The sequence below is a fragment of the Pipistrellus hanaki genome (genome assembly GCF_964339955.1).
Source record: "Pipistrellus hanaki genome assembly, chromosome: 18".
Taxonomy (NCBI): Eukaryota; Metazoa; Chordata; class Mammalia; order Chiroptera; family Vespertilionidae; genus Pipistrellus; species Pipistrellus hanaki.
This window is the reverse complement of record NC_140520.1, coordinates 34,389,642-34,450,589: the sequence shown is the minus strand read 5'-3', so window position 1 is coordinate 34,450,589 and position 60,948 is coordinate 34,389,642. Positions and strand designations below refer to the sequence as shown.

The 60,948-nt window shown below is 53.3% G+C and overlaps 3 protein-coding genes across 6 annotated transcripts in view; all 3 read right to left on the bottom strand.

Annotated features, from left to right (window-relative positions):
- Positions 1-4,263: 4,263 nt before the first annotated feature.
- CFAP45 (cilia and flagella associated protein 45) lies at positions 4,264-33,613 on the bottom strand. Its single transcript, XM_084865883.1, has 12 exons — positions 33,584-33,613; positions 27,465-27,590; positions 25,000-25,136; positions 22,680-22,824; positions 22,182-22,352; positions 20,541-20,719; positions 18,203-18,332; positions 13,874-14,020; positions 10,919-11,032; positions 9,859-10,052; positions 5,319-5,543; positions 4,264-4,951 (listed from the first exon to the last, which is right to left on the bottom strand). Exons 1-12 carry the CDS (start codon positions 33,584-33,586, stop codon positions 4,873-4,875), a joined length of 1,650 nt encoding a protein of 549 aa, XP_084722009.1. The 5' UTR covers positions 33,587-33,613; the 3' UTR covers positions 4,264-4,872.
- Positions 33,614-49,606: 15,993 nt separating this feature from the next.
- Positions 49,607-57,471, bottom strand: TAGLN2 (transgelin 2). The gene is made up of 5 exons (XM_084865936.1): positions 57,373-57,471; positions 51,672-51,879; positions 50,956-51,130; positions 50,530-50,632; positions 49,607-50,061 (listed from the first exon to the last, which is right to left on the bottom strand). Exons 2-5 carry the CDS (start codon positions 51,849-51,851, stop codon positions 49,920-49,922), a joined length of 600 nt encoding a protein of 199 aa, XP_084722062.1. The 5' UTR covers positions 51,852-51,879; positions 57,373-57,471; the 3' UTR covers positions 49,607-49,919.
- A 1,755-nt stretch (positions 57,472-59,226) lies between these two features.
- Positions 59,227-60,948, bottom strand: part of IGSF9 (immunoglobulin superfamily member 9) — a 22,449-nt gene continuing 20,727 nt past the window's right edge. For all 4 annotated transcript variants that reach the window (XM_084865841.1, XM_084865840.1, XM_084865838.1 and 1 more), the window contains exons 19-21: positions 60,868-60,948; positions 60,349-60,476; positions 59,227-60,162 (exon numbers count right to left, since the gene is read on the bottom strand). The exon at positions 60,868-60,948 is cut by the window's right edge and continues 780 nt beyond it. In XM_084865841.1, coding sequence (XP_084721967.1) covers positions 59,981-60,162; positions 60,349-60,476; positions 60,868-60,948 — 391 coding nt within the window. In that variant the 3' untranslated portion in view covers positions 59,227-59,980. The remainder of the gene's footprint in view (positions 60,163-60,348; positions 60,477-60,867) is intronic.

Below are 60,948 nucleotides of genomic sequence, written 5' to 3'. Positions count from 1 at the left end.
TTATTAATTCTAGTTGATCCCTTTTCATATCCTCATAGGTCTTATCCATCTTTTCTAGGAAATTCTTGAAAAACCTTATAAGCGTAGATTTGAACTCTATATCCAGTCGCTTTTTGTCCTCCATTTCTTTCATTTGTGATCTATTTCGTCTCAGCATTTTTGCAGCTTCCTTGAGTTGGTAGCCTTAAAAGTCTCTGTGTTCTGCTTGGATGGGGCGGGGTTTCAGGGTGGAGCCTACAGCTTTGGCTTCCGTCAGCCCCGCTCTATGCGGCTCCTGGTTCTCAGGGTCCTTCAGTACTCGTTGCAAGCACCTCTGAGAGAAAGGTGCCCTCGATTTTCGCCTGCTGCCAAACAGTCTAGGCTCTCCCCCAATGAGCCCGGTATTGGAGTTCAGTTCAGTTGGAAGTGGAGTTGGAGGTGGCGTTCAGAGCAGTCTGGAGCCCCTGTCTCCTTCCCGCCAGGGCAATCCCGCGGCACAGCCAACTGTCCCTTCTCTGCACGCAATGTGCACGCCTCCAGGACCTCCTTTCGCCGCTCCCCCAGAGTTCTGCCTTACAGCCCAGCTCCCTCTGTTTGAGCCTGGGTCCCCAGGGTCTGGCCTAGAACTGGGGTTCATAGCAGTCGGAACTGGGGTTCTACAGTCGGAGCTTTTGTCTCCTTCCCACTAAGGGACGCCAGCCAGGCACTCAGCCTCCCTCCTCTCCGGCTCCCTCCTCTCCGGCTCCATCCTCTCCGCGCGCCGCGTGTCTCCGTACCTTAGGCTTTTACAGCTCCTCCGCTCTTCCTTCTGGTTTTCTCCTTGCTTCTCGTTGTAGAATTTCCAGTCAGTCGACTTTCCTGTACTTCTGGGTAATGTCCATTTTATATTTTATTTGTATTTTATTGAAATTGTTGTGTGCGGCTGCGGCTAGGTGTTTACCTGTGCAGCCATTTTGGAACGACCCACTCTCAGACTTCTCGTCTGAGACTCCAGCGTCTTCCCTCCACTGTCACCTCAACAGCTGCCACGCTTCTTCACCCCAAAAGCCCTGTCTGGCTTTGAACTCTCTGAGCCCCTTTCATCCCAGCCCAATCAAAATGCTTTTACTGAGACCAATGAATGCCTGGACCCAAGGCACAGATGTGGATACGAAGGCTTTCAGAGGTGCTGGACGACACCCCGCCCCCTCCTGAGTCAGGGGCAGCCTGGCTTGGCCACCAGAGCAGACTGCTGAGTCCTGACCAACTGGAGCTGCTACTTCGGCTGGTGCAAAGGTTCTCAGACAGCCTCCGAGTCACAGCACAGCCTGACTCAGGCCACAGGCACATGCGGGCAGGTGGGACATACAGCCAGCCAGGCGCTGGAGGACATGTGACCAGGCAGTCATTGCATGAAGACCTGATTCAGTGCTCCATGGTGGAGCCCTCCACTGGCTTTTCCAGGCCACCCCATCCCAGCCTGACACTGCAAAGACAGGAAGGCTCAGGAGGCAGAAGAAAGGGAGCTGAGAAGCAATCGGGGATCCATACAATCAAGTCAATAGTTTTATTTTTATTTTTTTTAATATATTTTATTGATTTTTTTACAGAGAGGAAGAGAGAGGGATAGAGAGTCCAAAACATCGACAAGAGAGAATCATTGATCAGCTGCCTCTTGCACACACACACACACACACACACACACACACCCACTGGGGATGTGCCCGCAACCAAGATACATGTCCTTGACCGGAATCGAACCTGGGACCTTTCAGTCCACAGGTTGATGCTCTATCCACTGAGCCAAACCAGTTTCGGCCAAGTCAGTAGTTTTAGACACTTTATTTTCCCTGCAAGCTTCTCACATCTTTCTATCAACCAAGAGAATGAACCCAACAGCACGTCCTGCCCATCCTTAGATTTCCCCAGCACCACTCTTCCCTTTTCAATTTCCCAGAAACCCCTGAGCCCATTCAGTGGCCTGGAGGGGCACGCAGAGCTCATTTCGTCCTCTGAGAATTAGGACGACAGCTCCCACCTCCAGCAGCAAGATGGCGGCTCATTATTCCTGAGCTGGCAGGTCAACAAATTCCAATTTTCTCTCTTCTTTGTCTCAAGGCCCCACCCCTTCCCTTTGCAAGGTGGGCTCACACAGCCCCCTGTTTGCTCTGCCCGGAGTACCACGCCTGACCCCAGCAGCCCCCAGTTAACTGCAGGGAGCTTCACCTGTAATTATTCCCACTGCCATTCGTGAGTGAGAGCGGTGGAGAGTTTATAAAAATGCCCAGAGGTGGCCGGCTTGCCTCAGATGCCAGCTGCTGGCCCAGCTGGCAGGAGTGTCCTACTTTTAGGAACAAGGTTCTGATAAGGCGGGCCAGTCTTGCAGTCCAAGGAAGCCTGCACAGAGCTCCTCGGGAATCCAGAGAGAAGAGACTGAACTCTGCCAGCCTGGGAGTCAATTCCAAGAATTCCTTAACGGAGAGAACCCCTGAGGGCTGGACTCTGAGCTTCCCTCCCAAACCAGTTCACCTGCTCAGAGCTGACTGCAGGCCTCCATCAGAAGCCAGACCTTCATTTATGACACCTATCACTGCCCCTGCCATGTCTAGTCAGCCTCACTATCAGCCCTTGGGATCTGCCAGGCCCCGCGGCCCTGCATTTTCACCAGCAGCAGTTCCGGTGAAATGCTAGCCTTGCTTTCAACCTGTGAACTTGTCTCTTTTTTTTTCTTTTTTCTCCATGGGCTCAGAAGTTAGCAGTGCAACCTCTTCCCCCTTGCCCTGCACTCCAAGGGAGCCATCTCTCCAGCCCTGAGATGGATGGCTTATGTGAGGAGCTGAGCAAACTCCAGGCACCAAGGCCATGTCTGGCTTTCCTGGCGAGAGGGTCCCCTGAAATGGTAAAGGCTCACTCCTCGGTTCTGCGGGTACCGACCGTCCCATAGGTGATGCTCACAGAGAACGCAGGCAAGTAAGCCAGGTGCAAGGGGGGGCCACAGTCCTCAGTGGATTGCCACTGAGGCTGGGTACCACACTTTCCAAGACCCCGAGGGGGGAAGATCGCAGCTTCCTGAGGGAGGAGGATGCACTGAGGGGCACTGAGCAGGGAAGGTGAAAAGGCCTCTCTCCCAATCCCAGCTGCTAGGCAGGGCTAGAGTCTTCCCGGAGAGGAAGGTGGGGGAGGCGCCCCGGGACGCTGCAGCCTGGAGCGCCTTCCCGTGGGGAGGAAGAGGAAGCACAGGCAGCCGCTCTCCCTGTGAGAGGAGGACTATTGTCAGAGGGCCTTGTACCCTGGCATTGTACACACGCTGCCTTCTGCCTGCAGCTGTCTCCGCCTCCTCTAGTGCAGGCCCCACGGAGGGAGAAGGACTGGGCTCTGGGTTTGAGAAATGAAAAGCAAGGGCAGAGGGGAGGGGCGCCATTCGGGGTGGGAGCTGGGTGGACGCACTTTCCCCCAAGGCATACCAATGGGGCCGGCTCCGAGCCCAGGAGCAAGCATTTCCGCCCAGTGGGAGTCAGATAATCATCGGGTTTTTCTCCAAAAAGGCCGAGACTACTCTAAAGGTACAAGAAACTTGATGGGAGCAGCTGTGTGTGTGTGGGGGGGGGGGGGGGATTAAAGGAGGAGAAGAGGCGATGGGGGGAGAGACAAAACAGACGGGAACAATAATACCTTAATTAAAAAATGGAAAAAAGCCGAAACCGGTTTGGCTCAGTGGTAGAGCATCGGTCTGCAGACTGAAAGGACCCAGGTTTGATTCTGGGCAAGGGCATGTATACATTGGTTGCGGGCACATCCCCGGTGGGGGGGGTGCAAGAGGCAGCTGGTCGATGTTTCTCTCTCATGGACGTTTCTAGCTCTCTATCTCTCTCCCTTCCTCTCTGTAAAAAAATCAATAAAATATATTTTTTAAAAATGGAAAAAAATTATTTTGGGAAAGTCCCATATGCCCACCAAGCTAAAAAAGAAAAAGGAAGGAAGGAAGGAAGGAAGGAAAAAGGAAAGGAAAGGAAAGGAAAGGAAAGGAAAGGAAAGGAAAGGAAAGGAAAGGAAAGGAAAGGAAAGAAAAAAACAGACGAACAGACGGGACAATGAGAAGTCTCTGTGAGGATGGAGCTAGGTCTGCTGTGCTCACGGAGTGCCGGGCCATCCCTAGCACATCCTTGGACCTGGGAAGTGTTGAAGGAGCGAATGAGCGGACAGAGGATTAACACGGGCAGCGATGGCTGTGGGGAGCGCCCCTCATCGGAGTGAGGTGGACTGAGGGCTGCCCAGCCGCTTGCCTGATGGGCCGCTGTATTTGGGTGAGGGGCCTCGGCCGCAGGATGAGCAGCGGGCCCTGGGTGTGGCCTGCTGAGGGACAGGCAGTGTCTGTGTGGTGGTGCTGCTGCAGTTGAAAGGCTCAGGCGGGGCAGGGCTGAGGCAGGTGGGTAAATCCGGGTTCAGACACCACCCCCTACACAGATGCAGCCTGAGTCATAGGCGTGAGCCAGAAGAGCTCTATTTCCAATGGCCAAGCGCTTCCTTCCCCATCCAGCCAGCCCGCCAGCCCCTCCCTGAGCGCATCTCCAGCTCCTGCCTGCCCAGAACGCCCTGGGCTGGGCCTGCGCTGGAAGCTGGCCTGATGGCAGCATCCCAGAGGCTCACAAACGGCCAAGAGACACCAGAACCAAGGGCCATGGTGGGGAGCATCCCTGAATCCGGTCTGGCCCCGAGGCACCGCACCCCGCACACCTGGGTCCCCTGCCCCCTCATTGCCCTGGAGGAGCCAGTCCCCACACAGGACGCAGGCTGCTGCTTAGAGTAGAATAGATTTAATCTGTAACTACTAAACGTCTATGTTAGCGGCAGTCATGGGCACCCAGGCGCTGGGCGGACCTCCCCCGGAAGGCATCCGGGGAGCTGAGAGGCCCCTCAGCTCACAGGGGTGGCGGGCAGGATGTTGGCTTTGCGCTCAGCTTCGATGCAGTATTTCTCCGGGAGGCCGGTGGCTCTGCAGAGGGGGAGTGAGGGGGGGCGGGTAGAGAGAGACACCGGGTGGGGGTAAGGGTCAGGGCGCCAGAGAGCAGGCAGCAGGGCAGGGGTGGGGTTATAGACCTGGGGTCCTGCACCGCCCCCAAACCCACTCCCAGGATTCATCCCCCAAACATACTCCTGTGGGAGCCCCAGCATCCTGCCAAGTAGCTCCCAGGGAGCCGGGAAGACCCAGGCCCCCGGATATTCTGCGGGAGCCCCATGCAGACGGCAACCCCCCTAAGCGCCTCCATCACGGCCTGCCATCCCGGAATCCCAGCTCTCCAGCCTTTCCGCCTCTGGGGGACCAGGGGGGTGGGGGACCGGAGGAGGAGCAGGGAGAGTACCTCAGCTCCTCGATCTTCTTCTTCTTGACGTCGTTGATGCGCTCGCTGCGCCGCTGCGCCTCCTCCTTGAGGCGCCGGCCCTCCTCGAAGGTGGCGATGCGCTCCTGCACCAGCTTCTGCTGGTTCTCGCGCACCTGGCGCCGCAGCTCCTGCACGTGCTGCAGGCGCTCCGAAGCCCTCTTCTCCTCCGCCAGCCGCTCCCGCTCAATCTGCTCTCGCTGGGCCCTGGGGGGACGCGGGGTGTGGAGTGAGCTGCCACCTCCCCCAAAGGAAAAGTGCTGGGGCGCCTCGTGGGCTGGCTCCTCCCGGGGATGTGCTTCAGGGACCCAGGCTCCAGCCCTCTCTGGGGCTCCCAGACCAGCCTCCAAGGCTGTGCCTGCGCATGCTCCCCACTCGCCTCCAGCCAGGACCTGCCACTGCGCATCAGAGGGCAGCTTAGAAGGGCCCCACGCTTAACTTAATGTCCTGCTGTCGCTGTTTTAAAATTCTTAATAGTTATTTTAACAAGAGGCCCACAATCTCATTTTTTCCACTGGACCCTGCAAATTATGGTCCCACACTCAGGGTTTCACTCACTGGAAGCTATTGTTCCTACTTTTGTCTCTTAGAGCAAAGCATAACCCCTCTCCAGCTAGTTCTATGATCTCCCTCTCCCTCCCCTTCTCCCTTTTCCCTCTCCCTCCCCTTCTTCTTCTTCCCTCTCCCTCTCCTTCTTCCCTCTCCCTCTCCTTCTCCCTCTCCATCCCCTTCTTCCTCTTCCCTCTTCCCTCTCCCTCTCCTTCTCTCTCTCCCTCCCCTTCTCCCTCTTCCCTCTCCCTCTCCTTCTCCCTCTCCCTCCCCTTCTCCCTCTCCATCCCTTTCTCCCTCTTCCCTCTCCCTCCCCTTCTCCCTCTCCTTCTCCTTCTCCCTATTCCCTCTCCCTCTCCTTTTCCCTCTCCATCCCCTTCTCCCTCTCCCCTTCCATCCCCTTCTTCCTCTCCTTCCCCCTCTTTTTCCTCTCCTTCTTCCCCTCTCTTTCCCTCTTATCTCTCTCCTTCTCCCTCTCCCTCTCCCTTTTCTTCCTCTCCTTCCCCTTCCTCTCCCTCTCCCTACTTCTTCCTTCCTTCCTTCCTTCTCATGAACAGTAATGCTGGCATTACAAAACCAACAACGGGAATACTTAGAGGAAGTGGTCAATCTGTTCTGCGAGCTCTCCTTGGTTGCTGGGAGAAGCAAGAAACTCAGCCTGACACCTCTTCCTTCTCTTGTTGCCCCAACTCTCTGAATTCCTCTTGGACCCTCTTCCACAGGAATTCTTTATGGCCCCTGACGTCAGGGGGAATGGCTAATATAGACTAGATGAGCTCAGAAAAACTCACATAAAACCTATTCCTATCTCAGAGGAAATGCCGTCCTAAGCCATCTTGAGCTATCATTTTAGTTCTTCCTCAACGTAATAAAAAGCCAAATGTCAAATCCTCTCAGGCAAAGATCTCTCCCCTGTCCTGCTCCCCCGGGGTCACTCACACCCCAACAAAGGTACCCAAAGCACTGCTGCACTTATTTGCTTCCCTCTAGCCATCACCCAAGATGCACCGTCGTGGGGGATCAGCTCAACTCCCAGCCACTCCTTTACATCATGGAAACGCCTTTCAAAATGCTGCTGCTGCAGAACCTTCTGAGTTCTCCAGGAGAGGACTGCTGGCTTCCTTGGCGCTCTGTGCGTAGGCCCCAAACCCCCCTGGCCAGGCGCATCTAGGCAGCAGGCACTCCCCTTCGCCTTGCCATTGCTTTCTATACAGAGAACAGATTCCTACTATTCACAGCATGAGAAACAGGGTGAAATGGAGGACCTCATGTCACTAGAGAACCCTGGGGCGGCTGGCCGTAAGATCTGCATGGGGAGAGCCTGCATCACATTGTTCGAGCAGTGATCTGGGAACTTGCAAAAAACAACTGATGGCTGGGCCCCACCCAGACCCGCTAAGCCAGAGTTCATGGAGGTGCAGCCTGGGCATCGCCCTTGGGAAATCTCCAGGCATTTCCAGGAACCAGAGGGGAGGACGGCTCTGCTCTCTCTGCTCAGTCGGCAGGCCAGGGTGACAGGCAGCCCTCTGCCCAGAAGGGAGTCCCTGTACGGGCCACGCACGAGGCCGTGCTTAGGAAGTAGGACATAGTGGCCATGGCAGAGATGCTCCTAGCACGTGAAGACAACCACCATGGTGGCCACCGGGCCCTGGAGACACGAGGTCTAGACACCAACCTAGGACAACGGGTAAACTTGAAGTTTCCAGCTTTAAAGACTGACTGTGAAAGCCCAGCCAGTGTGGCTGGCTCAGAGGTTGAGTGTTGACCTATGAACCAGAAGGTCACGGTTCAATTCCCAGTCAGGGTCAGGGCACATGTCCAGGCTCTATCCCCAGCAGGGGGCATGCAGGAGGCAACTGATCAATGATTCTCTCTTATAATTGATGTTTCTTTCTCTGTCTGCCTTTCCCTTTCTCTCTGAAATAAATAAAAAATATATATATTTTAAAAACTGACTACTGCCAAAACCAGTTTGGCTCAGTAGATAGAGCCTGTGGACTGAAAGTTCCCGAGTTCGATTCCGGTCAAGGGCATGTACGCTGGTTGCGGGCACATCTCCAGTAGGGGGTGTGCAAGAAGCAACTGACCGATGTTTCTCTCTCATCGATGTTTCTCTCTATCCCTCTCTCTTCCTCTCGGTTAAAAAAAAAAAAAAATCAATAAAATGTATTTTTTTAAAAACTGACTACTATGTATGCTTCGGAAAAACAAAGCTAAGAACAAACAAATGGGTCAGTGACAGAAGCGAAGCTTTCATCTCTTTCCGTTAACATTTAGTGCCTGCTAAAGGCAGCACAGACGTCCCAGGGCACAGAGGCTGGGGAGGGCACACAGCTGAGAGGATACTGGAGCCCAGGGGCAGAAACTCTGGGGCCATTGAGCACGCTGCCTTCTTTACCAGGTATCCAGAGACCATGGCACAGCTCTGAGGGCAGGGAGGCTGCAGAGCCAAAGGGCATCCCGACCAGTGGGGACAGGCTGGGGGCCCACAGCCCAATAAACGGCCAGGAACCTGGCTCTGCCAAGGACAGAGCTTCCGATGGACCTGCTCTATCTCTGGCCAAGGCTCCAAGCCTGCTCTAGCAGCAGCTAACGGGCTGTATCAAGAATAAGAACTCAGCCCTGGCTGGTTTGGCTCAGTAGACAGAGCGTCAGTCAAAGGCATGTGCCCGGGTTGTTGGCTCCATCCCCAGTAGGGGGCATGCAGGAGGCAGCTGATCAATGATTCCCTCTCATCATTGATATTCTCTCTCTCCCTCTCCCTTCTTCTCTGAAATCAATAAAAATATATTTTTTAAAAAAACACCCAAGAACCTAGAGTGTGTAGACCAAGAAAGTTGGGCTGTGCCACTCTACTCATCTCTACTCATCAGAGCATAATTTCAGTTATTTTGTATTGTAACCACCCAATTAAAATTTCATTTGCTTTGTTTCCTTTGGAAATGTTCTGATCTTATCGTCTCAAGATCTCATAGAGCAAAAATGGAGTCATTCCCAGCTCAACCAGCAGAGGTAGAGCCTGGAGAACACTCAGGGCCACGTCCGTCCGAGGGGCAGATCTGCCTGACGGAACCCGGAGCAGCTAGAACTGCTAAGCGCTTTGAGGCAGGGGGCTGAGAGGTGTGAACACTCAGCCTTCATTTCTGCGTCACCGTTATCACTGACCCATCAGAGAAGACAGAAAAGGATAAAGAGCTGGCAAGGGGGAGACATGGAGAAGTATAGGTGAGGTCAATCTAAAGGAGTCTCTGACATCCTTCCTCCCTCACATTCCCCAGAGCACCCAGCACAGCACCGTGAATTTGTGTGCTTAGTACATATTTGTCAAGTGAGGGGAAAAAGACCTCGCTGAAAGCCCTGCTCCAATGACTCACAACCACTCGTGTTTGAAGTTTCCTTCATCTCTCCTCACCTCCCAGCCGAAATTTCATCCCCAACTGGCAGGAAGACATGTGGTGGGTGGAGGGGGGAGGGGCAGAAAGGGCAAGATTTATAACTTTCCTTACACCTTCAACACTCCAAGAAAAATAATCCCAACCATCCCTAAATCCTTCAACACTTCCAGGTTTCCAACTCTCTAATCATAAAATTCTTGGCTTGCCTGGCTGGCGTGGCTCAGTGGTTGAGCATCGGCCTATGAACCAGGAGGTTACGGTTTGATTCCCAGTCAGGGCACAGGCCCGGGTTGAGGGCTCAACCCCTGGTGGGGGGCTTGCAGGAAGCAGCCAATCAATGATCCTCTCTCATCGCTGATGTTTCTACCTCTCTCTCCCTCTCCTTTCCACTCTGAAATCAATCTTAAAATATTTAAATTAAATTAAATTTAAAAATTCTTGGCTCGAGTGCCTGAAATGTTTCAATCATCCATCTGGTTAGAGTGACCCCGCCCACCGGGGCAAGCTGGACGTATGTCTGTCTATGGACATCCCAGCCACAGCGCAAGGAAAGGGAGCGGGCGTTCCACCCCTCCTACCGAAGGATCCGGTCGAATTCATCCCGGTCCCGTTGCACCTGCACTGCCAGCGTGTGCTGCTTGAACGCCACCTGCTCCAGCCGCGTTTTCCGCAGCCTGGCCTCCGTCTCCATCTTCTTCTGCGCGTTTTCCTTCTCCTTCCTGCGCCACTCTCTGTCTGCAACCTCCTGGTTGCGCTTTGCCCGCAAGGCATCCTGGGAAAGCAGAGGGTGGGGAGGCCAGGGAGTTTGCAAAACAATCTCACAGGGGACCAGACACCCCTTCACCGCAGCCTGAGAAGTCTTTGAAATTGATCAGTGATTCTCAGTGGATGAAAGGGCAGCGGGAAGAGGGAGACTGACACACGGCTGCTTTGAGAAGTTGCATGGATTTCTCTAGTCGCAAGGTTATTCTGGGGAGGAATAAATGCAGTCCTGTCATAGAACTTTCAGGGCAGGGCAGCTGGCCGGTATTGCGCATGGGTAAGCCTCGACCCAGGAACTGGGAGGTCATGGTTTTGATTCCTGGTCAGGGCACATGCCCAGGTTGCAGGCTCCATCCTCAATAGGGGGCATGCATGAGGCAGCTGATCCATGATTCTCATCATTGATGTTTCTCTCTCTCCCTCTCCCTTCCTCTCTCTGAAATCAGTAAAAGTATATTAAAAAGAAAAAGAACTTCCGGGCCAGACGGTACCAAGGGATCACCTTGTCCTTCCGCCTCACTCATCCCAATGCTTTTCCTGTACCTCAAACACTTCCATGTAGTCCTGCGACTGCTTCTCACTTTAAAAACTGCTAATAACGGAGCTGTTACGGTTTCCTCCGGTAGCACATTTCAGTGATTAGTTAAGCTTGAACGTTCTTTACAAAACAGTCAAAAGCTTTCTCTTGGACCTTAAGCCCATAACGCACGCTCCGTCCTTGCTGCCTCACACACTGGAAGCAGGCCCGCCCTTCTCTCTTAGATGGCAGCCGTCTAGATCGTTTCTTCTACATCTCCGCCCTCGAGGCCGCAGGAGCGGCTGCCACAGGAACAGTTACGGGAACGGAAGAGGTGGGGGGAGGTAGAAAACAGGTACCTTTTCTGCCAGGTAATCTTGGACCTTTTCTTGCATGATCCTCATGCGGGCGATCTCCTTCTCTTTCTCCCTCCTGATTCTCTCCTGCTCAGCCTCAAACTCTGCCTCTCGAGCCTGCCAACGAGAAAGGCTTTGTAGGGCATCTCCCACTGTCCCCGCCTTGCAGAGAGAAACCAAGCCCCCACACCCATCTGTCCAGGATCTCCCCGACTGCCTGACTCCTCCCTGTACAGCGAAACGACCAGCAATGCAAGGACATAAGACCAGTTAGCAAATCTGTAACATGCTTTCTCCTGTGTTATCCCAGAGCAGTGGTCGGCAAACCATGGCTCGTGAGCCACATGCGGCTCTTTTGGCCCCGTGGGTGTGGCTCTTCCACAAAATACCACGTGCGGGCGTGCATGTACAGTGCGATTGGAACTCTGTGGCCCATGGGCAGAAGTCGGTTTTCGGCCTGGGCGAGTCTATTTTGAAGAAGTGGCGTTAGAACACTCAAGGGGCCGAAGAGCCACATGTGGCTTGTGAGCAATGGTTTGCCGACCACTGTCGCAGAGGGTCCTCACATCTCCTGAGACAGATATTGTAGATGGAGAAACTGATGGTCACAGAGATTAAGGTTCCTGCCCTAGAGGGCATGGCTGGTCAGCAGCCAAACAGGCTTTGAGCGCCGGTTTCCTGAGCACAGCCTGCATGCTCCTTCCAGCTTCACAACTTCCAGGTTACACGGCCACCTGGCCAAGTTTCTGAGAGTAACCGCTGTGGCTCCCTGCCTGCCTTGTAAAGTTCAGCAGGCGGAGGTTATCTCGTTAGTCCCTGGGCAAATGGCCAGCATGCTTTGGGCAGCCCCACGGTGGTTAGCAGAGACCGAAGGACTGACCCATCCCAATTCGCTCCCTCTGCTTCTCCTCTGAAAGAACAGATATATCCCTAAAAGCTCACCAGGTCCAGCTTCCCAACCGCCATTCCAGGGCGGTCACAGACTGATGGCTCAGGTTGGGTGGAAATGTGATCTTCCCATAAGGAACTTTCCTTTGCTCTCATTTTATCTACCCAGGCTTCTGTGCAGCCCACTGAGTGCCTGCCTGTGAGCTGTGCACACTGACGGTACGCCAAGCTGGTCTCTCTGTCCCCCCTGTGCTCTAGATGGCAGGGCAGAGAACGCTGGAGGCTTTCATAGCCAACCAGCTCTAAAGAGGCAGCGCTGGCTGCAAGGACAGAGACCACTGAGGTCAGGAAAGGGCTTGTGACACACTTGGACACTTACAGTGGGCTGTGCGTATACCCGGTCATCATCCTCTTGCAGCAAATCCCGTCCATGTTCTCTCCATGGATGAAGACAAGGCACACTCCTCTCCTGCCCAGAACTCGATGGTGATTTCCCATCATTCCCTGCTTCTAGCTCTGCTCAAGGTCCCAGGCATCCCCAACAACTGCTCTCAGCTCCCTGTCACCTCATCACCTCATTCCTTATCATGGCCACCACAGACGCTCTGCCACGGCCAGCAGATCGGTTCACCAACTCCGACACCACCTTCACCTGTTCAGGGACGTAGCCGCTGAGTTCTCTTCGTCTAGGTGTGCTCAGCCTCATCTGACACTGGACACACATGGAAGCATTCAGGACATTTTGAATCAATCAATAACTAGATCCATGAGGGGGTGGTAATGATCAAATGAGACAACACTCCTGAAGCACGTGGCACAGCGCCTGTGCACAGACTAAGCTCTCAACAAATAGCAGTTGTGTGATCGCTGTTATGCACGAACCATCGCTGCCCTTCGTCTTGCATTCTCATTCTGTGCCCTGTGCATCCCTGCATCCAATAAGAAAGCCAAAGCTAACAAATAGGTTTATTAAGCTTCCTTTCTGTGCGTTGCATTTGGAGTATGTAGGCATATCCCATATGCCTCTATCCTCCCCTTGTCCATCATTAAAACTCACTACTATGGAGATGTATGATGTGCCCTCCATCAGCATGGAAGCTCAACATCAGAGAAGAGACAGGACCAACACACTTAGAATTGAACACATTTTTCTGCCACCTTGAGTCCTTCCCTTTCTTCTCACATAAATTCGTGTTCACTCCATCTAAATGGTGCTTAAAAGTTTTTTTTTGCCCAGCACTCCTCACAGGGCCAATCATTCCATTACCCCATTTTGCCCTAGAATGAGCCTGCCCATTCCTAACTTTCATCCCCCGGTAACCATTGCAGACGTTGCCTTCTGTTCCATGTGCATTTGTTCTATGGGTTCCACAGTGAGGGATGGGGAAAACTCTATTTTCTGATTCCAGCACCCAACACAGGATGCCCAATATGGGAGTTTTCACAAGAAACTTATGGAAAACTGATTCATGATTAATGATGATATAATTATCCGGGTCATGAGGAATCCACCGGAAACTTTAATTTCACCAATAGTTTTCATTTTCTTTCCTGCCTGCACCTGACCGTCATCCCAACTTCTAATCAAAGGTGTTAACAATGATAATTACACCCTAATTTGGGTGTTTTTTTCCAGGCTATTCTCCTTTAATGAACAAGTGGACTGGCTGAGATGAGGAGAAAAAGAAGCCAAGCCCTGCCGAAACCGGTTTGGCTCAGTGGTAGAGCATCAGTCTGTGGACTGAAAGGTCCCAGGTTCGATTCCGGTCAGGGGCATATACATTGGTTGCAGGCACATCCCCAGTAGCGGGTGTGCAAGAGGCAGCTGGTTGATGTTTCTCTCTCATCGACGTTTCTGGCTATCTCTCTCCCTTCCTCTCTGTAAAAAATCAATAAAATATATATTTTTTTTAAAAAAAGAAGCCAAGCCCTTGAAAGAAGTACTTAACTTTTAGAAGAAGACAGGGCTGCTTTGCATTGGAGTTCCCTCAGTTCTCAGGTCTGTCTCTCCCCATGACAGACATTCCATTCCTGGCCACAAGTCCTAAAGGTCAGAAAGCAGGTCCCTACCATCTTCTTCTTGGTGAACTCCATCACCAACTGGTCTGCCAGCTTCTCCTGAGCCTGCAGTTCTGCTTTCTGTTTCTGGCTCTCCTCTTTGAAGCGCTGAATCTCAGCTTGCATCTTCAGTTTCTCCTGGTGCCTTAGTTCCATGTCCTGCCAGCAAAAGGAAGAGTCTCAGAGTAGAAGGGGACACAACCTAAAGACACTGGCACATAAGGATTAAGATACACACATAGACTCAGAGACACAAATCCTTTGATAGCTATTTTTTGTTAAAGTTGCCATCTATAATAACAAAAGCATAAAATGCTAATTAGACCAGATGTCCTTCTGGATGACCTTCTGGATGAAGCCAGGGCTTAAAGGGCCAATCCCAATGATTTTCATGCATTGGGCCTCTTGTATATATATATATTTCAGAGAGGAAGGGAGAGGAAGATAGAAACATCAATGATTAGAGAGAATTATTGATTGGCTACCTTCTGCAAACTCCCTACTGGGGATCGAGCCCACCACCTGGGCATGTGCCCTTGACCAGAATCGAACCCAGGACCCTTCAGTCCGCAAGCCAATGCTCTATCCACTGAGCAAAACTGGCTAGGGAAATGCTGTTCTTTTAAGGGTTGTCAATGACCTCTTCCAGGCAAATGGCCTTTTTATAGTCTTCATCCAACTTGACTTTGTGGCAGCCCCTGACACTGTTGATCTATTTATACTCTCGGGAAGTGGAGGATTTTAAAATTCTAATCAGTATCTTGCACATGTCATGCCAAACCCCATCCCTATAGCTTTGCTCATGGTATATTTCTCCTGTCTTCAATTCCCTTCACTTAAACCCAAGCTTTTAGTCATCATTAATAGTGACCATTTTAATAATAAGTATTGCCCTAATTGGATATTCCTGTTCATTGAGCACATAGCCTATTTCTAACACTGAAACACACCCCAAACCCCTGAAAGTTAGGTCTTGTTATCTCTCTCGTGCAAATGAAGATGAGGTCCAGAGTTTAAGTAATTTGCCCAGAGCCAATTAACTACTAAACTGCAGAGCCAGAATCTTGAGACCTGAGCTGTCTACATTAAAGTTCCAACCTTCTCTGGAAATCTAACTTGATTGCCCCAAGCTGCAATTCTCTTCTCCTTGCTTAATGTCGGCACACCTCCTGGGATTTAATAGCATCCCTGTGCTTTCGTTCTGCCACAGCTAGAGAACAGGGGCCTGTGTCACACTTCCTCTCTTAGTCAACAACATGCAGCCCAATTGAGAGAAAAACAGAAAATACTCAATAAACTATTGCTAAAAGAGATAACTATTGATAAAAAGGAAAAAAAAAACCAAAACAACTTAGACACAGAAACGCAATGAGTGATAGAGATCAGAGAACCAAGGTGACAACTTAGTGGCAAGACCCCCTCTGAGGAAGGAGCCCCTGCCTTTCCCAGCGCCAAGCCTTTGGAAGCTCCTGATCACTAGGCCACTTCTAGGCCACGCACATCTTCCGGCTCCAATGGGGAGAGACACTAGAATTTTGTGCAGCTGCCTCCCTACACCCTCTATCAAACTCCTTGCTTCAAACTCATCTACCCACTGACTCACCCTACCTCCCACACTGTTTCCAGCTCCCTCCATTCCTTCCCTGGTCTTTCAGCACCTCCACGGCCCAGCTTCTACCCTGACTCATCCAAGGCAATTCTACCAGCTCTCCCCAGCCTGGCTCACGGCCCAGGTCAGAGCTTCTTCTTCCAGGAAGCCTTCAGAGCCAGATTAACACAGCACATCTGCCTCTAACCAGTCCACGTGGGGCCTGAGTCATGGCTACCAGCATGCCTGCACTCTCACCGTACCCACCTCCTCACACACGCCACGTTTCCCCTTTTGCTACTCTAACTCTTACACTCCCTTCTCCCTTTCTTTCCTAACTTCCACACCACCACCACCACCATCACCCCAGTGTTAGGCCTCCAGTGTCATTGGTACCCCAGGCATTATTTAATCCCATTGACTTGCAAAGCTAAAAAAGCTGCCGACCTCTGATCTAAGACATACAATCATATATGTATTGATTTATTTCTTTGCCTGTGTGTTTACTTTTTTAATTTGTTGTCTTTGTTGGTTCATTTCATTTCTAAGATACCAAAGGGCCTTCCCTGCTTCTTATCTTTGAAGCCATTCCAAAGCAACCCCAGGAGAACTCCCCTCACTCTTCTCCATCCTGTTAGCAAGGCAGGAAAGCTGCCCTCGCACCATCCCAAAACATAAGGCAAGTCTAAGCTGGAGAGGCACAGGTTTCTACTTCAAATTGCCTAACCATACTTCCTGCAGACTCAGGGAGTGCCTGTTAGGAGGGCAGCCAGGCCCCCCCGGCAGGGCTCAGTGCTTGAGTGTTGACCTATGAACCAGGAGGTTACAGTTTGATTCCTGGACAGGCCATATGGCCAGGCTGCCTCCTGCATGCCCCACCCTGGGGACCGAGCCCCCAACCTGGGCATAAGGCCTGACCAGGAATTAAACTGTGACCTCCTAGTTCATAGGTCGACACTCAAGCACTGAGCCACGCCAGTGGGGCCTTGCTGCCCTTCTGATAGGCACTCCCTGAGTCTGCAGGCAGTATGTTAGGCAATTTGAAGTAGAAACCTGTGCCTCTCTATAAGCATTGATGTTTCTCTCTCTTCTCCGTCTCCCTTCCACTCTGAAATCAATAAAAAAATATATATATTTTTTAAAAGAAGGACAGCAAAATGACTATGACACAATATCAGTGCAATGTGTTGACTCAATGACACCAGGAATTTCCTCAGTGAGCCCACCATTCCCACTCACCACAGTCTAATTGGACTTTCCAGCCTTCGTTTCTCACCCATTTCCCTTTGTATTTACCCCTTGCCTTTCCTTCCTGGACCTATTCCTCTCTCTCCTCAGCCAGGAATGTGATCAGGTCTCTCTGACTTCGTGGCCCTGTTGATCCCCTTTTCAAGTAGTTCACAAGGCTACATGGCCCCTCACCATCCCTAACCATCCAGGCGATCTATCTCCCACATTGCAGGTGCTCTAAGAAGCCTTCATAATTATAAGGCCATTCGTAAGACCCTTCCGGGGCCTCTGTCACTCATCACCATCAAATGCACCATAAAATGACAACTCAATCATCTATGAATATGAGGGAGGAGGAACAAAATAAAAGCATATGTATTCCACAAGTTAAATGGAAACAATCAGACAAATCAGAATGTGGGACATTCTTCAAGTCAACCAGCCTGGATGCCTCAAAATATCAGTGTTATAAAAATAAAGGAAGAAAGAAGGAAGGAGGGAAGTCTAGATCAAAACACACTAAAGGGAATTAACTGAGTGGTCTTGGTTTGGAAAAAGAAGACAACTGAAATATATTTTTGGAATAATTGGTGGGAATTGAATGTGAATTAAATATTAAATTATATAGAATTATTAGATTTTTTGGTGTGGGAAGTGATAATAGTTCTGTTGACATGTAATAGAATGCTTTATTCTTCAGAGATGCAGACTGAAGCATTTAGTTAAGTGTCAAGATATCTGCAACTCACTTTTAAATAGTTTAACAATAACAGAATATGCATATACCTCTAAAACAGACAAGCAACTAAGGCATACTAACAATCATTAAATCGGTGAAGTATTATGCGTGCAGTACAATTTTTTCAATTGGTGTGTGTGAAATTTTTCAAAAGTGAAAAATTGAGAGGAAAAATCATAAATGCTCCAAATGCTTGCTGTGTCCCTGCTGTGCTTTTGTATACTGCAACAGACCAGGTAAGGCAAATAAAAGAGAATTTTTTTAAGTCTACTTAGTCTGGTCAGGTATGTCATCATTTCTTAGGCAACAAATAAGCCTACTAATTTTATTTAGGCTAACAGGAAAAAAGGTTTGGCTCGTCAACACAATTAATGACACTGGGATGCTGTGTTCTTTGAATGAGGTAGCAGCAGGAAGCCTAGAACTAAGACACTGCTACATTCATTGACAAAGTGTGTAATATCCCTAGGTAATTGAGGAGAGACCATAATGCATCCATCTGTTTATTTGTGTAAAGCAAGCAGCCATATATTTACTTTACGAGTCCACTCGCATGGACATGTCAGTCTTGGACCACAGGTTTCTGGGAGGCAGGGACAGTCTTTATCCAAATCTTTGCTCATCCTCAGCATGCCACCATGGCCAAATAAATGTTCAATGTGGCAATAAAAAGTTGGTGGTGATGTTAATGTTGTGAAATGAACATGTGCCTGGGATCCCCAAATCTTGGAGGGCTTTGCTGCTGGTGCTGGTAGAACCTGGCACATCTGCCCAGCCCTATTACCCTGAGATCCTCCTCTTGGAGCTGCTCCATGTATTCCAGCATCTGCTCCTTCTCCTGCTCCTGCTGCTCCGCAAACAGTGATCGCTCCTCCTGCTTCTTTTGCATCTGTTGCATAAGGTGCCGTTTTCCTCTGGAGGAAACAGAACCACATTATCTTAGAAATCAAGGATCTGTTCCTCTAGGCTCCAAACTTCGCCCAAGTGACTCCCAGAATGGGAGGCATGGCAAGAACAATTTGAGATGTGCCCTAACCATCTCTATGGTTCCTGAGCCCAGACCAAAGTCCTTCCCAGTGTCTCAAAGGGTCAGTCCTCTCTTTTCCAAGCTCCTGGTTCTGGGGCTCATACCTCTTGATAGTCCCTTTCTTCATTTGTTCCCAGAGTGCACCCCATAAAATGAACCATCTCCCTTTCAGCATGTAAAGAACTTCTGAAATGCTACCACCTCCCAAGCCGTCTCAGAATAATCACAGGGAGCTAGCTTTGCATGCTAGCTCCACAGAGCTTTAAGAGTTGCAAAGCCTAGGATTGAACATCGACCTATGAACCAGGATGGCATGGTTTGATTCCCAGTCAGGCACATGCCCGGGTTGTGAGCTTAATCTCCAGTGTGGGGTGTAAAGAAGCCAATGGTTCTCTCTCATCATGGATGTTTCTATGTTTCTCTCCCTTCCTCTCCCTTCCTCTCCCTTCCTCTCTGGGGGAAAAAAAAAAATATATATATATATATATATATATATATATTTTTTTTTTATATATATATGATGACTTCTTCCCCTTCCTCCAATTCCCCTGCTATCACCCTGTGTCGTCATCCCACCCTACTCCCCATGCCTAGTTTGCTAAGTTTCTTTCTCATATCCTATCTTACATTTTGAGATTGTCAGATGCTAGTGAAGAGGGCCAAGTCTGGCAAACCAGATTCTACAACCAGGATTGCACAGTTCCCTATGTGTTATTGGGATGTCAATAAATTTGGAAGCACCCAGACCTCGTGATATACAAGTAAAGCCTGGGAGAATGAGAGATGACACTGATTAGAATAAGAATCTAGGAGAAAGAGTACAAAAGTCACTTTCAAGTAGAACACTTGATGGCTTCATGACTCCAGATGAAATAAACAGGAGTAGTGAGTAAGAGTTGCATGGAAGCAGGTTTAAACTCAATACAAGAGCCAGCTCAAGTCATTAGAGCTGCCTAATGAGGCTAAGATATTTCATTAATTGGAGCTATTTATGCAGAAGATGAAGAGCCATTTATTCATTGAATAAACTTTTATTGGAAGCCTACTATATTCTACTAGGTGCCTACTAGAAGTCTAGAGGTGAATGGTGCCAGAGAACAGAATACAGATGGGGAAAGAGAACTGCCATTCAGTGGAGTACAAGCACTATTCATGGAGGTGATTTTTGTAGTATATGGTTGGTGTGCTGAATCTAGGACACTGTGATGTTATAATTTACCTGTTCTGGGTCTTATCCTTTTCTGTAAAATGAAGCAAACTAGCCAAAACCGGTTTGGCTCAATGGATAGAGCATCGGCTTGGGGACTGAAAGGTCCCAGGTTCGATTCGGGTCAAGGGCATGTACCTTGGTTGCGGGCATATCCCCAGTAGGGAGTGTGAAAGAGGCAGCTGATCGATGAATCCCTCTCATCGATGTTTCTAACTCTATCTCTCTCCCTTCCTCTCTGTACAAACTCAATAAAATATATATATTTTTTTAAATGAAGCAAACTAAATTCATCCATTCAAACATGTATTAAGAGCCTACTACAGGCCAAACACTCTGGTAGGCCCAGGAGCTACAGAAACAAATGAGGCAGGGACTCTGTCCTCCGTGATCATGCAGTGTAGTGAGGGCCAGAGACAACAATGCAAGAAGTGGTGTGCTAGGTCTCAACACAGTGTGATGGGGCACTGAGCCTCCCGGGGAAGTGAGGGAGGTGTCTCGGGGGAGGTGACAGCAAACTACAGACTAAGGGAAGAGACAGTGTTTTCCAGGGAAAAGTAAAGAGAAGGGTATTCCAAGCAGTGGGAGCAACAAAAGTCATGAACTTTTAACAAGACCTGGCATGGTGGGGGACGGGGGAAACGCAGAGTGAATGGCAGGAAATGGTGACAGATGAGGGGCTGGGGGCCAGGTGGTGAAGCACCCGTTGTGATCTTTGGATACAAGATTTAGGAAGGTGTGTGGTTCCATAATCACTCTATAAAGGTTTTGAGATCATAACAGATGATGACAATGGCCATGTCTCATCTCTTCCCTCTGTGAAAGTCTACCTGGACCTAGAGATTCAAGAAAACGGCAGAAAGAAAGATGCCAAAACCACCTCTTTACCGGATTCTTTCCTCTCTCCTCTTCCTGAGAAGCTCCTCCTGCCTTTGAAGCAATTTCTGCCGCTCCACCTCCATCATATGATCCAACCGCTTCTCCTCTGCATCCAGTTCTTTTTGAATCAGCTGTTTCTCCAGGATCTGGGCATCCCGGATGGCATGGCACTTGGCATTAAGGATGATCTGCGGAGTGGAAGTGAAACAGTGGTGCTAGGTCTGGGGGTAAGATTAGGAAGGGATGCGCCAGGGGGGTGTGGAAGCTGGAGGGAAGAGAAATGGGACTAGAATATTATCACGTGTGCTAGAAATGCACATGGCTGCTCACAAGCCCAGAAAAGCAAGAGCATTCTTATATTGGACCTTCCCTTTACTACCGTGTTTCCCCGAAAATAAGACATCCTCCGAAAATAAGACCTAGCGCAACTTTGGGAGAAAAAATTAATATAAGACACTGTCTTATTTTCGGGGAAACAGGGTATTATTTAAACATAATACTTACTGGGTTCCTGCTACATGCTTCTTTTGGGAAACTGACTCTTAATGTTGGGGGCCATGGATCACACTTTGGGGACTATGATGAAAGTGATGGCCCCCTCGAGTAGACACACAAAATCTCCATGAAACTTCAGAGCCACCTGGTCCCCCTTAAGGGACCCATGAGCCGCAGTGAAGACCCCTGCTCTACTCCTCAGGGAAACCAACACACTCAGGCAGAGTCCAAGTCACCAAATGTCCAAGCTGTAAGAGCCCAGCGTGATACAGAAGGGGATGGAAACCCAGGACCATCCATAAAAACATAAAATAAAAGCTTTCAAAAATAAAAGGAGGGTTAGGTAGAGAGACAGAGGGTAGATGAAGGGGTTGGGGGGTTCACACTTGTTCATTTGGTTGGGAAGTGAACCACATGCCAATGAGGAGTTCACATGAGCCGCTGGCCTTTATGCTCTCAGCTAACGCACTTCAAAAAGAACGCCATTTTCCTAACCAGTTTGGCTCAGTGGATAGAGCCTGCGGATTCAAGGGTCCCAGGTTCTATTGCATCGACCTTGGTTGCGGGCACATCCCCAGTGGGATGTGTGCAAGAGGAAGCTGATCGATATTTCTCTCTCATCGATGTTTCTAACTCTCTCTCCCTCTCCCTTCCTCTCTGTAAAAAATCAATTATATATATATATATATATATATATATATATATATATATATATTTTATTTTTATTTATTTTTTTTTTAAGAAAAAAAAGAACTCCATTGCCTGATGACCCTCTGGGACCAGAATTGAACTAGCAGGATGAAAATAAAAGCAGACTCCTCCCATGTATTTGTCAACCCACAGTTTGCAAAGCTTATCCCATACATTAGTTCATTTACTCCTTCCAATAATTCCACCAAGTAGTCTGACCACACTCACTTTACAAAAGAAGAAAGCAAGGTTCCAGAGGGCCCAGAGGCGTGCTGAAGGCCACAACCACTCGCTCAAGGCAAAGCCAGAGCTCCCTTGGATCACAGCCACCACAAGGCAGATGCAGCTCTCCCCCACCTTCCTTCCCCAACCCCCCAGCAAGCCCTCCCCTCCCCCCTCCTTGCCCCACCTCCAGCTGAAGCCAATGCTGTGGGTTAAGAGGAGGGGAAAGGGCAGAGCCCCGACCTGGCTCATGTCCCTGAGCTCCTCCTCCTGCTCTATCCGCTGCTTGTTGGCTCTCTGCAGAAGGTTCTCGGCCCTCTCCTTGGCCTCCTCCTCTAGGTCATCGAGCTTCTTGTTCTTCATCCAGATCATGTCCTTCTGCTTCATGACCTTCTTGCGTGTGGTGGCGGCATCCTACAGGAGACCGTCCGCGTCAGTGTGCTGTGTCCGGGCACTGGACTGGCTACCACAAGGGACCTAATATTATGTGTGCTCCACCCCACCATGTTATCAGACCAGGAAGATTCTCAGCCTGGCTTTATCCTCCCCCTTCCCCCTTCCCCTCTCCCCCAACCCTGTTGCTCCCACAACGGATCTTCAGTCTACAGCATGTCTCCACCCATGCCTTGTTCCAGGGTCCCCTAATTGGACACCCCCCGTCTCAAGGGAAGCTGGCCTCTCCCCGGGACATCGCTCTTCTGCCTCCCATCCGCAGGGACCGGGGCTCGAGGGGTTAGCTACCAAGGCGGCTTCCTTCTCCTTCTTGAAGGCCTGCACCCTGGCCTCGAGTTCTTCTTTGCTCAGCACTTGGGATGCCCACTTAATCCGCTCGAACTCTTCGGGACTCATGATGAGGGACTCCCCGGAGGGATCCTCTGTGGGAACGCTGACACAGGAACGAGCAAAGTTAGGGAGGAGGAGGGAGGGAAGGCTCTCGCATGATGCGGCAGGCTTCTCTGCTCTCTTCCCCCCGCCCTCGTCATTGCCAAACCCCCCCCCCTCCGCCCCCCGCCCCCCCGCCCCGGCACAGACATGGCCGGGAAAACCATCCCAGGAGAGGGTGACGCAGCATCCTAGGCTGTAGGGACATTTTAAGAACTTTTCCTAAAAGGCCCAGCTTATATGTTGCCATCTCTGTGTAGCCCTTCATGGCCTTCCCCCCAATGTACACATATGCAGACACCCCCCTCTCCCCACCAACAGACCACCTCCTGCTCCGAGCCCACAGTGATCTGCTCTCACTGCCCTGTCGGAGCCGCTGGGCAGGGCCTGTTTCCTTGCTGGATTACAAACGCCTTCAGGGACACCGTCTCTGTCTTAACCACAGGGGCAGCCTCGTCTCCAGCCCAGCGTGGGGAACAGAGGGAGAACTCAAAACGAAGCTGCTGAATTCAACTTTAAAAATAGATGATTCCTCAAGGATGACATAAAAGGGGTAAGGGGACGCCAGACAGGCTGACATGAATGCCGGCGAGAAAGCTAGACACCCGGTCCATTCAGCCCAGGGAGAAGCTTTGAACCTTAAATATTAATTAAAATGTCTGATCAACACGGTTGAAGACAGGTCTATAGACCTCTCCTTTCCAGCTGCCCAACCATTCAACAAACCAATAGGTAATTATGATGATTACAAACAAATGACATACATTAAAGGTGGGGGCGGGGGAGGCAGGAGGTGGGAATCAAGCCGCTTCTGGGTGAGGCCCTTTAACAGCCACCAGGCCGGGAGATGCAGCCAGCTGAGGCAGGAAGTGAAACCTCACCCAGTAAAACTAATGTGGGGGGAGGCCCAGGAGGTGGAACAAACGAGTGAATGGATTCGGGGCTCACCCAAGATCTCCTGGTTCACTGAGTGGTGAGGGACATGGGACAAATTGTTAAAAATCGAGACTGTCCCGCCAAAAGCGGGACATCTGGTCACCTTCCCCTAAAGAGCCCAGAATCTGAAATGCCCGGGAGTAATCTGAGTCTGAGACTGCATCTCGTGGGCTTTCTGCAGCCCTGGCCAGGAACCTGCCACTTCCTCTCCAATGTATTTTCAGAACTAGACCCCTCCATATCGGGACCATTTGTGGGGCCCCCGGTGGAGCCACAGGGCTGCTGACCACGTCTGGCCGTGTGATGCCAGGACTGACCAGACAGTGCTCCTGGAACTGTGTCCCAGCTCGTGACACAGACAGCGTTTTCTAGAAATGCAAACTTTTAGCCAGTGGGGCCAGAGCAGAGGGAATGGTTTCAGAGAGCCACCGAGCAGCACACTGGCTCATGTCACACTGCTGAGCGCGGCCTGAACCCCGCAGGAGGGGCCGGGCCCGGGCCAGCTCCGGGCGGGAAGCTGTGCTGACCTAATCCCCAAAGAACCCGAGAGCCTGTGGGAATTTCCTCTCTTGGCCTCGGAGCCTGGGAAGATGCCAAGGGCCTAATTAGGCATCTGGTCAGTTTCCCTTTGCTTCGGGTTCCTGAAGCAGCCGAAAGGAAGTGATTCATCTGGACCATTCCCTTTACCGGGTGCCCTCCTGGGGGCTCAGGGAGGACCACTAAGCCCCTCCCCGCTACCTGCCCCTTAGGTTCCACAGCAGGGAGAAGAGAAGGCAGGGAAAGAAGCTGGGAATTAAGCCAAAACCAGTTTGGCTCAGTGGATAGAGCGTCGGCCTGCGGACTTCAGGTCTTGGGTTCGATTCCGGTCAAGGGCATGTACCTTGGTTGCGGGCACATCCCCAGTAGGGTGTGTGCGGGAGGCAGCTGATCGATGTTTCTCTCTCATCGATGTTTCTAACTATCCCTCTCCCTCCCTCTCTGTAAAAAAATCAATAAAATATATATATATATTTTTAAAGAAGCTGAGAATCAAGAGTAAGGAAAATAGCAGGTACAAGAGGGGGGAAGCTAAGAGGTCAAGACGAAGAAGGAAGAAGGAGAACCATAAAATGCATGGGGGAAATGACCAGGAAAGAAGAGGAGACTTGACCATAAAACCAGGTGGGTTCCCCGTTTCCCTGTGCGGGTCCTCGGCAGCGGGGCAGCTGGGACGAGGGTCAGGGCATGGGCCCCGGACACTCACATGAGCTCCCGGACCAGGTCCCGGGTGATGAGCTGGATGGTCTTCGGCTTGTGCTCCAAGGCCAACTCAGAGAACGTCTTCTCAATGGTACGCTTGTCTCGGAGCAGCACGATGGGGCTGTCGCTCTGGGCCGGGGGCTGTGGGTCCAGAAGGACAGCTGAGAAGCCAGTCACCTCACTTCCTGTTGGTCAGTCCTGAACTTCAAGTGTGGCCCTCCCCTCTCCGGGAGCTTCCACCCTACCCAGTGGCAGGGGCGGCTGGCTGGGGCCCATGAGAGCAGCCAGGGCGCTGAGGAAGAGGGTGGCGCTCTGCACTTGAACATGGCCAGATGTGCTCTGTGCTGACCGGCTCTTCCGAAGACAAGGCCTCTCTAACGTGTGCAGATACTCTGGGGTGGATAGGAAGTGGGGGTTGCTAAGGTGTGTCTGTACCTAACCTAAAACCATCGGGAATAAAAGCTCCACACTGACATCTTGCCAGGGTTTGTAAAAGAAGAGGTAATCCACTCCCTGTGGGCCTGAAGCAATACTATTTGTTACAGACTCGTTCGATCTATGATATCCCTGTTTTCAAATCCTTTCTAATGATTAGTTGACTTGGATCCCCAAAGAAAGCTATATGGCGGGGGGGGGGGGGGGGGGGGGGGGGGGGGAGTTAGAAATGGCTGAATGGCCTGGTGGAGACCTGCCCTTAAATCTAACGTGAGGAAGTCAGAGAGTTAGAATTCGGTGAGAATACCAATTAGATAGATAGGATATTTTCCCCAAATGTTCTGACCGTGAAGGAGTTATTAAGAAAATGAAATCGCTTATTTCAGGAAGGTTTTGAACACCGGAGAAGTGTTCATTCCTCGTTAACGCGGAGACTGTGGTCCTGAGTGGAGGCGTGAGGTCCTTCCTGGCCCGAGGACCTCACACTGCACAGAGGTCCCGACTGGTGCTGCCACCTGGTGCCCATCTCTGCTTCCGAGTGGGCATGTCAGTCATGCCACAGGCCCCTTCTGCCCCCTGCTGCTGGTTGAGAGACTTCCTGGGCTCTCACCCAGCAACAAGGCCAAAGAAGCGGCGCCAGGAACGGGCATATTCCTGGCTGCCCCTTCTGCCTGGCAGCAGGACTACTCAGCGAACCCAGCCGTTTCCCAGCCTATCTTTGCTCTGACTGGCAGAGTCCGCATGGACCCAAACAAACAAACAAACAAAAGCGTGTGGATAGGATTGCATCCCTTGGTTCTCTCCCTTGCCAAGAGGAAAACTGCCACCGAAAGGGGTTCTCTAACTGCAGAAAGATGCCTGTCTTGATCCCTCTGAAACAGGGGTCTTCAAACTACGGCCCGCGGGCCACATGCAGCCCCCATGGGAGTCTGATCCTGCCCGCCAGGTTTTTTGGGCAGTGAGTGCAGCCAAGGTGTTACAGTAGGAATTAGTAGTTCATATAGTCCGGCCCTCCAGCTCTCTGAGGGACCGTGATCTGGCCCCACTTTAAAAAGTTTGAGGACCCCTGCTCTGAAAAGTCCCTCACAGTGAAGCTGGTGAGAAGCAAGGATGGACGTCTCCTCTCCTCTCCCCAGCCCGCCCGCTGCCAGAGGCGGTCACACCAGCACTCAGTATTCTAGCTCTCTTTTCTCTTTCTCTCGCTGCCCTTCTCTCCCTGCCCCCTTCTCTTTCTGGACTTGCCTCTCTTCCTGCTGGCCCTCTGAGCTCCACGGGTACCAAATTATTCCATGTAATAGCCAGCTCTCCGTAGACCAGTGCTGGGCAAACTCATTAGTCAACAGAACCAAATATCAACAGTACAACGATGGGCATTTCTTTTGAGAGCCACGTTTTTTAAACTTAAACTCTATAGGTAGATACATTGTCATTAACTTAATGAGGGTGCTCCTAAGCTGGCCTTTGCTAAAAACTCAAGGGGCCAAAGAGCCGCATGTGGCTCACAAGCCGCAGTTTGCCCACCACTGCCGTAGGCTAAAGGAGTCCTCTTAGCCAGGACAACATTGGCAAATAAAGACCTGCTTGTGTCCCGAAGCTGAGAGATTGTTTGCAGGGAGCACCTGGGAAAGGAGGAGGACTTTGTGTTTTGTTCCGATGCTGTTCTTGGATGGAGGGGAAGTGTGTTGCTCTGTGGCTTCAAGCTCAGTCCAGTGGCCCTTCCATGTTCTCCTCAAGGATGTTCACTGAGCAACCGCCCGGCTCTCTGCAGCTGAGCCTCCCCTCCAGCATGACAACAGATGTTCAACGCTGTGCAGAGATGAGGACGGGATGGGGGTGGGGGGAGCCAGGTGCCCTGCTTCTGTGGGCCCCACTAATGTCCGGGCTCCCCTGCTGGCTCTCAGAACTCCCCTCCGTCTTCATCCGGGAGTTACCAGGGAGGGGATGGCATGCGCGGAGCTAGCTTTGCCCTGAGGAACACCAGGGCAGGGACTGCTTGCAGGTGGCAGCTCCCTAGCGGGGCTGGGCCAGGGTTACCTTTTTACCTCCGAAGAGGCTCTCATCTACCTCGCAGTTCACGGCTTTGGTCCGATAACGAGACCGGTTCCTTGACCTGTTGGACGTGGAGGAAGAGCAGCTCAGGACGCCGGAGGTGCTTAACGGCTGCGGGGAGAGGCAAAAAGTGCCAGCCGTCAGCACTGAGCACCATCTGGGCCTTGAAAGGTAAGCGCGTCATCCGCCCATGCCACGGTAGGCAGGGGTGCCTATGGAAAAGCCACTGGGGAGAGCACCGGGGTGGACCCTGAAATGTAGAGGACACCCCCAAAGGAGAGAGGGTCCTCTGAGTAGAGGCCAAGCTCCATGAGAAGGAGCATTTCTGGTCCCTGAGCTGAAGGCCCAGGCCTCCTGACAGATGGAAGAAGGAAGGAAGTGAGGATGGCAGGCGGTGACCTCATTGCTGCCCCAGTTCCAGTTTCCCACAAGGACACTCCCTGGTGAGGCCACTTTGGCCTGTTTCCCCAGAAATGGACCGTGTCCGCTTCACCTCCAATAGTCTTGGCGTGAGCTCCAAGCCCCCTGCTCTGCTATCTGAACTCTTCAAATCTCCACAGTCTCCCCATGGGACCAGAGGGCATCAGGGATGGAAAATCACCTTGCCCACCACTTGGCGCACAGTTGGTGCCTAATCAACGTCAGTAGATGAATGATGCTACCCCAGACAACCCCGTGCATAATGCCCACCACCTGGCGTTCACTCCCAGGACCCCTTCCATGTGCATTCGTCCATTTCCACCACCCAGGGTCTTCCTATGTTTGGAAAGTTCCCATCAACCAGTTGTGGGGGACAAGGCTCAGCTCTATCAAAGCTGAAGACACCAGCCGAAAACGGTTTGGCTCAGTGGATAGAGCGTCAGCCTGCGGACTGAAAGGTCCCAGGTTCGATTCCAGTCAAGGGCATGTACCTTGGTTGCGGGCACATCCCCAGTAGGGGAGTGTGCAAGAGGCAGCTGATAGATGATTTTCTCTCATCGATGTTTCTCTCTATCCCTCTCTCTTCCTCTCTGTGAAAAATCAAAATATATTTTAAAATTTTTTTTAAATTAAAAAAATTAAAAAAGCTGAAGACACCAGATATTTGCCCTCCAAGCCTGGGCAAAGCCCCTCTGATCGCCAAAGCCTGGCAAGGGTCAGGGCATCAGTAATGGGAAAAGGAGGACAAGGGAAATATTTCTGGCAAAAGAAGACATGGCAGCCATTCCCAGTGTCTGGCGCGATGCTGATAAGGACACCAGGAGCAGCACCCCACAGCCAGAGCTGCCAGCATTGGGGGTACAACCCAGCATCCAGGGTCCTCACCAGAGCAGTGCTGGGTTGTGACTTTGGCCTCTGTTCTGGCTGCAACTTCTTGTATTCCCGTTTTCCAAGCCTGGTTTCCCAGCCCTGGTGTAAAGTCCGTGAGCTTCCTGAAATCCTTAAATTAGAGCTTTGGCTCCGCTGCTTCTCACCAGAGCCCTGACTAATGCACCTCATTCCCAGAGTCCACCCAGCTTCAGCTCCGTCCCCAGGAAGGTCTCTCCTCAAAGGTGGCTTCTGTGAGGACTGAGGGACCACGCCAGGCTGAACCCGGAGCGGATTCAGCTCTCACGCTGGAGGAGCCCACACCTCCCCCAGGGCTCTAAGCTGGGGTGTCTCCAGGGAAGGGGCTGCACACACGGGGTCTCCCCAGCCTGGGAGCCAGCAGCTGTGAAGGGGGCAGGGCAGACAGGGAAATGGACTGTGCATTCCAGGGCACCAAACCCTGGACAGTGTTTTGAAAGCTCTCTCTCACCGGGCATGACCATCAGATACCCACCACTACTCCGCCTGCATCGGGTTTGCACACCATGTGGGCCATTCCATTCCTCTCCAGATGGCTCTGTTCCATGCCAGCAGCACTGCTGTATGTCCTGCCGCTCCCTGCCCGGGCCCTGCTAGCAGCAGGCTCACAGAGGGACCCTCCCTTGGAAGGCTCACTCAGCCCCCACAGAGCAGGGCAGAAAAGCTGGATTTGTTGAAATGCAAACACAGCAGCCTGAAGAGGCTCATTACAGACTGGAGGTGAGTGAGAACAACTGCTCCCCTTTGCACTGAGAACAGAGTGAGAGGAGATGAACAGAAACTGCAATCGGTGGGACTGAGGCTAAGCGATGGGAATAGCTGGAGAGGGTAGAAGGGACTGGGTCATGAGGAACAGTGTGAGTTCTGTACATAATCCTAACACACAGTAGGAGCTCAACATGCATCTGATGGAGAATTCATGCATGAAACCAAGCACGATGGTCTCTCCAGGGCTGCAGGCCAGATCGAGATGGAAGCCTTTCTGGAATAGGCCTGCCTGACTCCAGGTCATCGGGCCACTCCACACTTTCCATATCGCCGATGGCCTGCATTGTGGAAAGTAAGGTATCTGGAAAGGTTAGAGGTCAGAGGGAAGTATCATTTTTGTTTTGTGTTTGTTTTCCTGCTGTTGGTTAGTTTTTTCAAGAATTCCTGCCCTGGATGGTTTGGCTCAGCAGTTAGTGTCGAACCGCAAACTGAAGATATGTGCCCTTGATCGATTCCTGATCGAGGGCCTGTACCGTGGTTGCAGGTTCAATTCCCAACCCCAGTCAGGACGGAAGTGGCAGGCAACCAACTGATTTGTCTCTAACACATTGATGTTTCCCTGTTTCTCTCTCTTTCTTTCTTTCCCCTCTCCTACCCCCCTCCTCCATCCCTTCCACTCAGAAAAATCAAAAATAGCCTCACTCCTTGGGTGAGGATTTTAAAAAGAAAGAACTCCTGCAGGCTTTCCCTTGTGCTCCGATGGGTCCTCAGGGCTGACGCCCCACCGCCTCTTTCCTGCCCCCTTGGTACCCAGGGCATGAGGAAGTCACACAAGAGATCCTCGACTGCCTGAGCCAAGAAGTCAACACAGAAGAAGGAAAACAAATGACCGCAGAGAAGCAAGCGGCCGCCGGGCAGAGCCGCGGGCAGCACTGAGCTGCAGGGCTGGGCCGCTGAGGAAACCTCACTCAGGAAATGCTGACTTGGAAGCCACAAGCCGCACATTAGAGTGAGAACGGCCAGTTTTGCCAAGAGTAACTGTGGAGAGGTCACTGTGTAAAAATGCTTGGAAAGAAGAAGAACCAGGCAGAAACGGAAAGTTAGATCCCGCTGGGCCAGAGGCAGGAGCCAAAAGGTGCCTTCAGGTGGAGAAGAGCTGGTTTTGTTTCTTCCCTGGCCAAGAAAACATCCCCTCGAAGCTGAGCGGCCCGTCCAGGCCCTGGAGGAGGCTGCTCTCAAAGAAAAGGAAGAGAGACAGATAAAAACTGGCAGCGACAGCGGAGGTGGCAAGGGGGGCTGGGGAAGATGAGGACTGGGGACAGATGACGATGCCAGACCTGCTTTAAAACGCTCCTCTGGGGGACTTCGCTGACTCCCTCTGTCTTCCAAAACCATCCCACTCAGGAGCACAAAAAGGGGGCCCCTGCTTGGAATCTGGGAGAGACTCTGATGCGTGATATTAGCCAGTGAATTGTGTGATGATTTTGACTTAGTCATTAGTACAGGATGATCTACACAACCTACTGTTTTAAAGAAAGCAAATTATAAAAACACGCGTGTAACCCTATAAAAATATGTATATGAGGGTATGCACCCAGAATGTGTTACATAAAGAATGTTCACCAAAAAATGCTTAATTTCAGGTGAGCATTATCATCTTAAGGTGTTTCTTGTGTTGAATAATTTTCTGCAGTGAATACGTAACTCTTTTTATGACCAGGGGGAAAAGAAAACTGTTTTTATTTAAAAACAGAAACACAGCGATAGGCCTGATGTCCCAAGCCCTTTAAAAACTGCAGCATTTTATGTCCCCGGATGTTCCACTCAGTTCCAGCAGCACAGAGCTGGGACCCGTCCCCATCTCCCCATCGCCCTCAGACCTGGCACCTTCCTCATTCGTTCATTCATTTGCAAATGTTTGTGGAGTATATACTGAGGGACCCAAGCCCCAGGAACAGAAGAGAAAGCTGAGACCATTAGGTCACTCGTGTCAGGTCTGCACGGAGTGTGCCTGACAGCACGGTAGCGCCTGTCAGCAGCAGGAAGATGAAGTCATGTCCTTCCCTGGCTGTCCTCTCCACCCAGGATCTAGTTCCTCTTTCGCATCAGGGTCACTGCAGGCTAGCAAATTCAGGCTTCAAGCGCTTGGCCTGATTCTACTTATTTTTTCTGCAGGCACCTACAGAGAGGGGATGCCGAGCAGCAGGCACCTTCCTTTTTACTAAGTGATCCACTTAGCTCACCTCCGTCCTCAAATGGAACCAGACTGGCCACCTGTGGGATGCCATCCGAAGACGACATCCTAGTCACTACTTGATAGATCCTCCCTTCCTCCATTGATGGACGGACATAAACCCCACCTGCAGCCAGACATTCCTGAGCACTGAACCACCTATCAGCACCTGCCAAATACCGTAAGCCCCCATTCCTAAGTCCCTAGGTCCCTAATCATAGGCCTTACATGAAAGCACCCATCAGCATGTGCTGAGCGCCCTAAGCCCCGTCCCCTATCCTCCCCTTAAAGATGCTTGTACCCCAGCCCTCGCTCTCTTCAGCTCACTCTCTCTCTCTCTCTCTCTCTCTCTCTCTCTGGAAGCACCAGCAGTGGTACTCTTCTCTTCAATAAAGCATCCCAGTTTCCAGCCCACTCTGTTTCATCTTTCACTACTGAGGTCCGGCCCTCCTTCAGCAGGATGTTGTTTTCCTTGTTTTTGTAAAAGTCCTGAAGATCTGCCCAGTAGTGAGCCTCACCCCACCACCACTACGTTTCCCCATCCCCCAAACGCTCTCAAAACCAGCAGGAAGCAACACACACACACACACACACACACACACACACACATTTACATATATACACACACGCACCCTCGCTCTCACACACCTGGCCCCCCAGAAGAGCAGAGGTTGGGCCAAAGCTTCTCAAAGGCGCCTTTACGCTCAGTCCGTCCAAGGGGTTTCAGAAGTGCTCAGTCAGCAGGCCCAACCCCTGCCCTGAGTGGCCCTTGGATGGGGAATCCCTGATCCAAGTGCAACTTACTGATTCCTTTGGGCTTGGAAATATAAGGTTTTCAAAACAGGAGACAAAAAGAGCTAACATTCACTGCATGCCCTTATGTGCCAGGCATGGTGCTAGGCTCTCACAGACAGACACGCACCCCACACCTCTGAGCCTGGCAGCCCTGAATGACGGCATAGGAAAGCTAAGGGGAACCCTGCAGGGGGGTCCTCAGAGGTGGGGACCTGTGCTGAAAACGTGTTGATTTTATAACTAACAAAGCTCTTCTGAAGTCTCTACATCTGAACCTCAGAGCCCAGAAAAGCAGTGTCTTCTCTGGGCATGAGTATGCCCACCAGTTCACCAAGGAGCCACCTCTCCCGCCCAGCACGTCCCCAGAAACTCTAGGGTTATTTCTGATACCCAAGGCTGCAGCACCTGCTCCTGCCCTTCTTCCTTCTCCCTCGGGGACCTGCACTCTCCTCCCTGGAGCCCAGGCATCGCCCTCCCAGGCCTGCTGCCCTTCTCAGCCCTCATGGCCCTGACAGGCCTTCCACCCCACAAACCCCAGACTGGCCAGACCCGTCCCCATCGCTCTGCGGGGCCTTTCAGACCTGGTACCTTCCTCTCGTTCATTCATCTGCAGATGTTTGTGGAGTATATACCGAGGGACCCAAGCCCCAGTAAGAGAAGAGAAAGCTGAGAATATCAGGTGATTTCTGTGTGGTCCCTCTGCTCCTTAGTGGCAGAACAGGTATGTCTAACTAACCTGTTAGCTGGCCTCCTCGCCAGCGGTTTTTCCCCATCACATCCCACAGACCCCCTTTCTCCCCAACTCCCAGGCTCAGCAGCAGGACTTATCAGTCCCCATCCACCCCGCCCTTGGGGGAAGAAGTTACTCAGGAATTCCTTTGCTTCTTTTGGGGTGTCTACCCCGCTCCAGGGCCTTCCTGATACCCAGACCGTAACCCCACTTCTGTGCTCCCCACTTCTTCACTTCCCCGGCTCAGAAAGCCAACCCAGGTCCGCACACAGGAGGCGCTGCCCGAGGTCCCCTCCACCGCGGGGGCCTCACCATCTCAGCCGCGCCTCTGCCGCCTCCGCTGCGGGCACTGCCAGGAAGGCGCCGGGTGTTGACACGTTACCATAGCAACCGAGAGCCCGCGTTCCCGGCCCAGGCCCCGCCCCGGCTCCGGGCTCCCGAGGGCGGGGGCGCCGTGCTGGTGGCCCCAGAAACCCCAAGCCTCCCTCTAACCTGGCTCCGAAACCCTGGCCCGCCCTGGCACAAGTCCCGCTCCTCCTCGCCCTGGCTTTGGCTGAATTCTGGAGGCAGGACCGCAACCCTCGAGGGAAGAGCATTGGCCCTCAGGGTCCAACGGCCAGCAGCCCCTCCAAGAGCCAGGCCCAGGGTCACGGTTTTCCCCGGGCACCCCGCTGAGTTTACCGCGGTTACCATGGTTGCCCCAGGGAGGTGCCAAGCCAAACCCTGCGGAGAGTTGAGTCTGCAAGAAGCAAGCAAGCAGGATCAGAAGGAACCAATTTCCCAGCGGGAGGACCTGGGTACAGGGCCAAAGCCAGGAAGATATGTATGTCACTGAAGAGCAGCGCCTTAAAATGGGGGCTCAGCCCTGGCCGGGTGGCTCAGTGGATAGAGAACTTCTGCCGGTAGACTGAAGGGTCCCGGTTCAGTTCTGATCAGGGGCACCTACCCCGGTTGCAGTCTTGATCCCCAGCCCAGGGTGCATTGCAGGAGGCAACCAATCCCTTCCACGCTCTCTATTAATCAATGAGGGTTGGGGGGGGGGGGGAGGAATATATATATATATTCTCCTGCTTCTCTCTATGTGTCTCTCCCCCTCCCTTCCACTCTCTCTAAAAATCAATGGGAAAAAAACATATCCTTGGGTGAGGATTAACAATAAAATGTGGCCGAAACCGGTTTGGCTCAGTGGATAGAGCGTTGGCCTGTGGACTGAAAGGTCCCGGGTTCGATTCCAGTCGAGGGCATGTGCCTTGGTTGCAGGCACATCCCAGGGGAGGGTGCAAGAGGCATCTGATCAATGATTCTCTCTCATCGATGTTTCTAACGCTCTATCCCTCTCTCTTCCTCTCTGTAAAAAATTAATAATATATATATATATATATATATATATATATATATATATATCTTTTTTTTTTTTAAACACAATAAAATGTGGCCCTCAGACCTCCAGTTCAGAACCACCTGGGAGAGAAAGTTTATTAATAGACTATCTGAATGGAAATCTCTGGAACAGGCTTTAGGGAGTCTGCCCTTTAACATTTGCCAGTTTATATAGACTCGTCTGGAGTGGTTTTTAGGAGTTTTACGATTTTACCGATTTGGATGAGCCCCTAGGCCTCCCAACCTGCAGGGACAAAATGGAGCTGAGCCCACAGCCTGCTGGCCACAGCCCTCACCAAAGTGCTCCTTCCGGGGAGCCAGGACCTTTCCCCTCCTGTGCCGATCGGCCTGAACTCTTAGGCCGAAAAGAAGTGGTGGCTGGGATTCTGGAAGCTGCCTCCTCACCCCCAAACCTCTCTCCAAACCCTCAGAGCTGACCTCTCTGAAGCGTTCTTCCACTTGACTTTTCAAGGCCAATCACTGCGTCCTTATCATTGGCTGCGGAGCCAGGGGCATGGAGGGCCCTTCAGGAGCCCCAGGGGAATGGGAGAAGGGAGATGGGGTCACCTTCAGCTGCCTTTGCAAGGACTCACTCCAGTCAAAACCGGTTTGGCTCAGTGGATAGAATGTCAGCCTGTGGACTGAAAGGTCCCAGGTTCGATTCCAGTCAAGGGCATGTACATTGGTTGTGGGCACATCCCCAGTAGGGGGTGTGCAGGAGGCAGCTGGTCGATGTTTCTAACTCTCTATCCCTCTCCCTTCCTCTCTGTAAAAAAATCAACAAAATATAAAAGAAAGGACTCACTCCAACAGGCTGGACATTCCTTCCCTAAATTTCTCAGCCTTCTCTCTCTGGGGAACCTTCAAAGGGACAAGATGGAGGGGCTTGGAGATCACAAAGTGTTGGAGGTGGGACCAGAGGGAGAGAGAAGCAAAAGTAGTTACTACAGCCTTAACCGGTTTGGCTCAGTGGATAGAGCTTCCATCTTTGGACTCAAGGGTCCCACATTCGATTATGGTCAAGGGCATGTATCTTGGTTGCAGGCACATTCCCAGTGGGGAGTGTGCAGGAGGCAGCTGATGGATGTTTCTCTCTCATCAATGTTTCTAACTCTCTATCCCTCTCCCTTCCTCTCTGTAAAAAATCAATAAAATATATATTTTTTTAAACTGCAGGCAATTAAAAAAAATTTTTTTTTTTTAAGTAGCTACTACACAGAGCAGGACCGAAAAGGGGTAGCACAAGCCTCAGGGCCTGGGGGTGAGGGAAGGGCTTCTCTGTTCCCGGCCCCCTTCCCTTCCCAGCCTTGACAATAACCCCCTCTTCTCTGCAGCCCAGAGAGGCGGGAAGAGGCAGTGACCAGCCCACCTCGGGCTGGAAGCTTCTCCTGAGTTTCCCACCCAGTCTTCCCGGCCACATCGCTGTGGGGTAGTTGTTCTCCCCGTCGCCAAGCAGGTACGCTGAGGCTGAGAGAGCTGACTGAACTGAAAAGCTGGTGCTCTTTTCTCAGCCCAGGCTGCCTCTCTGCAGGAGAGGTGTTGAGGCAGGAAGGAGGGGGTGACAAAGCGCAGTGTAAGGAAATCACCTGCCAGGAATTGGTTTGAGTTTGTCTCAGAGCTACCCCTGCTTAAGCTTCAGGCTTCTCACTTGCATGAACCCCTTGCAAAGCTAATGTGAGGGCTCTTAGCAATGTGTCTACTTGGTGTGGACGGAAGGGGCCACGTGCCAGCCTGACAAGCTCAGGGGAGGCCTGCATGGAGGTCTTGCAAACTGAGGCCTAAAGTCACCACGAGGATGGTCTGAAATGAAACTTTAACTAAAAGCAGTTATGGTGGGCAGTTACATCCTAGGCCGATAAATTCACTGACAAGGTCAACTTTTACCTTAATTGAGCCTATCTGTCTTTTTGCGTCTATAATAACATACCGTTGAAATGTCTGGGTCACTTGTAACTTCTCTTTTTCTGGACCCCCTTGGGGAACAGCCTAATGTGCCTGGGCTCCAGGACAGAGACCACAAATTCCTTCATTGTTACCATGTTAATTGTTCCTGCACCCACCTAAGTATGTGTCCATCATTTTACTTTTTATCCAATCCCAGGGGTTTCCCCGTTTTGCTTTCTCCCGCCTCTCTAGTCTGTCGCCAATGGATTTCACGTAACCCACCTACGTCCCTTTCCTTTGATTGCAATGTATAAATACAGATGTAACCTGCCATTCTCCGGAGCATTATCTCAGTTCATTAAGGTTCTGCTTCCTGGAATATGTCGACAGTTTGGCTCAAATAAACTCACAAAAATTCTTTACAGGTTTGAATGTCTTTATGTTAACATTACCCATAAATGGGTAAGTTGGGGGACACATTTATTTCGGATTCAGTGAACATGTTTGTGTGGTTCTCCATCACTCACGTGTCACTACTTCACTGCCCACTGTCCCAGTGCAGGAATAGCTGCCTGGCACACTCTTTCTACCGCTCCCCTTCATCTGGTGTCAGGACACGAAGTGCTGGCCATGTGAACAGTGTGCCAGTGCTCAACACCAGAAGTGCTTGGAGAGTGGAGGAAGAACAAGCTTGAAATAAGCAAAACCAGAAGCCAGTTTGTAAATCCAAAAACAAAAAGAAAATCTCTAACCCTCCATTGTGTCTGATCAGAAGTAGGGATTCTGTTCTAATCAATGCCCATCATAACCGAAGTTCTTTCGGGCCAGGAAGAGGACCAATAAACGTATAATTATAAACACATTACACCTCTCAGCAGAGAACACACTGCCTCCAGAGGACCCAAACTTGTTGACTAGTTCTAGTTTTCCAACAGCATTCCGGTCATAGGTAGAGTATTTTAAATACTTGAGTATTTTAAACACTTAGAATATTTTTAAAACTTGAATTTTTCTCTATATAATGAAATGATCTTTCCACTTAAAAACTATCCCAGAGTTGTGTATTGGTTTTCGACTGCTGCTGTAACAAATCACCACATATGTAGTAGCTTAAAACAACACAGATTTATTATCTTATGGTTCTGGAGTTGGACTCGGGTCTCACTGGGGTAAAGTGAGGTGTCAGTAGGTTTGCATTCCTTCCAGAGGCTCCAGAGCCAATCCTTTTCACAGTCTAAAAGCCTCATATATTCCTTGACTCATGATTTTATTTTATTTTTTAATATCCTATCTAATATAGAGGGAATATGCTAATTGACCATCACACCTTCACAAAGCTGGTGGTGTCCACAGCCAATAAGGAGGGAATATGTTAATTGACTGTCATGCCCTCAAAGATGGCGGTGCCCACAACCACAAGATAGTGGTGCCCAGTCCCCTCAGCCCTGCCAGGGTAGCAGGCACATGGCACGGCCAGGCCCACCCCAAGACAGGTCTGGGGGTGGGCTCAGCCACTCTGCACACCTGTCTCTGGAGTCCCCTAGTCCCCCTCAGCCACCCAGGGCTGGCCCAAGCAAGCTTTGGACGGTGGCTGCATAGCTGCCCAGGCTTGGCTCGAGGTACAGGCAAGCCTCCAATGGCAGCTGCCCAGCTGATGCCCCAGGCACAGGCAAGCCTTAAGTGGTGGCTACCCAGCCTCCCAGGGCTGCCCAAGGCTCAGATAACCAGGGCTGGCCGAGGCTTGTGCTGCCGGCAGTGGCAGCAGCAGAAGAGTGATGGGGGTGTTGCCTTTCCCTGATTGCTGTGTTGCCTCCTGCCCCTGAGGGCTCCCAGACTGAGAGAGGGGGCAGGCTGGGCTGAGGAACCCTCCCCTCCAGTGCATGAAAACTCATGCACTGGGCCTCTAGTTTGCAATGTAAGTCCTCAGGATACAATGTACAGATAGTGACTAGTTAACAATACTGTGATGTCTATCTGAAAATTGCCGAGAGTAACTACGTATGGTGACAGATGTTAACTACACTTATTGTGGTGATTGATTTGCGATTTACATAAAAATATCAAATAATTATGTTGTACACCTGAAACTCATGTTATATGCTAATTATAATCTCAATTTTAAAAATAATGGATTTATTCCTAGCTGCTATGGCTCTCTTGGTTGAGCATCACCCCGAGCACCTTTTGCCAGTTAAGTTTCCAGTCAGGGCACATACCCAGGTTGATGGTTCGATTCCCAGTCAGGCACATGCAGGAGGTAGCAATACATGTTATTCTCTCATATTGATGTTTCTTTCCCTCTCTCTCTCTCCCTTCCTCTCTCTCTCTCTCTCTCTAAAATCAATTTTTAAAAATTATGGACTTATGAAACAAGTGATAAAAAAAATTAACCATGAAATCAGTAGAAAATCTTTTAAAATTGAGAAGCACATTGTAACAAAAATTTTCAGATTCTATCAAAAAAGGTAAAAGGAATATACAAATTTTAAATATAATAAACAAGTTGGTCCGAAGGTTGTGGGTTACTGTTAAGCTGATTAAATATAATAAACAAGCACTTGAATTGTTTGATAATCCAATTAACAAGGAGAAGAAAATGATATGAATACCTGGGGAAAATATTAAATTTCTCCATTAGACATAAAAATTTGACATTGATGAATATTGCATAAAACTCATATTATTACACAAAAATGAGGAAAATCTGGTTAATGAGTACCATCAATTCAAAGAACATTTAAGACTAATTACTGAACAATGTCTTGAAATCCTACAACTCATATAAGAAAGAAATTCAACACAGATGTTCCCAATTTGACATCATAAAAACTGATATGATTTTACCAACCACAAACTGTAAAATGAACATTCAAATGCAACATAATAATAAGGGTATTGATCCATCCATGCCAGAGGAAAGACTGAATTATCGTTCTTTCTATATAAAGTAATATTTTAAAGCCATTGTCGCTTGAAGAACCAAAGAATAAGCAGCCAAAAAAGTCCATTCAAAAGGATGAATGAACTATTTGAGAGTTGTTGCCTACAAATCTAACTCTTCTAGATATTATGTCTAAAGTATTTGCCAGGTTTTTAACTTTTTATAATTTATTGTGGTTTATTATTCTAAATAAATGTTTGCGCCTGCAATCAATTTAATATCAATGATTTTGTATTGTTTTTCTTAAATGGGGCTTCCAAAATTGGATAAATAAGTTAAAAAAGGCAGCCTGTCCTTCTCAGCAAATCTTTGCTCAGAATTGCAGCCATGCCCTGACCGGTTTGGCTCAGTGGATAGAGCATCGGCCTTCCGACTGAAAGGTCCCATGTTTGATTCCGGTCAAGGGCATGTACCTTAGTTGCTGGCACATCCCCAGGAGGGGGTGTGCAGGAGGCAGCTGATTGATGTTTCTCTCTCATTGATGTTTCTAACTCTCTATCCCTCTCCCTTCCTCTCTGTAAAAATCAATCAATAAAATATTTTTTTTTAAATATTGCAGCCATATCCAGTGGGGATGGGAGGGTGCCCATTCATCCCCTCACCGCCTTCTCCCACCTTCTCCCCTGAGCCCTTCCTTTCTTCCTCTCATTTCTACTTGCTGGCATCTTTGGGGTCTTCCTTCTGTACCATCCCCAACCTCGCATTTCACTGTCATTTGCTCGGTCCCACTGCCCCACAGGCGAGAACAATGGAGAAGCTTTAAGAAGCTAAAGGTGCCTGAGGAATAGCAGGTATTATCAGCCCAATCCTAACCACCCCCCTCCTCCCTCTGGCTTCGTGACTCTTCCTTCTGGGTTGCCACTCCCAGAGACGGCTCCGAATGAACACGGATTGCTGGTTAGGGGCCAGGGGCCAGGAGCCAGGAGCCAGGAGCCAGGAGCTCCACGCCAAGAGAGGAGCTGGGAGCAGAGCCCAGCAACCCCGGGTTGGCCTGGGTCCCACCGCCCCTCCTCACCCCATTGGGCCTTGGAGCCTTCCTGGGGGCTGGTCAGGCAGGCCCCACTCTGCCGGCCTGGCCGTCCGAGGTGCTCCACACTTTGGCTGAGGCGGGAGGGGTCGAAATTTTGATTCTGTGATGAATAAGCACATTTAAATGGGACGAGTCTGGGAGACAAGACCCAGAGGAGCCATTTGGTTAAAATGACAAGTCTGGACTCTCACTTGAGCATGTCTCCTGTGTGAGAAGAAAGATTGATTCCTGGCTCTCTCCTCCCTCCCTCCCTCTCTCCCTCCCTCCCTCTCTCCCTCCCTCCTCCCTCCCTCTCTCCTTGAAATGCATTTAGGAACCTGCCCTTGAACACAGGAATCAGAGATGCTGAGAGTGCGGTGGGATGAGGGTAGGAGGCCCCATATGTGGAATGAACAAAAATGATGGGGCTGCCACATTGCCACGGAAGAGTCTGTGTTGCGTGTATGCGATTTTTTGTTGTTGATGGTCTATTTTGCTCGTATTTTTTCTGAACTCCATGCTACACACATCCTGGGAATTCTTCAGGACAGAGCCCCACCTCCTTCCTCTGGGCCTGCCTCCTTTGCCCTGGGCAGCTTCTGCTCCTGTTTTAGGGGTTACCGATTGCCTGTGGAGAGAATTCTGGGATGCCCGCTCAGTTCTCAGAAAAGCACCGGTTCTTCTAGGCTGTTCACGGCTAGTCACTCCATCTAGTTCAGCCTAGCAGCTCCCCAGGCGTGGCCTGCCTGGGGCAAACCAGTGAGGAGGGAAGCAGGGGGCAGACCAGCGGGGTTTGAGCCTGGCTCACCACCACGGCTGAGAGACCTTGGGCAGCCTGCCCCCCACGTTTGCTTGTCTGGGAGATGGGGCGATAGCCCAAAGAGAGGCTCTGTGAAGAGAAGACAGGCTCACCAGCCAATGGACAGGGTGCCTGCTGCTTTTCCTCCCTTTTCCTTCCTGCAGAGTGAAGGGCGTCGGGTGGGCGGTGGGCGTGGGGAAATGGCTTGGTCCGCCGTGCAGTCTGAACTCCACCGGAATCAGACTGCAGATCCTCAGCTGCAAGGGCGCCGGGAAGGTCACTTTGCCCCCCTCCTCTTCCTGGAACACTCGAACTCTCCAACTCTACCTTCACGTCCTTCTAAAACAAAGGAGGGCTGAACACACAAACATGTAAGTGCCTAAATCATTTCCCTCCAAGGATTTGCTGCCTCCCCTCTTTCTTCAAAACTCCCTCTCTCATCCTTACAGCCTGGGAGACCAGGCGCAGGGCAGGAGCAGGGAGAGTATGAGGAACGAAGCAATTCGGGACCCAGGAGAAAGACAGTGGGCACCGCGGAGAGAGGAGGGGTGTGGGGAAGGGATACGAGGGTGGGAGCAGAAGTGGGGAGTCCTGGGAGGTGCCTGCAGCTGGAGACCCTGGATCCAGGGTGAAGAGGAAGGGAGGAGGAGAGGACACAGGCCGGAAGGGCAATATCGCCTGGTAGTGGTGCCCTCCACCCAGTGAATGAGGAACCGAATCTCCAGAGAAGTGACAGAGAGCCCCATTGCTGGTCACGTATTCCCCACCCTTCCACCCCCTCCCCCAACCTGGCCACATTCCCACTGGATAGATGTCCCCCAGGCCAAGACAAAAGGCATTAAGGAATCTATGGCCTCCTCCAACACCCTTCAAAACCTCACCTCCTCCCTTCGGCCCAGCCCAGGTCCTCGGGCGGCAGGCGGCCTGGCAGTGGTGCCTGGACTCACCTCCACTTGGCTGGCACTCGTTTCCCACCTACGCGTGAGACCAGCACGGGCCTGGACTGGGTGTCAGATGCTGAGATAAGGCCAAGGAGAGGAAAACCGCCAACGCCAGGAAGTTACGCGTTCCCCTGGCAACCCAGCTACAGTCGCCAAACAGTGCAAGGTCAGGGGTAGGGCAACTCCCATTCAAGGCCTCTGGCCAGGGCCCTCGGTTTTCATGTTGGAAAAGCTCCCCTCCAGCCTCCTCAGACAGTGCCTGGGGATTATGGGGGGCAGGGTTTAAAATGCCAGCGTAAGGCACCACCCCCCAGGCCTCCACTGAAGATTCTCAGCCTAGGACCACCTGAACCTGCATTTTGTTAAAATATACTTTATTGATTTTTTTTACAGAGAGGAAGGGAGAGGGTTAGAGAGTTAGAAACATTGATCAGCTGCCTCTCGCATACTCCCTACTAGGGGATGTGCCTGCAACCAAGGTACATGCCCTTGACTGGAATCGAACCCGGGGCCCTTGAGTCCACAGGCCGACCCTCTAGCCACTGAGCCAAACCCGTCAGGCTGAATCTGTATTTCTAACCAGCACCCCAGGAGGCTCAGTGCAGTCTGAGGACATCACTTAGAGAGCAGAATACATTTCATCAAGTTGGGACTCTTGGTGGCAGGGCTGGGGGGAAGATACAGGACAGAGGGGGGCAGCCCCAACATGCTGGTCCGCTAAGGTCTGCAGCCAGCCTCATCCCCAGGGGTGCTTGATTTCGGGTCTTTTCAATTTCCACTGAGTAATAGGCATCCAGACACCCGGATTCCAGTAGACACAGAACCAATTCAAGAGCACAAACCTTCTGAGCCAAGCGCTACTGTTCTGAGTCATATGAAGACACACAGGTATGTTTTCTTTTGTAAAAAAATATTTTTATTGATTTCAGAAAGGAAGGGAGAAGGAGAGAGAGAAAAACATCAATGATGAGAGAGAATCATGGATCGGCTGCCTCCTGCACGCCCCCTACTGGGGATTGAGCCTGCAACTCGGGCATGTGCCCTGACCTGGAATCATACCATGACCTCCTGGTTCATAGGTCAATGTTCAACCACTGAGCCACACTGGCCGGGCTAGGTATGCTTTCTACTCCCAAGAACCCTGTGACCTGGCACATCCCTTACAGTCTCCAGGTTTCAGTTTCTTCCTTCTCTCCAAAGAGTTACAAATACTGAAACCTCTCCAAGAGGTGACGAGGCCCCTGGGATTATTCCTATGGACATTTCCTGAAAGAAAGGCTCTCAGAACTGTCCTGGTGCTTGTGGTGGTGGCGTTTATTGCTGGAGGGAGAAGTTGGGTTGTCAGGGAGCTCCAAAAGGTCAGGGAGCCTTGAGGACAGAAACCCTAAATTGCGGGATCCAGAGGGCTGGGCCTCGGGGTCTCTCCATCCGTCCTTTCTGAAGCTGCCAGATCTTCATCTGCCTTAAAGGGGCAGCTCCTGCAAAACTGGACTTCCTGCACCTCTTCCATGGCTCGACCTCTCCTTCCTCACTGAGGCCCGACCTCCACCCACAGAAAATCTGCTGCTTATGCTGGCTGCAGACCAAACTCTTCCCCAAGATCAGCCCCTGCCCCAGGGAGCCCTGTGATAGGAAGAACCATTTGCTTGGACTTATTTTGTCAAAGTTTAAATCCCAGGTCAGCCGCTGCCTGGGTTCTGCAAGTTCCTTTTGCTCCCTCAGCCTCCGTTTTCTCATCTGTAAAATGGGAGAGAATAATATCGGCTTGGCTTTACAGTCATGCGTACTCAAAACATAGGTTTACAGTCATGTGTACTCAAAACACAGGGTTTGCACATTGATTATTGTACTGCTTTCCATACAGACAACTGTAAACCTGCTCTTCCCCCCACATTAGCCCCACTCCGTAATTTGGGGTGAACTCAAGCCCCTCCTCCTGGATTTCCCATCCCAGCCACAGACAACACAATTTGCTTAGTTGCTGAAACCAGCAGCCTGTCTTTCTAGACCCTTCTCCTCCATCTCCACACTCCACAGCCGAGCAGATAGCACTGCACAATCTTGAAATCCATCTCCCTGGCCCTCCCCTTAACCCAGGCCCCTCTCACCACATCCTGGATGACGGCAGTACCCTCCTCACGCCTGCATGCCTCACAGTCCTCCCTCTGCTAGACTGCTCTCTACCCTGCCGTCTAAGGAAACTTTCTAAATACAGCACAACTTTTTATTATTATTATTGATTTTTTTACAGAGAGGAAGGGAGAGGGATAGAGAGTTAGAAACATCGATGAGAGAGAAACATCAATCAGCTGCCTCCTGCACACCCCCTACTGAGGATGTGCCCACAACCAAGGTACATGCCCTTGACCGGAATCGAACCTGGGAACCTTAAGTCAGCAGGCCAAAGCTCTATCCGCTGAGCCAAACCGGTTTGGGCTAGAGCACAACTCTTATCTCTTCATTCCCCTGTGTAAACCCTCCCGTGGCTCCCCATGCCCGAATGAAGTGTCCAAAATTATTCCTCTGACTTCGAGGTTCCTTGGACTGGCCCTGACTCCCCTTTTCCATCACATTGCTCAGCACCTTACACAGACATGCTCCGGTGCAGGGCTGCACAGGCTCACCCCCAGCCCGCGCACATGTGCACACCAGCCCGGGACGCTCTCCTCACCACCACCGGCCTCTCCTTCGTGCTTCTCATCGTCCTTCACTCCTCAGCTCAGACACCGGCCGCTTCCAGAGCCTTCCCTGCCCTTTCTCCTGTGCTCAGCACCTCCCTGTGAGTTCTCAGTGTCCGACTCTCCTCACACCGCATATCACTGTGTGGCAACTGGCTCTCTGCTTCTCCAGCTCCTCTGCGAGGGCAGCGACTGTGTGTGTCTTGTTTGCTGCTCTATCCCCCAGCACCCAGCAGAGGTCTTGCCATGAATAGGTACTCAAGAAACATTTTTATTTTTTTAAATATATTTTATTGATTTTTTTACAAAAAAAAAAAAAAAGAAGAAGAGAGAGGGTTAGAAACATTGATGAGAGAGAATCATCGATCAGCTGCCTCTTGCACATCCCCTCTTGGGGATGTGCCCCCAACCAAGGTACATGCCCTTGACCGGAATTGAACCTGGGACCTTTCAGTCCGTAGGCTGATGCTCTATCCACTGAGCCAAACTGGTTTCGGCAAGAAACATGTTTTGAAATAATGAAGGAGAAAACATAGCTAAAGCTCCCAGCACATGGACCAGCAGGAAAGTGGTCACGCATGGCATCAGCAGCAGCAGCAGCATGGCTCGTTCCCACACTGAGCCACCTCTCTCCGGGGGAAGCACAGTTCCAAAGTCAGGTCCTGCCAACAGGGGACGAAAAGGTGTGACAGCCCTGGTGTGGACATGTTGGTACGGCCCTCCCTTCCCCCTGCCCAGTGATGTGGATCTGTCCCTCCCAGAACCCCTGGTCCTCCCTGGGCCTCAGGCCTCGGGGCCCACCCCCACCGCAGGCAGGAAAGGACTGTCCCCTCGCCCTCTCCTGACACGTGGTCTCTCACCACAGCCAGTGGCTGCTCCTTGTTCCAGAGGAGTCCCCCTAACCTGCAGCACCACTGCCAGGGCGGACTGGGGAAAGGACCCCGATAGGTGCCCTCAGCTTGCCATAATGCCACCACCAGCCTCCCCTCCCCTCTGGAGATGGCCCAGGACTGGGCGGCTGGGGGCCGGTCCATTGAGAAGAGCCCCATCTGCACTCCTCCACAGATGTGTATCACTGGCCTCTGGGTTATCAGAACTGCTATCTGCGTTTCCCCCACAGCACTGGGCAATGGGAGCAAAAAGATCATACAAGAATCTTCATACCCCCCATAAGGCCTGACAGAGTAGAACCCCAAAAACTGTTGAATGGATGAATACACGAATGAAGAAATGGGTGTAGCCAAAACCAGTTTGGCTCAGTGGATAGAGCATCGGCCTGCGGACTAAAGGGTCCCGGGTTTGATGCCGGTCAAGGACGTGTGCCTTAGTTGTAGGCACATCCCAGTGCGGGGAGTGCAGGAGGCAGCTGATCGATGTTTCTAAGTCTCTTTCCCTCTCCTTCTCCCTTCCTCTCTGTAAAAAAAAAAAAATCAATAAAATATATATTTAATTTAAAAAAAAAAGAAAGAAATGGGTGTATCTGAGCATACCCAGGCAGAACTTTCCATCTTCCACCTTAAAAAGATAAGACTTGTTCTATTACTAAAGCTCCTCCTCCTGACCCTTAAGAGATTGCAGAGGCCGGTGACCTTCAGAGTCAAGAGGCTAATTTTTCTTTGTCTAATCTCATTTCTCCCCATGTAACCTCAATGCAGTTTTCTTCTCATCTGCCTCCAGAGCCCCTGGGACTGACATGGATTTCTTTGTGAGGAGAGACAATTACTAATTTACCCTTTAGCCTTCTGGGCAACAAATTTGATCCCGGGCCCTTTATTGTTCCCGCTCTGGGGCCCCGGGGCCCTGCCCTTTCCCTGTTCACTGCACCTCGGCTGTTTGCCAAGCTCTCAACGGCCTCTCTCCGCTGGCTGTGGAGGTAGGAAGGGGACATGCTGTTCTCCCTGCACAATCTCAGATGCTCACACGCCCACCACACAGGACACACAGCTCTCTGCACCCGCAGTCCCGGGACCTCGGTAAACACATGCTCACAGGCAGCTTCCGTTCGCCATCATAGACTCACCTCACACACCTGGACACCCGCTCACAGGTGCAGGAGTAACCCGCACAGAGAGGCCAGCCAAACGGGGTGGGGCTGCTGAAGCCCTCCCTCGTCCTCCCTCCCTTTTCCCTGAGCCACAAAACCCCGAGCCTACTTTCTCCCCACCTCCACGGTGATTTTCCGCTTCAAGGCTGAAGGCAGAGTCAATGAGCCAAAGTTGGCTCCTCTCTCTTCCTCCTGCCCTCCTCCCACCGACCCCAAATCCTCAGGGCACCCTGCGTTTGCCCAGGGCAACACCCCCTCTCCATCCCCTTCCCAACCTCCGCTCCTCTGGCTGAAGGGAGCGCTGGCTTCTTGGGTTCTTAGCTTTTGGGAAGGAACATGGGGAAGCATTGGGCACTGGCAGGCAGGAGGGCTGCTGAGACCCTGGGCTGGCAGGGCAGTGGGCCAGCGGCCCTGGGGACTCGGGCACAGGAGCGCAGTGGGATTCCCATTCATTCAGCACCTTTGGTCACACACACGCACACACATACACACACACACACACACACCCCACCGACAGACACACACACACACACACACACACACCACCGACAGACACACACACACACACACACACACACACCACCGACAGACACACACACACACACACACCCCACCGACACACACACACACACACACACACACCCCACCGACAGATACACACACACACACACACACACCCCACCGACACACACACACACACACACACACACACACCCCACCGACAGACACACACACACACACACACACACACCCCACCGACAGACACACACACACACACACCCCACCGACACACACACACACACACACACACACACACACACACACCCTGCAGCCCCTCTTCTTGCTGAGCCTAGGAGGGCACAGATTTAGCCAGGTTGGCCTGGGCTCAGATCCCTGTCCCCCCACTAAGTGACCTTGGGCAAATGTCTGACCCAGTGTGCTCATGTGGAAACAAAAGGAGGAAATACAGGAGCATCCACCTCCTGGACTATTGTCAGAATCCGAGGGTAGAAGACTGGTTCTCTCCGGCCTCCGTACCATGCTGTCCCATGAACTTGTGTGGCAGGTGGCCAATCATGCAGCTACTATGGTACCGGGGAAGGGTGCAAGTAGGCTGCTTTTTTAGTATAAATATCCATGAATTCAATGCTTTTTCTGTAATGACGTCACTCTCCTTCGGTGGCATTCCACAAAACCTTCCAGAATGGGAGATAAAGGGGGTGGAGGGGTGGCTAGCCCCAGGGAATCAGCTCAGAGGCGGCAGCCTATCTTATCTTCACCATGGCCCAAGGATAAGGTATTTGCAGTCTTTGCAGTCTGCATGCAAATCCCATCTTCTAGCCCGTGTGGGCAGACAGGCCGAGGCACTGGGCTGGCCGCTCCTGCACAAACAGCCCTGGCAAGGGCCTTCCGCACGGAGGTGCTTCTTGGCAGAGGGAGCCACAGTGGGGCAGGGGGGTGGTGGGAGAAGACACAAGGCTGAGAGGGGGCTTTCCCCGCCTAAGGAAACAGATGTGTGGACTAGAAAGGGGGAAGGCGGGGAGACCAGGCCCCTGAGCTGGCTGACTGGCGTGGGACCTGATGTGGGAGGCTGGCCCAGGGTCTCTCAGCACAGAGCCTGATGGGAAGGCCATGGAGTACACCAGGGGTTAGGAACTAAGGGTGGAACATTCACGCCTGGGGGAGAGCTAGGAGTGCAGAACAGCCTGACCCCAAAACCGACCATCTTGGTCTGGAAGGGAAGCTTGCTGCCAGTCTGGCCCCAGCCTGCAGCTCTCAAGTTCATGGGATAGATCAACAAGGCTTCCTCCTTCCAGCCATCACCACCAGCTCCCTGCTCACCCCCCAGCTCCCCACCATTTCACCATGGAAACCCCTGGTGGGGCCCCAAGCTAATCTGGCCACCTTGTCCTGGGCCTGCAAGAGTGGCCTCCCCCTGAGAGACCTGCTAGCACCCAGGGCTGTACCAGCCACCAGCCCCCCTCCTGCAGTGCCCGAGAAGCTGCCAGCTGGCAGGAGCCCAGCCAGAAGCACCTGGACGTACTGCCCAATTCCTGGGGTAGATAAAGGCCCCATCCCCTGCCGACACTGCCCACATACTCTGCATGATGGCTCCCCGCCCAAAGAGTTGAGAGGGCCTATCCTCAACCCCAACCTCCCTCACCTAAACCAAAAGGAAAAGACGAAGGGAATCGGAGATGGGGGTAAAGATTGCAAGCTTTCACTCCAAAACCTCCCGGATATTCTTCAGTCTTGCAGTCCCCCTCCCACGCCACCCCCATAATTCCTCTCCAACAGTGGGCTCAGGGACCCCACACACAGCCAGCCAGAGTCCGTCCATAAAAAGGGAGATTCTTTATTCAAAATCAGCACTCAGATTCTTCCAGCCCCAACCCAGAGGGGGCAGCCCTCCCTCCCCTCTCCCCTCCCCCGCCCCTTAGCCACAGCGAGGGGAATGGAAAATGAGAAGCCAGGCGGGCCTCTGCCAGGGCAGGCTGCCTCCAGTGTGTGGTGAGCCCAGGCCAGCTGTGGCAGGGTGGCAGCTGCCACGGACCCCTCCCTATAAATTAAGTCTCTGCAGCCACAGCGGGGGGAGGCGTGTTTGTGGAAGGCAGGCCCAAAGGCAGCGTCGCTGACCCCAGCCATGGAATGATCGAGAGGTCAGGGGAGGAGAGGTATGGAGGAGGAGGAAGGCGCCCTAAATTTTGGTCCCGGGGTTGGGGGAGGGAGGGGAGAAGAGGCCAGTTGGTCCAGTTTCCGTGTGATTGGAGGAGGGAATGTATTAGTAAGCACAGGGGCAGGCCGCCATTGGGCACCACTGGGCACCCCCAGAGGAGAGATGCCAGGCCAGGCCCTCCCCCTGGCGGAGAGGAGCCGGAGGGCTGCAGGGGCTCTTGGGAATGTCACTACTAAAATATATCTTTATATATATTAACCATCCGGGGAAGGGCAGGAGCAGGGCTGGGGGCGGATCAGAGGATCTGGCGTGGCATCCCGTAGCCGGTCATGCCCGCCTGCGACGCCCCGCGGTTGGTGCCCATCTGTAACCCGATCACGTTCTTGCCCTCCTGCAGCTGGTTGTCTGAGAAGTTCCGGGGGTTCTCCTTGGACTTCCTAGGTGGAGAGGGAGGGTTGGTGAGGGGGAGGTTGAGGCTACCCCAGTAATGTCCTCCTGGACAGAGCATTGCCAGCTCTGTCCTTGAGCCTTGAGCTCTCTGAAGCCACCTCCTCATCCCTCCCATGGATTCCCGGGCCAGAGGATGAAGTAAATGAAGAAGGTCAAAGTACTTTGTGCCCTAACCGGTTTGGCTCAGTGGATAGAGCATCGACCTGCGGACTAAAGGGTCCCTGGTTCGATTCCGGTCAAGGGCATGTACCTTGGTTGCGGGCACATCCCCAGTGGGGGGTGTGCAGGGGGCAACTGATCGATGTTTCTCTCTCATCGATGTTTCTAACGCTCTATCCCTCTGCCTTCCTCTCTGTACAAAAATCAATAAAATATATTTAAAAATAAAATAAGGTCCTCTGTGAAGGGCCAGCTGTTCCCTGGGGGCAGGAGTGGGCAGCCCCCGCCATACTCACTTAGGGAACCAGTTGGGGTCCCCGGAGAAAAGGCCGTCCTCCCGGGCCACCGCCAGCCCGCCCAGGTTCATCAGCGTCCGCTGCACGCAGGCCATGTTCTTTCCTGGGGAGGACAAGGGGCGTCGGCCTCAGCAGAGGTCCTGGGTGCCAGGGCTCCACCTGCACCCCTAAGGCAGGCCCAGCTTCCAAATTCTTCTCCTCTTCACCCCCCATCCCTTTTCCCACCCCAGCCCCCAGCATGGTCAGCTCCACAAGGGCGCACACGTGTGAGTGCATACGCGTGCAAAACACACGTGCGAGGGCACACAGGTCTACTCGGCCACACCCCTGTGTGTCCTCAGAACGCCAGGAACCTGCCCAATCCCCTGGTTAAGATGGCCGGCCCGGCCTCTGGTCCCCTGGATGAGGCGCCGTGGCCCCGCCCACCTTCCCAGAGGTCCACCGTCTGGAAGATGTCGGTGGTGTTGATGCCGTAGCGCTCGGCTGCCTGCAGGAACTGGGAGATCTGCTCCATCTGCTTGAAGGCCATGGTGGAGGCCTGGATCTTCTTCACGGGGCCCTGCCCCTCGGGGTACAGCCCATTGATGAGCTCACACAGCACCTGGGAGGGAGGGGAAGGCAGCAGGTGTGGAGATGAGGTCACGCCCACGGAAGAGCAGCAAGCTCTACCCTCAGGCCAGAGGCAGTGACCACAGGTTTCTCTCCCACTGACCACGCCCGAGTCAGCCTCAGGCTCCTGCCAGGCCGCCTCTGCGGTCAGAGTGAAAACCTCGATGTCTTAATATCAACAGTTCCTCCCTTAGAGCATCTGGTGTCACCTAGGGCCTCCCATGGTAGAGGCCTATTCACTCACACACACACACACACACACACACACACACACACACACACGCACACGCAGATATGCATGCACATGCACACATATGTGCGCGCACATACACACACGCGCGTGCGCGCACATATGCACACACACAGGCTCCCCTCCGCTCAGTGCGAGGGAGGGAAGCGTGCATCCTCTCTCCAGGCTCAGGAAGAAGTCGGGTCGGGAATGCCCTCATTCTTCAGGTGAAACAATCCCTGTCCCCAGACCCGGCCCTGCTCTCCCAGCACTCCGACTCCGGTCAGAGGGGCCCGGCTCTCACCGTGCCATCCTTGAGCCAGTTCTGGAAGTTCTCCCGCCCTGGCTGGGGCCGGCCCACGTCCTTGCGGCACTGGGTGGTGATCCACTGGATGAGGATCTGCTCCAGGTCTGCGTCGTACTGCTTCTCGATCTTCTGCTGCACCTCCCGGCTCAGGCCGTAGGCGGGTCCCCTGTTGGCCATTCTGAAGGGTGGCGGCGGCTGTGGGGAGCTGGGAAGGGGGCACACCCAAGCCTTTGGTCAGTGCTCTGAAGGCTTTGGGTGGGGGGCTCTGCCTGCCAGGATACACATCACACCCCCGTGGCGGCTCCCTGAGGTGAGGACAGCTGCCGAGGGAGGGAGCGCTCAACACTGCTCAGAGCTCCGCCACCCAGGCCACCTTGGGTTCCCACCCCCGTGCCATGCGCTCTGTCTATTATTAAGGCTTCCACTAAGTTTCATTTAAGTGGTTCCACTACTAAAATGAAATGTAAAGCCCATGGGAATAGAATTAATAGAATTAGGGGTAAAACAAGGTCAAGAGAGGGAGGTTAGCCCCCGGTTTGGGGTGATAAGTTTTAACAAAGGCAAACTAGTCATTCTAATCCCAACCCTGCTTTTTTAAAAATATATACTTTATTGATTTTTTACAGAGAGGAAGGGAGAGGGATAGAGCTAGAAACATCGATGAGAGAGAAACATCCATCAGCTGCCTCCTGCACGCCCCCCACTGGGAATGTGCCCACAACCAAGATACATGCCCTTGATTGTAATCGAACCTGGGACCTTTCAGTCCGCAGGCTGACGCTCTATCCACTGAGCCAAACCGGTTCTGGGGCAGCCCTGCTTTTTTCAGGCCTGGGAAGAAGGGTTTGGGAAGGAGAAAGAAGAGAGAGTGGCGTGGGAAGCCTAACTGAGCAGCCACGCTCTGTGCGGGAATTGTACAGCAGAAGCCGCTCCTCCTGGCGTTGCCCAGGTACCACCAGAGACAAAGTGAGCATACATTCAAGGGCAAGGGTTGTACACGACAAATACCCAGCTACACAGCCAGACCCTACGTTGTAGGAATGCAGAAAAGCGTATGGGCAGGAGCAGCTTGTAGGGCTTCCTGGAAGGAGCAGGGCTGAGTACACCCTTCACAAATTTCAGCAGGCAAAAGGAACTGCCCAGGAGGAGCCAGGCAATAAAAACAAATTTTAGCCCTGGCCGGTTTGCTCAGTGGTTAGAGCAGCAGCCCTCGGACCCAAGGATCTCGGGTTCCATTCCCAGTCAGGTCAAGGGCACATACCCTGGTGGCAGGTTCCCCAGCTCCCATAGGGGCGTGGGCAGGAGGCAACTAATGGATGTGTCTCTCTTGTATTGATGTTTCTCTCTCTCTCTCCCCCCTCCTCCTTTCCTTCCACTCTCTCTAGAAATTAGTGAAAAAATTATCCTCGGGTGAGGATTAAAATTAAATTCTACTAGGCAAAATAATGGTGCCCTCAAAGGTGTCTATGTCCTAGTTGTGAATGCGGCCTTACATGGTACGAAGGGATTCTGCAGGTGTGATTGAAGCAAGAATCTTGAGACAGAGGATCACCCTGCACCATCCAGGGGGCCCAGTCTACTCGGAACAAGGGTCCTCATAAGCAAAAGAGGGAGACAGCTGAGTCCGAGTTGGGAGAGTGAGAAGGAAGCAGAGGCTGGAATATGGCAAGGTGACCTCGAAAAGGTGGAAAGGTTAAGAAATGGACTCCCATGCCCTAACCGGTTTGGCTCGGTGGGTAAAGCGTCGGCCTGCGGGACTGAAAGGTCCCAGGTTCGATTCCGGTCAAGGGCATGTACCTTGGTTGTGGGCACATCCCCAGTGGTGGGTGTGCAGGCGGCAGCTGATTGATGTATCTCTCTCATCGATGTTTCTAACTCTCTATCCCTCTCTGCGAAAATCAATAAAATATATTTTAGAAAAAGAAAAAGAAAAAGAAAAATGGACTCTCTCCTAAGCCCCCCATGAGGAATACAACCCTCCCACCCCTGATGTCAGCCAGTGAGACCTTGGGGGGACCTCAGAACGGTAAGACAGTAAACGGATGTTGCTTTAAGTCACGGAGTTTGTAGTAATTTGTTACGTCAGGGAACTCGTGCAGGAGCCCAGGCTGGTATTTTTAGAGAAAGCCGGGAAAGAACAGAGAAACACGCAGGAACTGAGTCTGAGGTTGGGAAGAGCTGGGTGGTTTCCTGATCCTCGGCCTGAGTTGGCAGCACCTCGCTGAGTGTGGGCAGCGTGTTCCCATCCACCTCCTCGCTGCCTGGGTCCCACCCCCAGGGGCCCCGCGGCAACGCCACCGGTGCCAGGACCCCGTCCCCTCCCCGGGTGGGCAGCCGGCTGCCTGAGACAGAGCTAGCTGCCTGGCGGCTCCAAATTCGGGGTCCAGCGGGGTCCCCGGGAGCCACACCTGTTCCCAGGGAGAGGAGGAGCCACTCCCGCCCACATGGGCTCCGCCGGGCCAGGGCAGACTTAAGGGATGAAGTCATCGGCTCCCTCTCCCAGGCACCCCGGGCTGAACAATCCCCTCCACCACCCCCTCCGGGGGCTGAAGGCGCGGCCTCGGGCCACGTCAGCAGGCCCAGGGGCAGCAGCTGCCCCAGCACTCTCACACCTCTCACCCCACCGTCCTGTCTGGGGCCAGTCCCCTCCCGCCTCCCCCACCCCGCACCCACAGGGCAGCTCCTTTCCCCTCCAGCTTATCCAGCTGCACATTTCCGGCAGAGATCCTCCCCATAAATCAGTTATTTTTAAACCTCATTAAGGGCGAGCAACCCACCCCACCCCACTTCCCCCGGCCTGAAAGCTGGGCCAGATAAATGTCAGTCTGGGCCTTGACCCCACACAACCACACAGCCACACACACACACACACACACACACACACTCCGCTGGGGGAGGGCAGGTAGTGGAGTGGCCGAGGCCTGTGGAGAGGAGCCTGGATTTCCCCCAGACCAGCCCCAATGGCTCAGCCACCACTCAGTCTAGACCTGTGACCCCGGCCCCCTGGGGGCAGGGCTGGACGGGACGCCTGGGAGGAAGGGAGGGGGCTGGAGGCTATTGTCCTGGCCCAGGAATCCGCCCTTCCCCAGCCCGACGTCCAGACCTCTCTTCTGGGGGCAGCTTCCCTAGTATGACTTGGGGGCCGCTCAAGGCTGTGCCTCCACGGGCCCCGTGGCCTCACACCCGGGGATCACAGTGGCCCAGAGAGAAGAAGCGCAGAAAAAGGATCAACCCACACCACGGGGTTAGGGGAGGAGAGCAGCCCGGAGCCTGACCCTTCCTTCCACTGCAGACCACTTCTGGACACGGGTGGGTTCTGAGGGCCCCTCCCCCAGCCTGACGCCTGGACACAGCTGGCAGGGTCACAGCTGGCAGGGTCTCAGCCTCCAGCTACAGCATCCAGGCTCCACTGCCCTAGAGCCCTGAGGTGCCAGTCACAGGGCAGAACTCCAGGAAGGGGCAGGCGCAGCTGGGCCAGCCTGTGGCAGCTGGATCTCCTCCCCGCCCCACACCAGCAGGCGAGGGCAGATGGGCCGTGGCTGCTGGCGCAGGAGTGGCCCACCCTGGTGACACCCACAGGCCCTACTGCTGCCCTCCCTCCGAGGAAGGGGAGGCGGCCAGATGCCTGCTGGGCTGGGGAGAAGCTGTGGGTGAGATGCCCAAGCACAGGCCCCAAAGGAAAAACGACAGCTGAACACGACTTGGAGGGGAAGTGGGGGTAAGAGGTTGGCTGCGAGTAACCTAACCTGGAGACCTGCCTACATCTGTGGGAGCAGCCTTGCAGCCCCACGCAGGAGGGCACGGCTCGCTGGGAAAGGAGCAGAGGCCACAGGCCCTCAGCCCTGCCCAGACTCCGGGCTGGAAGCTTACCTCACCTCCAGGCCAATGCCAAGGAGAAGGCGGATGCGGGGTGGGGGTGGGGAGACTCAGGGTTCCTGGAGGTCTCACTGGCAAGACAAAGGGACTCTCCATTCTTGGTGCCGATAAGGCCGGGGACTTCCCAACTCAGAAGTGGGACAAAGGATTCCAAAGGGAGTCCCTGTCCCCAGAGCAAAGTGCCCCATGGAACAAGCAGAAGCGAGGACGGTGGGAAACCTAGCGCTGGGGTCAGCCCCTCACCAGGAGCCGGTGAGCAGGGACGAACACAAGCTCTTACAAACAGGAAGCCGCAAGGCCTGCAGGAGGAGGGGGGTGGGGGAAGTTGCCATAGCTTCTGTGTACCAAACAGGCACAGGCACAGGCACAGGTCAGGGTGGGGGCACCCGGCACAGGGGCGTGGCCAAGGCTCCGGGCAGCGGGCAGAGGTGGGTCCTTGCGAAAGAGGCCGCCTCGCCTGGCCTCCCAGCAGCTGTCGGGCACAGCCAGGTGCAAGCCGGGCCTCGAGCAGGCGGCTGGGGGCGCAGGGCGCACCTGGCGGAGGAGGAAGTCTGCGCTTGGGGCAGAGAAGCAGCTCCACAATGTGGTTCCGGGGAAGAAAACATGCCCTGGGATCAGAGCTGGACTCTGAGCTAACACCCCACACCTGACCCTCCGGTGGGAAGGAGAGGAGCGGGGAGAAGGGATCAGGGGCCAATCCCGGGATGGGAGGGGGGGGGGGCAGGCAGGCGGAGGGAAGGAAGAGGGGGTTTGCAGGGAGACTGCTTGGTTCTGGGGTGCCCGGGCCCTGCTGGCCCCGCCCTCCCTCGCCCTCCCTGCAGCTTTAGCTCATCCGCGTGCACTAGGGGTAGACATGGGGGGAGGGGGCTGAGCCAGGGCGATGGCCCTGTGTCTGGTGCCCTGGAGAGTCCCGGGTGCCCCCATCCTGCACGGCATCCGCTGCAGCTCCCCCTCCCCTCCACCCTGCCTTCTGGAAGCCCCCGGATCCCAGGCTCCCCCAGGACTTCCCCGGCCCGGGCTCCCTCCCGGGGGCTGCAGGGCGGGAAGGCTGCGGCCACTTCCGGCCCCGGGGCCGGCCTCCTCCAGGCCACACCCTGGGCCGCGGCGGTCGCGGTGAGTCAGGCCGCGGCTCGGGGGTGACGCAGCGGTCTGGGCAGCCCGCCGGCCCCCCGAGCAGCGGGAGGCGCGGGGTGCGGGCCTGGGCGCCCGTAGGCGCGGGAGCGGCCGCCCCTCCCGCTGGCAGGGCACCCGGCGGGCGCGGTCCGGGCTGCAGCCCCCCGGTGCCCGCGCTAGGGGGCTCCCCTCCCGCCCGCGCCCCGGAGGGAGAGGCCATCGTGGGGCCGCCGGAGCGCAAGCCCGTGACCCCGAGTCCCCAGGAGGCACCGCAGGGCTGTCCCGGGGCGCGGGCGGCGCCGCACGTGTCCGGGACCAGGAAGCGCGGCCAGTGCGGGGCCGCGGAGCTGCCCCGGGGCGCGGGGTGGGCGCGCCGTCGCTTGGACAGCTAACCCGTCTCAGACGCTCCCCCTGCCGCCCCCGAGGGGACCCGGGGGGAGCTGCGCGTGGGGTGCACTCCCCGAGCCCCTGATCATGGCAGATGCCCCCCCACCCCCTCGTCTGTGCACCGCAACAGGCCTGACCTCACGGCCCAGCAATGCCGGCCGGGGCTGGGCAGACCCTGACAGCGCGGGCGACGCGGCCATCGGACCCTGGCCCCCAGCCTCGGGTCCTCAGCCTCCGTGCAGCTGGTCGCCAACGGGGCTTCTCGCTTTCTAGAAAGTTCCCCCTGCACCCCGAACACACCCCATTAAAAAGCCCTCCTTACCGTCGGGCGGGCAGGAGAGCGCGCACGCGGGCGGGGCTGCAGGGCGAATGGGTCGCAGGGGCTGGGCCGGGGGTTTTCAGCGGCTCCGGACGGGGCGGACCCGGGGCGGGGCGGGGCGAGGCCCGGGAGGGTTTAAAGGCGCCGTAGCGAGAGCCTAGGACCAGGGTGAGAGGGGAAGGAAGGGCTGTGGGTGGGACCACGGTTACAGGATCCTGGAGTCGGGTCCTCCTAGGGCAGCTAGGGCAGCGGCCTTCACCCAGGACCACCTGTACCCCAACCCTGGAGCCAGGAGGGGCGTGCCCCAGCGAGCTAACTGCCTAGGTTAGCTCAAGACTTGGGCCAGTTTATGTGGGGGAAATCCTCTTGGTTTAAAAAGGGTGGTTAGGTCCTAGCCGGTGTGGTTCCGTGGACAGAGCGTCAGCCTGCGGACTGAAGGGTTCCCGGTCCGATTCCGGTCAAGAGCACATGTCCGGGTTGCAGGCTCCATCCCCAGTTGGGGGTGTGCAGAAGGCTGCTCCCTCATCATTTGATGTTTCTACCTCGCTCTTCCTCTCAGAAATAAGTTTAAAACATATATATTTAAAGAATAAAACACAATTAAAAAAAAAAAAAAAGGTGGTTAAGACCTGGCTGGCGTGGCTCAGTGGTTGAGCATCAACCCATGAACCAGGAGGTCACAGTTGAATTCCCAATCAGGGCACATGTCCGGGTTGCAGGCTCGATCCCCAGTGTGGGGTGTGCAGGAGGCAGCTGGTCAATGATTCCCTCTCATCATCGATGTTTCTCTCTCTCTAGCCCTCTCCCTTCTTCTCTGAAATAGAAATATATTAAAAAGGGCGGTTAGGTAAACGGAGGCAGAGGAAAAATATCCCTCCCCCCTCGCTGACTGGGGTGTGACAGGACTGGGGCCGACAGGCCAGGACAGCACCCGCTCGTCAAGCCGAGACAGGAAAGCTCAGTGAGGTCATTGCTTGTGGTGCCCAAGGAGTGTGATCCATCCGCCCTGCGACCCAGGGTTCAGACCTGGCAGTGGCCGCTGCCTCCTCCATTGCCTCCCCCGGGGAGGAGGCTGTCAGTGCTTCTGGGAGTGGAGGAGAGCAGTTTGGGGGCTCACAGAATGCTCCCCCCTTTCAGGCAGAGTCCCCACTTACATCCGTGTGTGGTAGAAGCCAGTTTCACCTGGTTCTCAAGGTCATCCACCATCGTCCTTCCACCCATCTGTGCTCTCCTCCCCAATCCTACTCAGGCCTGCATTCCAGGGCCTTGGGTCATTCCCTGGAAGCCAGTCGACGTGCCTTCACGCAGGCTGTCCCTCCGCCTGGGGTGCTTTTCCTCCCTGACTCATCCTCACCTGCTCCCCCCGCACTCACTGTTTGTTCATTTCAGGTCCCTAGTCCCGCGGTCAGCAATCTAAGGCTCTAGAGCCACCTGCGGCTCTTTGGCCCCTTGAGTGTGGCTCTTCCACAAAATACCATGGCCTGGGCGAGTCTATTTTGGAGAAGTGGCGTTAGAAGTTTAAGTTTAATTTTTTTTAATGTATTTTATTGATTTTTTACAGAGAGGAAGAGGGATAGTTAGAAACATCGATGAGAGAGAAACATCGATCAGCTGCCTCCTGCACATCCCCCTCTGGGGATGTGCCCGCAACCAAGGTACATGCCCTTGATTGGAATCGAACCTGGGACCTTTCAGTCCCCAGGCCAACACTCCATCCACTGAGCCAAACCAGTTTCAGCAAGAAGTTTAAAAAAATCAGCTCTCAAAAGAAATGTCAATCGTTGTGCTGTTGCTATTTGGCTCTGTTGACTAATGAGTTTGCCGACCACTGGCCCAGTCTAACAGGACTCCCTCCCTCCCTCAGTGTAGAGAAGTAGCTGCTACAAGCACGGCGGCGTGGAGAGCAGTGCCTACAGGTCGGGTGCCCGGCTTTAGCGTCTTTGTTCCCACAGGGAAAGCTCTGAGGATCCCCCCCAGGACGCCTCGGTCCCCGCACATGCTGTAAGCGCTCCCGTTCACTCCTTCCTTTGTGCCGCCACAATCACCGCGGCCTCGCTTTATCAGCACCCGTCGCATCATGCTCTAGCTATTTCTCCCGTCTGCCTCGCAGACTGAGAAAGAACCCAAGGTCAGGGCTTGGCTTGGTGAACTCTGTTTTCTCAGCATTCGCGGGGTGGCTGCTCTGTGGCAGCCGACGTCAGGAGGCGCTCCATACGTGCTTTCTGAATGGCTGCTGAATGCTCCTCCATTCATTTAGGAAGAATGCCCTCCTTCCAAGGGTTCGAGATTCCCCCCTCCCTCTCAGATTCCAAGTCAGACAACATAGAAAACATTTTCCAGGTGTTCTTTATTCACCTGTATAAAACCTCACCCACACCACAAACCACACACACACACACACACACACACACACACGCCCTCCGGCAGACCTAGGATCCCTGCTCTAGTCCCCAGGCTCAGCACACACATCCCACACCACGCCCACCCCAGCCCACCAGCAGGGTGTGTGCCTGGGCCTCAGGGGCAGGGGCAGTTTCCAGGTGGAGCTGGGTCTGGGTGGGGCCTCCTTCGCGGGGTCCCTGCGCCTTCCAGCTGCCCCACAGGAGGGTGCTCACAGCAGAGTGGCCTGCTCGGGGTGGGGGACCGGCTGTCGGTAGGCGGGGAGCCAGGCCCTGGCGGCCTCTCGGCGGCGGCGGAAGGCCAGGAACTCCTCCCGGAGGGCCGCACAGCGGGCCTCGGGGCCCGGAGCCGGGGCGGCGCCCAGGAGGCAGCCCACCTCTGGAGTCTTTGCACCTGCCGGAGGGGGAGGGGGGCAGAACAAGGGGGGGACACGGCCTTGAGGTTCACTGGCACCCTGAGGCTCCCCAGGGCCTGCAGGTCACATGACCCCAGGGGGCAACCGGGAGCAGGTGGGTCCTGAGGCTGCGGGTGGTGGGACGGCAAGGCCAGGAGCGCCTGCTTTCCGGAGGGCTCGCACACCTAGCTCTGGCTCCGCGTCAGGTCCGGGCCGGGGGCCCGACAAGCCCAGGCACAGGGTCTCCAGCAACTCCATGTCCCCAGGGAATTCTGAGTCCCACTCATAGTTCTCGTCCACAGATGTGTCCCTCCTGTAAAGAGACAAATGTGGGGGTCGGAGGTGGGGGGTTTGAGGGTGGCCATCTCCCGAATTCCGGCCATAGAGGGAGCGGAGCAGAGAAGGCAGGTGTCAGGAGAGGCTGGGGAGTCAGTCGGAGATGAGATGACAGCAGGAACGGGTAGGGACAGCCTCACCCCTTTTTTTAAAAAATATATTTTATTGATTTTTTTTACAGAGGAAGAGAGAGGGAGAGTTAGAAACATCGATGAGAGAGAGACATTGACCAGCTGCCTCCTGCACACCCCCCACTGAGGATGTGCCCGCAACCAAGGTACATGCCCTTGTCCGGAATCGAACCTGGGACCTTTCAGTCCGCAGGCCAACGCTCTACCACGGAGCCAAACCGGCTTCGGCTGCCTCACCTCTTGCTGACGGTCACCACATGCTCCCTCCGGGGCCACCGCTCGGGGCCGCTGGCCCAGCTGCTGGTGTCTCCGGGAGCC

Excerpts from the sequence above, each read along its gene's own strand:
- CFAP45 (XM_084865883.1), bottom strand. Across the intron at positions 22,825-24,999 it reads GACCTGGTCCGGGAGCTCAT|CGTTCCCACAGAGGATCCCT; the intron begins GTGAGTGTCCGG and ends TTCCTGTGTCAG. Across the intron at positions 10,053-10,918 it reads AAGATTACCTGGCAGAAAAG|GATGCCTTGCGGGCAAAGCG; the intron begins GTACCTGTTTTC and ends CTGCTTTCCCAG.
- TAGLN2 (XM_084865936.1), bottom strand. The coding sequence starts at position 51,851 with ATGGCCAACAGGGGACCCGCCTACGGCCTGAGCCGGGAGGTGCAGCAG. Across the intron at positions 50,633-50,955 it reads GACGGTGGACCTCTGGGAAG|GAAAGAACATGGCCTGCGTG; the intron begins GTGGGCGGGGCC and ends TGTCCTCCCCAG. Across the intron at positions 50,062-50,529 it reads GACCCCAACTGGTTCCCTAA|GAAGTCCAAGGAGAACCCCC; the intron begins GTGAGTATGGCG and ends CTCTCCACCTAG.